Source organism: Eucalyptus grandis, chromosome 11, assembly GCF_016545825.1.
Source record: "Eucalyptus grandis isolate ANBG69807.140 chromosome 11, ASM1654582v1, whole genome shotgun sequence".
Lineage (NCBI taxonomy): Eukaryota > Viridiplantae > Streptophyta > Magnoliopsida > Myrtales > Myrtaceae > Eucalyptus > Eucalyptus grandis.
Genome location: NC_052622.1, coordinates 44,922,215 through 44,993,684, shown reverse-complemented (window position 1 = coordinate 44,993,684; position 71,470 = coordinate 44,922,215). Strand labels below are relative to the sequence as shown.

The 71,470-nt window shown below is 35.5% G+C and overlaps 10 protein-coding genes across 10 annotated transcripts in view; 6 read left to right on the top strand and 4 right to left on the bottom strand.

The window, feature by feature from the left end:
- The window catches only part of LOC104426659 (fatty-acid-binding protein 1), a 3,337-nt gene extending 1,984 nt beyond the window's left edge, over nucleotides 1-1,353 (top strand). Inside the window, exons 3-4 of the mRNA XM_010039789.3 lie at nucleotides 296-387; nucleotides 1,022-1,353. Coding sequence (XP_010038091.2) covers nucleotides 296-387; nucleotides 1,022-1,161 — 232 coding nt within the window. The 3' untranslated portion in view covers nucleotides 1,162-1,353. The remainder of the gene's footprint in view (nucleotides 1-295; nucleotides 388-1,021) is intronic.
- Nucleotides 1,354-2,818: 1,465 nt separating this feature from the next.
- LOC104426658 (DAR GTPase 3, chloroplastic) lies at nucleotides 2,819-7,909 on the top strand. The gene is made up of 9 exons (XM_010039787.3): nucleotides 2,819-3,101; nucleotides 3,357-3,485; nucleotides 3,600-3,716; nucleotides 4,071-4,214; nucleotides 4,288-4,374; nucleotides 5,379-5,494; nucleotides 5,952-6,133; nucleotides 6,990-7,047; nucleotides 7,301-7,909. The coding sequence occupies exons 1-9, from the start codon at nucleotides 2,958-2,960 to the stop codon at nucleotides 7,422-7,424; spliced, it is 1,101 nt and encodes a 366-aa protein (XP_010038089.2). The 5' UTR covers nucleotides 2,819-2,957; the 3' UTR covers nucleotides 7,425-7,909.
- A 16,366-nt stretch (nucleotides 7,910-24,275) lies between these two features.
- LOC104431445 (NAC domain-containing protein 101-like) lies at nucleotides 24,276-29,275 on the bottom strand. Its single transcript, XM_010044079.2, has 2 exons — nucleotides 28,874-29,275; nucleotides 24,276-24,566 (listed from the first exon to the last, which is right to left on the bottom strand). Exons 1-2 carry the CDS (start codon nucleotides 29,273-29,275, stop codon nucleotides 24,276-24,278), a joined length of 693 nt encoding a protein of 230 aa, XP_010042381.2.
- A 440-nt stretch (nucleotides 29,276-29,715) lies between these two features.
- LOC104427941 (NAC domain-containing protein JA2-like) lies at nucleotides 29,716-30,102 on the top strand. Its single transcript, XM_010040948.1, has one exon. The coding sequence runs from the start codon at nucleotides 29,716-29,718 to the stop codon at nucleotides 30,100-30,102; it is 387 nt and encodes a 128-aa protein (XP_010039250.1).
- Nucleotides 30,103-35,551: 5,449 nt separating this feature from the next.
- Nucleotides 35,552-36,961, bottom strand: LOC104452258 (NAC domain-containing protein JA2L). The gene is made up of 2 exons (XM_010066754.2): nucleotides 36,563-36,961; nucleotides 35,552-35,998 (listed from the first exon to the last, which is right to left on the bottom strand). The coding sequence occupies exons 1-2, from the start codon at nucleotides 36,959-36,961 to the stop codon at nucleotides 35,552-35,554; spliced, it is 846 nt and encodes a 281-aa protein (XP_010065056.2).
- A 334-nt stretch (nucleotides 36,962-37,295) lies between these two features.
- LOC120289957 lies at nucleotides 37,296-43,650 on the bottom strand. Its single transcript, XM_039305370.1, has 3 exons — nucleotides 43,249-43,650; nucleotides 39,259-39,528; nucleotides 37,296-37,592 (listed from the first exon to the last, which is right to left on the bottom strand). Exons 1-3 carry the CDS (start codon nucleotides 43,648-43,650, stop codon nucleotides 37,296-37,298), a joined length of 969 nt encoding a protein of 322 aa, XP_039161304.1.
- A 527-nt stretch (nucleotides 43,651-44,177) lies between these two features.
- LOC104426657 (heat shock factor-binding protein) lies at nucleotides 44,178-46,820 on the top strand. The gene is made up of 5 exons (XM_010039786.3): nucleotides 44,178-44,328; nucleotides 45,334-45,381; nucleotides 45,769-45,792; nucleotides 45,882-45,924; nucleotides 46,449-46,820. Exons 1-5 carry the CDS (start codon nucleotides 44,311-44,313, stop codon nucleotides 46,574-46,576), a joined length of 261 nt encoding a protein of 86 aa, XP_010038088.1. The 5' UTR covers nucleotides 44,178-44,310; the 3' UTR covers nucleotides 46,577-46,820.
- A 615-nt stretch (nucleotides 46,821-47,435) lies between these two features.
- On the bottom strand, nucleotides 47,436-48,117 carry LOC104426656 (rapid alkalinization factor). Its single transcript, XM_010039785.3, has one exon. It carries the CDS (start codon nucleotides 48,053-48,055, stop codon nucleotides 47,702-47,704), a length of 354 nt encoding a protein of 117 aa, XP_010038087.2. The 5' UTR covers nucleotides 48,056-48,117; the 3' UTR covers nucleotides 47,436-47,701.
- An 18,703-nt stretch (nucleotides 48,118-66,820) lies between these two features.
- Nucleotides 66,821-67,786, top strand: LOC104427937 (RNA polymerase II C-terminal domain phosphatase-like 4). Its single transcript, XM_010040943.2, has one exon. It carries the CDS (start codon nucleotides 66,821-66,823, stop codon nucleotides 67,784-67,786), a length of 966 nt encoding a protein of 321 aa, XP_010039245.2.
- Nucleotides 67,787-71,155: 3,369 nt separating this feature from the next.
- The window catches only part of LOC104427936 (RNA polymerase II C-terminal domain phosphatase-like 4), an 837-nt gene continuing 522 nt past the window's right edge, over nucleotides 71,156-71,470 (top strand). The window contains exon 1 of the mRNA XM_010040942.2: nucleotides 71,156-71,470. This exon is cut by the window's right edge and continues 522 nt beyond it. Coding sequence (XP_010039244.2) covers nucleotides 71,156-71,470 — 315 coding nt within the window.

Genomic DNA, 71,470 nt, shown 5'->3' with positions numbered 1-71,470 from the left:
ATACTGGAAACATGAACTGTTCGAGCTCCTTCTTCCCTAAATGACTCGCTTCTAGATATATATATTTCAGTGTTTGAAAATTCAAGTTACTTGATGTAGAATATTATTCTATATGGCCACTTCTTCTCCAATTTTGGTTAACATTTTATCCCGTCCTAATGTGGCTTGTTATGATTTTCTCTCCCCGTGACGTTGCTCTATCTGAGAAAGATGTGTTATTGTTAATTTTTTTACCATCACGCTTCTAGTAACATGTATTCCATATCAATAGTGACTTCGAAAGATGAATATGCAGATTTACTTCCCAGTTCAAGGATGAGTTCAAAATACCACGAGGATCTGTGATAGACCTGTCAAGAGACCGGGGTCATGTACTTCGGACCACGAGTAAGATGATTTGATAGATTGTACCATCTTCTTGGTTGAGAACAGTTCTATTCCATGCGTCTTTTTTTTCTCCAGCATACAATGCCTCAAACATAGCATACAAATGTTACATTAAAAGTAAAGTTAAAGAATATGTGACTTGAATCCTGTAGAACCATAGTTATTGCAACTGTACATATTCTCATATTAATCCTTGCTCTGTGGAATAGCTACATTTCAAATTCATATACTTCTAGCATTAATTTTTCCTTGTTCTCGTGCAATTGTGTCAATTGATTTACTCTGCTTGTGTGTGACTAAGCAATATTCTTTTAATTTGTATACTGTAGTAGATGGTGGCTCTTTCGATAGTGTGTGAGCAACCTCCCTGGCAAACACAAAGTTGATTATTGTATCTATCAATGAGAGTGAACTGCTGTTGTAAGAATTATTTTTTATAAACACGGCTGGTGGAGAAATTTTTTCAATGAAAGGCCTTGATCACCATTAATGCATTGGTTGTAACTACTCGCGCCTTAACTAACCGACTCATCGATGATGATAAAGGCATCGCATACAAAATTATATCTGCCTTGGTTGATAGAAAGCCTTTGTATGACATTGCTTGACGGTTCTTTCAATGACATGCTTGCAGTTGATGGGAAGGAGGTGGGAAGCATAGAGAGCAAACTTCTTTGCCGGTCGATTCTGGACTTGTATATCGGCGATGATCCTCTTGATAGACAAGCTAGAGAAGATGTCAAGCTGAACTTGGCTTCTTTTCTTGAAAAGTGACTCGTACTATCTTCTGCTATTTGTTTGCAGGAGAGACTTGTGAAGACGGATCTTGAACATACTCTATTACCTGTACTCTTACTTTCTCGGCCGACCTAAATAAGAGTTGTGTTAGACTTTATTCCAATAACTCAGGAGCTATAAATTATAAGAAAGGATTCGAATATAGAAGTGGTATTTTCCTTTTTGGCATAATTTGATCTACAATCACAACGCAACCGATCTCAGTATCACATATGAGAGCATTGATTTCGCACTGTCTTAATCTTTGACATTGCAACTCTCGTGCATTATTTGCTTTGTTAGCTCCTTCGGCAATGTCGAGGGTGCTGGACTTTGTGGTGTTGCACATTATATGAAATCTGTCGCCTGCATGGTAAAGCTATACCGTGGACAATCTGTGCTGACCCCTTTTCAGGGCAATTGTGGAGTCAAGCTTTGGGGAAGGTTATGCTGGTTGAGGTTATGGAGTGAAAATGGTCACACCTGGTATCCAGGGACATGAGCTGATGATAAAACATCGTTTCAGAGAATTCATGTTTGTCCATGTAATGGATGTTGTAGTTGCATCAGATTGTTCCATCCAAAGGTGTATGCATGATTCTCACTCACATTGGAAATCTGCTGTATGCATCAGAAGGAAGAATAATGTAAAACCGTGAAAGAAGCGAGAGAATTGAAAAGTACATGACCAAAATTGATTAAAGCAATCAGTGATCATTCTTTCCGTGAAGGACTTCCTTTTCCGCAGCAACGCCGGTTCTTGCTCTGAAGGAACTAGAGTCGGAATCGGGAGTGACAATTGACGATCTCGTCCTTCAATTTGTTTTTATACAAAATGTATCCTTATTGAAAATTAATGTTCAGGGAATTTCACATGTGGATTGACATACACTCAAGTGCAACTTGATTTCAACCCATGTTTTGTTTAAATTAGGGATGAGCATGGTCTAGATAAGCAGTTCCTATTTTAAATTTAGGAACTGTCCACTAAGAATTAGTTTTGAATAATTGAAATTGGGAATTGCTCATTAATTCCATGGATTTACCTAGAATTGGACCGCTGGTATGGTTCAGTTCCCAAATAGATTCATAGAATCGGTTTTGTTAAGTTTCACATGTTAACACTGTAATATGTATAAAAGAATTACACAACGGAATCACCTCATTAAAAATACTCTCAATTAGAGCTAATGACCAATAGTATTAATATGTTAAAAAGTGTGTAAATAAGATAGTACACTTGTTAAACTTGTTATAAGTGGGCAAAAGCATATAGTTATTTAATATAAAAACTAGTAAGTAACCAAGAGATTTAGAATTTAGAATTTTTTATTATTGGTCTAGTTTGATGGGTAGTTTCACACATGTAATTAGGAACTAGACTGATATTTATTGATTCCAATAAATTAGAACTAATAGTCGTACCTTTTCCCTTTGAAACCATCAGTTTTTGAGCAGTCTGAATGATTTCCGTTCCTTTGTACACCCTTAGTTTGAATATTAGGGTAAACATATTCAACAAATTCTCCATTCAAGTGATTTGCCAGTTCAAGTAAATAGGGCCAAAAAAAGGGAAAAATGAAAATAAAAAGGAGCTTTTTTTTTTTTTTTTTTTTTTTTTTTTTTTTTATCTCTGGAGATATTGAGAGAATTTTCTTTCAGAGCGGTTATCTTCCCCTGGGGAGAATACTTTCCCAGGAACTTACAGGAGGGTCGCTCATTCATCTCGAAGCAGCTCCGCGCGGAAGCTTGAAGCCAAGAAACCGAAGCTTTTCCGTCCAACTTCGCAGGCAATGGCCTCTCAGCTCTCGAGTCTATGCCTACCCAACTCTCCTTCCCTCCCCTTCAACTTCTCTCTCTGCCGAGCCAGGCCTTCCCTCGCTCCTCCTGCCGCCACGCCCTCTCTGTCCTCCTCCTCTCCTTCTCCCTCTTTCCAGGTTCACTCTCTCTCTCTCTCTCTCTCTATCTCTCGCTCGCTCGCTCTGTGCGAGAGCGTGTGTTCCAAAGTCTTTCTTTTTTCAAGAATATGACTCGCGGGAGCCCCTCCTTTCGCCGTAATTTGAGTGGGTACTCAAATTAACGATTGCCCTTTATTAGTCTCTTCGCAATGCGTCATGGGTTTGGCTTGTTTCGGGGACTTCGGCTTGTGAATGAATAGGGTGAGATAATGTTTCTCAGGGGAATTTTTGCAGATAGTTGGTGGGAGAAATTCGGGTTGGCGTGGAACTGGGGTCGCCCAGTTCGGCGATGAAGAAGAAGCGGATTGGTTGGATCTGGATGCTGATCTTTGTCACTGGACCAAAGGTTTGCGCACTGTTCAGGTATAATCCCGCTGTGGTTTTTGATTCTGACTTTATGGTATTGTTAATTGGTTTTGGCTGGATTATCTTTGTTGCCGAGTAATGGATTTTTGCGGTGTCATGGCCCATGAATAGTGGTATCCCGGTCATATTGCAAAGACAGAGAAAGAACTTAAAGAGCAGTTGAAGTTGATGGATGTTGTTGTAGAAGTCCGTGACGCGAGAATTCCTCTGTCGACAACCCATCCACTGGTAAGATTATGGGTTCTGTGGTGGTCTTTTGTCGTGGACAGCATGAACGTACTTAGATATTGATCTTGTTTGATTTAACATGTGCACGGTAGAAGAATCATATACTCTTGAAAGATAAGATATGCGTAAGGACGAGTTAATCAGGGAACTACGAGGTTAATAGATCCTGATGAGCTTTGTGTTTAATTCGAGAAGGAAAAAAAAGCTAGAGAGAATAATTAGTAGATTATACATTGTATCCGGATGTGAACCTGATGGGATTGTAATTTGTTATGATGTTGGGGTAACTAGCTTCAAACACATAAATAGTCAATTTGCTACAATTCATTGTTATGAGCTCATTTCTGTGGGCAGATGGACTCATGGCTTGGTACTAGGAAAAGGATTTTAGTGCTGAATCGAGAAGATATGATATCCAAGGCAGACCGGAATGCTTGGGCAACTTATTTTACTAAACAAGGAATAAAAGTCATCTTTGCGAATGGACAACTCGGAATGGTATCAATGAGAAACTCCTCATGCTTTTGGTTTTCAAGGAAATAGCAAATGATGGTTGTATTGGGAACTGCAGGGGACTATGAAGCTAGGCCGATTAGCAAAAACACTAGCAGCTGATGTAAACGTCAAACGCCGGGCAAAAGGTTTACTTCCTCGAGCAGTATGTTCCTTCATCTGTTGAATAACACTTGCATAAATTTATTTGATTTTTTCATGTTTTAGTTTTTTCGAAATCAATGGACTCTTTTAATACTTGTTAATCTGCATATAGTGAAATTTTTTGTGCAGCATGCAACCTTAGGAGCTTTTACATGTGATTGTCTTCTTGCATATGACATACAGATACTTGTTCTGTTTTTGCCATATGAACTGTTATGCGTTTTTCCTTCATTTTCAGAATCTCACTTGTTAGAATAGAATTGTTTTCCAAGACAAAGCAATGTCAATTTCAGTTCATTTATATCCTTTATCTAGAGTTTTCTGATTGTGATTCCTATGTGATAGATATCTATTATATTTCCCTTACCCTAATCAAGAAAGCAGTGTCTGATCTTCTAGACATTATCTTAGTCAAAAGTTTGTCTGCTGAGTGCTTGAAGCTTGACATCAGGTCTGATTATTAGTTAGCTGGACTTGGCATATGTTGTTTACACTGTAAAAATGATTTTCTGGGTGTATCTGGGAATCTTGGTTCTTGAGTATAGATATTGGGTTGTGGAGAAAAGAGAGATGGTTGGCATCTGCCTTACAGTGATGGGAACAGCTTCTATAATCACCTGTGACCAACTAATCTGTGGAATGATATAATAGTAACTGTTTACATTTTCTCCACCATCAACCCTGGTGTCATAGTAATAATACTCATTTTCTAGCTGCCTAGAAGATTCTCTGCTTTCTTTATTTTCACCTTTTTTTTCCTTAGGTATATGGATTCACTCAGGCTGGGGTCACCATCCACCCAATATTTGAATGCATTTATTGTTTTTTGCATCGTGTTTAGATGATAACTCTTTAATCAAGGGTTATATTAGCTTTTGAGTATGGCAGTTCATTACAGTTACTGTTTCAATTTGAAGCCTAAGAACAGTCTTTGGGTCTTGCCGCACTCCATTGCATACGGCAGTTTCATCTTCTGTTTGTATAAACTCCTCTGCTGTTGAGCAGGTTCGAGCTGGAATTGTTGGTTATCCAAATGTTGGAAAATCTTCTTTGATTAATCGTCTGTTGAAGCGACGCATGTGTCCAGCAGCTCCCAGACCTGGTGTTACAAGAGAATTAAAGTATGTGTAGATTGGATTTGATATGTTCGTAAGGTATCTCAACTAGCTGGAAAAGGAAAAGAGATTCTACTTGAATTTCTAATTGCCTTTTGACAACGTACCCTTTGAAAGTATCATAGATGCGTTCTGTGCTTATAATCTAGTTTTAAGGTTTTAGACTCTCAGGTGATATATATCATAACAACTTATCACTTTCAAACAAGAAGAAGATGGAGAAAACCACTAAAGTCGGTCCAAAACTACAGCAAATTCTCTTTTGGCAGATGATATGAAATTATTTCACATAGTCTATTCTCAGAGATTTAATTGGGAATTTTTTTTCTTGAAGTGCTCGCCCTAAAGATGGAATTTTTAAAGTAAAATAATACTATTTAGGTAAACTATGTTTGCCAGATGAATTCTGCTACACCAGCTATATCTGTTTGACTGATATATGCGTTTCCTTCTACTGTTGAAGATGGGTACACTTTGGCAAAGACCTTGAGTTGTTAGACTCCCCTGGAATAATCCCTATGCGAATTAGTGATCAGGTAGCTGCTATAAAGCTTGCCATTTGTGATGACATTGGAGAGAAATCCTACAATGTTGCTGATGTAGCTGCAATTCTTGTGCAAATGCTGACCAGGCTTCCCACAGTCGGTAGGTTGCCCATTGCATTATTCCCCATGACCTGTAATGTTTATCTCTGACTTCTGTGGCTAGCAGTAGCTGGCTGGCAAAAGGAGCTTTTACTTTTAGGGGCAATGTGTGATGTAAAATATATTAAAATAATAGAAATTCTGCTAGACTTGGTAAAGATTAGCTAAGTGCTGGAAAAGCCCTGGATAACCCATTGTTAGTTGGTAATACTTGTTCAAATGTCATTAATGCATTCCACCAAGGTTAACCATACTGGATTTTATCCCCTAATTGGTTGATTTGGTTTAGTGTGAGTTTTTTTTTTTAGGCATTGGGCTTCATTTGAAAAGCCTGGAGAATAAATAAAACTATCAAGGGTGACTACCTCAGTGCGACTTGGGGGAATCTGGCCTTTTGAGCTGAGGATCAATTTTATTCAGTTAATATAAGCCATTTGCGTTTCTGTGGAAGCTCAGTGTCATTGAAACACCCCCACACCCCTCTTTCTCCCAAAAAAAGAAAAGGAAAAATAAAATAAGCAAAAGGAGAGAAAAGTGCCAACTGGTTTGCGTTGTCTGTCAATCATTTGAGAAAGTGAAGAAATTGTCAGTTGGAGGAAATTGTCTGGATTTTATTATTTGTTCTGAGAGAAGATGAGAAATTCTTGCACACGATTTGTGAAGAGGCTTTTTTAGAGTCTATATTATTTGCCTTTGCTCATAAAAAACTCATTGCCGTCTCGCTTGTGCTACTTCATATAATGATGTGAGCATTTGCATTATAATAGGTTGCTGTCAGTACTTACCTAATTCCCTCTCACGAAGAACTAAATTTACCTCTTGTTTTTTACATTGTTCACCCAATTCCTCTTTTTCAGGTGTAGGGGTCCTGCAGAACCGCTACAAGATTGATGTGGATGGTCATTGTGGAGACATGTAAGCATATGATTCTAGTGGGACCATGGTCTTTAAGATTTGCAAAGAGTTGGACATGAAGAGCAAGAATAAAGAGTAAACATAAAATGGATTACAAAAGGAAAAAAAAAGCGAGAAAAAGCAAGAAAGATAAACTTTATCTTTGGAGTTGAGAGATAGCCTTGGGCTTTTGGAACACTTCTGACAAGGTGCAGCCATTTTCACTCTTCTGTAGGTCCTGGACTAATTAATTCTCTCCTTTTCTTGATTGCAGATTCGTTCAGAAGGTTGCTCTTCAGTTGTTCAATGGGGATATTCATCAGGCTGCATTCCGCATCTTGTCAGACTTCCGCAAGGGAAAGTTTGGTTGGGTAGCATTGGAAAGACCTCCTCGTTAGTTCGTAATGAATTACAGGTCTCTTAAACCTTTTCTTGTGAGGCATGTCTACAAAATGCCACACTTTAAGAAGAGAGCCTAGAAATCCCCAATGCTCGTGTTTGGAGAGCTCATAAAATTAGTAGCAGATGAGAAGATACATTGTGATCCAGGCTTGAAAACTAGGGGGAACCATGAATAGAAAGTGCTCTGTTCGAGATACCTGGGCATGCAAACTGGGCAATCCCTGATTTCTCTTCCTTGCAAAAGTTCAAGGATTCAAGACAAGCAAAATGGAGGGGATGCCATCGAAACATGATTGTAAAAGTCTGTAATGCAACAAGCATGTATAGAAATGATTAAGCAATTTTCTTGCCCTGAAGGGATGGTAAGTACGTGTCAAAGGGCATAAATTCGAGGTATTTTGTGAATTGCACACGCTGAAGCTTCTATTGTAAAGTTAGACCGATGCATATACTTCGCCCTTTATACTCTCATTTTGCTCAAGTATGGTGAGTCATTTTCAGTTCTAAAACCAAACCTGCAAGATTGTGATGTGTAGCTAAATTGGGGGTAGAAATAGAGCCGCCCTTTTTATATTACCAGTTTTTCTTATCTGTAAGCAACTTTATTTACTTTCCTTATAAGCAGTTTAACGTTACCAACTATTATGTAAAATTACCAACTTTTATTTAGGTGACTTGCTAACTCTTTCCCTAATAAACGTCAATAATTAACCCAAATAAGAGTTGATAATCCAACGATAGTTGAAAACTTGATCAGAATAAAATCGACAAATCACTTTAGTAATTTCATATGGGTGTTGCTTATCAAAAAGTCGGTCTTGGACTCGACCAGGAAGATGTCACTGCCATCGCCTTTGGGATCACCTTCCTCCGCATTTTGCTCGGCGCTGGGCAGGAGCCAATCCTCTTCGGAGACGAGCTTGGAGAGTCGGATGGCATGGAGGAAGGTGTGATCCAAGTCGAGGACCAAGTGAAGCATCTTCAACCCTAATGTGGCATCGGCGCTCTTCTTGCGCATCCGATCGGGGTAACCATGGCTAAAGCCTCAAGAAAGGATGAAGGTAACTAAACGGAAGACTATGATCGTCGCCAACTGCACGGTTGCACATTGGACCCCTTCATGCATGATGCGAGCACGCGATCTTTCGCCTTTTCGTGTTATTTCATTCTCTCCTAAATCCTGATTCTCGCCTGATTAGGTCTCCTTTTTTAACCTTGTCTTTCTCCCTTTTCCATATGATCACGTGTGATAAGATCTTGGTCACAAACAAATTAATCATGTATGAATCGTCTTCTGATTTTTAGCTGAGGTTAAATTAGGCCTCTCTTGAGTATTTTATTCTTAACTTTTAACTATTTATAAATTTTGTGAACTTTGTGGGTTGGATTTAGTTTAATCCGAGAGATCTTAAAACATTTGGCAATATTCAATTGAATATGTAAGAAACGTCATTAACTTTTTCGTAACTTGAATGCTTTAGTTGCACTTGTCATCTTGACTCCGAGTGAAACGTAAACCTTTCATTTCATTAGGAGATATTCAAATGCCCAATAAAAAAATTGGGGGCACCTGAGGTTTTTTAACTTCATTCGTTGACCAATGACTAACGTTTTACCATCAATTGAACACCCAATTTTAGTAAATATTCTTAATATGTTTACCAATTTCTCAAAAAAAAAAAAGAAAAGGAATACTTGTGTTGATCAAGAGGAAATATGGCAATAAATTTTGTGGTTGATGGCTATTATCGGTGAAGTTTAATGTTTTGTGAGTAAATATGCGAATTCCTTAAGATATTTCAACCATGTGATATGTGTTGAATACAATTTATTCGGCAGAGAAAATATAACAAGTAGCATCCTCCATTCAAAGCAGATAAAAATCGAAAGAATTCATTAGTTAGTTGCAACATTATCCATATGAAATTCTATGTCAATCTAGCCTATCTCGGGCATCTAACCATAACCCTAACAACTAAGACAAAACAATTTTCCAACTAAATCGACATTTGATTCCATTAAATTCTATGAAAACTATCTTATAAATTTGATTTGTAAATCGACCTTTGATTACTTGGGGCAATTTCAAGAACTAAATAAAAGTAAATCACATTTTTCATTAATTTTTTTTTTTTGGAAAACCCCTTTTTGAATCTTTAGTATAGTGTATTTCTTCTAAAGTGCATAGTCCTTCCATGTCCAAACTCATTCAAACTTCTTACACAACTTGTCGCGTCAAATTTGCTGCACTATAAAAATGCAATCATTTTTTGAATCCCGAAAACATTGCTCTAATATGTGTATCTTTATCTCCGACAAAATTAATTTTCATTAGTTGATTAGCCAAAAAAAATAAAATAAAAATGGATCCGGACTGCTAAACACGAAGACAGCTCGACTTAACTAAATTCCATAAACATGATAAAGATGGCTTGACTTATCTTAGGGTGATTTAGATTTGATCCGAGTTAGTCATATAGAATTTTTATGGTCATCATTATATCTTCATGCCGGTATCAGGGTTTATGAATGAGCATTCCAAGCTTAAACAAGAAGTCAATTTTTCATGTATTTATTGACTTTGTTAAGTTTTTTGTCATCTCCATGCTTATGTTTTCTTTTAACATTTGGATGTTTTTCCAAAGCACAACTGTTCATTGTGTTAAAACCTCTAATAAACCTTTGAAGCTTGACTAAAATTTTCTCTTAATGACATATGGACTCGTTAATTTGTTTTGGGTTAAGTTCACTGTGCTCGGACTTAATTGATTCATAAGATTAGCAAAGCGTTTCTTATATCAATAAATGTAAGAATCCATTGTCATCTCTACATGAGAATGGATTAAGAGGGAAAAAGAAATAAAAATTTATTGAATAATATGTCTTTAGTGAAAAGTAGATTTTACAACTTATCCATAATTCTTACATCAACAAGAGTTGGCATGTTTTCATTACAAGTCAACTATTCTTCTATATTAATAAAATTACGATAATTTGATGCTAACAAGTACGAATCCCATACTCCCAAAGAGTTTTAAATGCAAAATACCTAGTCAGCATCATCCATGTAATACATATCCTATTATTATTATTAGGAGGGACAGATTTTATTAATGATGAGCTTTTTTTATGCATATAAAAAGTTAAAATACCTAAAATGCATAGATGAAAACCCTAATTTAATTCAACAATCAGGAAGTGGTTCATACATTCTTAGTCAAGGTACAAATTGAAATTTTAATGTATGTATCATTTAATATTTTTGTATATGAAATAAGATTGCATTATATTGGAGATGGATGTGGATACGCAAATGCTAATTGTTTTTAATTGTTGGAGATGTTGGAGAGAGTATGATGTTCTTTTGAAGTATAATAGATTAACACTAATATGATTAACATGATTCAAGGAAGAAAAATGTGGGCCAACACTATATACAAAATATAATATTATAGTATTATTTTCAATCCTCAACTACAATTAAGGTTTCATTTATTTTATAGAAAATGAATGATTTGGAAAATACTTTCCAAAAATGATCACTTATTGTTGCAAGAAATAGTTAGCTAATGAAACATATTTTTATGATCAACAATAATTTATATCAAAATATATTTTTTAAAATATTTTTCGTTCATTAATTTTTGCAAGGGATATATGCAATCATTAGTTTTTAATTTTCAAATAATTTACTTTTCACAAAATGTACTCTGCAATGCTCATGGAAGTGAATGATAGTCTTGTATTTTAGTTATACATTTAGCAAAAAAATTGCATGTGAATTCTCATATCAGTAGAAGTTGCTAGGGCGTACTAGAAAACATCACTTCTTGGTGCGGTAAATGAAAATGGAATGACATGCTAGTCTTGGACGATAATTATCCCAATATCTTTGTAATTCAATCCGCATCTATCTTGATTCTTGAATTTGGTCTCTTTAATCATCTTTATTTATGTATTTCGATAAACATGTATCGAATCATTTCATCAGTCTTAAGTTAAACCATATTTGACCAAAAAAATCCAGAGTGCATTTTAACTTTTTGTTCACATGAAAAAGCTCAACATATATAATGTAATAGTATATATATAACATGGATGATTGCTAACTAGGTAATATGCCTTTTATATGAGAGCTTTGATGAAATTTGATCATGCAGTATAGCATAGTAACAACATATTCTTTCTAAGGATGCAGAGATTACTTCATTATTCTTGAGTTAAATTAGTGATTTCTAGATTGTATTTTGACTCTTGGTATATATAAAAAAAGCTCAACATATATAATGTAATAGTGCATATATCATATGGACACTTGCTAACGAGGTAGTTTGCCTTTTTATATTAGAGCTCTTAATGAAATTTGGTCATGCAATATAGCATAGAAAAATATATTGTTTGGTGACAATGTAGAATGGAGGACTAATGACAATGAAATGGGATACTCCTCACTTTAATCAACATTTAAAAATGTAATTGCGATTGGGATATGACGAAAAATATTAGCACATACTAATGTGGCAAAATCACAACATCTTAGATTCATCGATTTTAAGAGACAATCCAGTCTTCATAATTTCTCGTAGACTAGTTGAGCGATCGCTCAAGTGCTTCCACTACTGTGGCGACAAACTTTTATGCGGTAGTGTCACTAGTTGGAGGCAAGCCACCTACATGACGCTGGTCATACTAGACATTTGTCTAATCAAAACTAATGTATTTATGTATCCACTGAGAGTCGTCACCATTGGTATCCTCTTCCATTATTGTGGATGTAGGTAAATTTATGATTCCATTGGATGTTGCATCGTCCTTGAAGCTTTGCTCGATTGGCCTTCTTACATTGACAAAATCCTCAATATTTGATGCAGAGATCGCCAAGCGTGGGTGAGATGCCAACGCCAAAATGTTCCCCTTTGAACCTGTGTAATTCAATGGATGCCACTCAACATGAGGACCCGAAAATGGAGACATTGTCTTGGATGGTTCCATGTTGATGTCTTGATGAGGCGCATCGATTTTGTTGTTGAAGTTGAAAGAATCCCTCAGCTGATGATTTTCTCCAATTCTGAAAGGCATGCTTAGGAACAACGTAGTGCCTTGTTTTCCACCACATTCTTCTTTTTTAAATCGGATTTTGCACAGCACAATATGCAATTTACATATAAAAAATTTAATAAGGTGTAAAATTTTTTTATGCTATTTTATCAAATAAAGCTATGGAGAAAAGAAACCAAGTCAATTACGTGAGTGCATTGTGATTAACATGGCTTTCAGAGATCGAGGAAAAGGAAAAGGACAACTATTAGGTTTTCCAGATTTTCTTGCACGATGAAACCCTATGATATAAAGGCCGCACTATTCAAATCACTACAGCATGATGGTGGACTCAATATTTTGAGAAAAACTCTAACCTGACAAGTAGAATATAGTGATCATAGGAATAGTATTGTGGTTTGCATGGCTTTCAAAATTTATTTGAAAAGAAAATAAATTGACTTTTGAGATTCATGAGCATAATGAACCTTAGAATACATAACTCAAAATAATGAGTAAGAGATACTCACAGTACGTAGACCAGTAAAGAAATTAACAAGAAGGCTTGAGGTAGATGCACATGGCAACAAATTAACAAAGTTAGAACGGAAGCATTTGACTCACTTCTTGGTTAGGCATGAAGTACTCGTGCATAATCCATGATCCTTTCTTGGCGTTTCGGCCGTCGGAAGAGGAGCCGTCTTTCACTATGAAGTTGAAGTGTTTCTTGTAACCAATGAAATTGCCATGGCGATCTTTGATGTCGGTGCTTTTTGCCCCCTTCCAATATCCCAAACCCGCCATTCTTCAACTCTAGACTTCTTCATCTTGACCTTGGTGAAAACGTACAAGCTTTTTTCCACATTCACGTTGAAGAATTTCCACGGCTCCTTTTCATACACATTGAACTTACAGATGAATTCAGGAAAACCTTCATCCCCCTTCACCCAAAGCGCAAGGCAATAGGAAAAGACTTCTTGGTCGGACGGACAAAATCGGTATCCGATGGGAAGTGTATCCGCCATTCTTCCTCTCCTTTTCTTCTCTCTCAAGAACTTTTTGGGACTTCTCAATTTATGATGATGATCTTATATAGCTCTCTATATGATTTTACTATTTTAGCTATTGCGTGGTACATTAATAGTATAAGCGTGGAAAGATAGTCATGAGGTTTACAGGTGGACAATTCAAATCTTTTTCAACTAGATCGGGTCCAATAAAAGATTCTTCAAAGTAATCTTTATGTTAGAGTTATTATTAACCTTTGAGTTTGGTTAAGTCAAGCTGTTTTCCTGTTGGGATATTTTTTTTTCTGGCTTATTAGCCAAATAACATTAACTACGTCGTTGATGAGAAAAGCAGATAATGCATCTAATATATCTACAAAGTTGTGCGTTGATGGATTATCAATAAATGTAAAATTTATCTTCATTTCATTATGATTGTGGTTTGGGAAGTTTATAGACGTGACGCTTCTAGAGCACAAACTTCAAATTTCCTATTGGACTCTGCTTACATTTAAATTTCCCAAAAGGTATATCTACCTTAAGCACTGCCAAAACTCACATATGCATTTAAGTGCATCGTCATTGCCAAAAAGAATCACATGTACGCGCACAGAATACGTTGTAATCCAGAATACAGAGTTCTCGAGAGAAGAAGAAAAGCTTGAGTAAAAGTGGGTACAAAATCATATGAAAGATTTCTCAAGTGCTTAAACAAGAAGTAATTTTTTGTGTATTATTCGACTCTATTAAGTTTTTTTGTCATCTTCATGCATACACTTTCTTTTAACATTTGGATTTTTTCTATGGCACAACTACACATTGTGTCAGAATCCCTAATAAACCTTCAAAGCTTGTCTAACATTTTCTCTTAATGACCTATAAACTCATTAATTAGTTTTGGTTTAAGTCCACTAGCAAAGGCTCAAACTTAACTGATTCATGAGATTAGCAAAATATTCCTATACAATTCAATCACTGATTTACCGACTAAGATTTGTATAATATCAATGAAAATTAAAAGATTTTTAAACTTTTTCTTACATTAGTTGACATATCTTGATTACAAGTCAACCATACTTCTATATTAATAAAATTATGTTGCGTTGATGCTAAAAAGTTTGAATCCCATACTCTCTGACTTTTCATTAAAAAGGCAAAATAACCTCATCCATATAATACATAGCCTATTATTGTTGTTGTTGTTGTTGTTGTTGTTGTTGTTTTTGTTGTTATTATTATTATTATTATTATTATTATTATTATTATTATTATTATTATTATTATTATTATTATTATTATTATTATTATTATTATTATTATTATTATTATTATTATTATTATTATTATTATTATTATTATTATTATTATTATTATTATTATTATTATTATTATTATTATTATTATTATTATTATTATTATTATTATTATTATTATTATTATTATTATTATTATTATTATTATTATTATTATTATTATTATTATTATTATTATTATTATTATTATTATTATTATTAGAAATTTCAATGGACATATCAATTAATATTTTTGTACATGAAATAAAATTGCATTATATTAGAGATGGATCTTTGTCAAGAAAGTAAAAATTAAAAGATTTTTTTTTTGAAATTTCAATGGACATATCAATTAATATTGGATATGCAAACACTAATTGTTTTAAATCGTTGGAGATGTGGGAGAGATTATGGCATTCTTTTGAAGTATAAGAGATTTAGAGGTTCCAAGGAAGTAAAATGCGGGCCAACACTACATGCAAAACATGATATTTGAATGAGGGCGTTCTTCATTAAAATTAATATGTTCATTTAAATTATTTCTGACGTCCGACAACAACTAAGACTCTGTTTATTTCATGGAAAAAGGAAATGATTTCGAAATTTTTTTTCCAAAAAATGACCATTTGTTGTCGCTTGAAATATTTAACTAATGAAAAATGTTTTCATTGTAACTTATATATAAATATGATTATAAACAATGAAAATATTTTTCTTTACCAAAAAAAAAAAAAAAAAAAGAAAATATTTTTTATTTATTAATTTTTATTAGAGATATAAATTATCAATTTAGGAAATATTTTTCAAATAATTTATTTTCACGAAACTTACTCTACAATGCTCATGGAAGTGAGGTATGCCCTTGTATGTCGGTAATATGGTCAAAGAAAAATTTGCATGCAAAATTCTCAAATCGACACAAGTTCCAAAGGGCTCACTAGGAAATATCACTTTTTGGTGTGGCAAATGAAAATAGAATATCGTGCTATTCTTGGACGATAGTTATCTCAATATCTTTATCATTCAGTCCACATTTATCTTGATTCTTGAATATGGTCTCTTTAATCATCTTCATTTATATATTTTGATAAGGATGCAGAGATCACTTCATTATTCTCAAATAAAATTGGAGATTTTCAAATTGCATTTTAACTCTTGGTATATATGAAAAAGCTCAACATATATAATGTGATAGTGCATATATAATATGAATGCTTGCTGACTCGGTAAATTGCCTTTTTATATGTGCGCTGTTAATGAAATTTGTTCATGCAGCAGATAGCATAGAATTTTTTTGTTTGATGACAACGTAGAATGGAGAACTAGTATATAGCATAGAAAAACATTTTGTTTGATGACAACATAGAATGGAGAACTAATGACTATGGAATGGGGTACCATTCACTTTAATCAAAATATTAACATGTAATTGCAATTAGGATCCAACAAAAAATATTAGCACATATTAATGTGGCAAAACCACAACATCTTAAATTCATCAATTTTAAGAGAAATCCGGTCCTCACAATTTTTCCTAGACTCATTGAACGATTGCTCAAGTGCTTCCACTATTGTGGAGATGAACTTTTATGTGGTAGCGTCACTTGTTGGAGGCAAGTCACCTAGTACGATTCCATCTTTTAGGTCATTGTAAACATTTATCTAATCAAAATTAATGTACTTATGTATCCATTGAGAGTCGTCACCATCGGTATCCTCTTCCACGATCATGGTGGATGCAGGTAAATTCACGATTCCATTGGATGTCGCATCATCCACGAAGCTTTGCTTGATTGGCCTTCTTACATTGATGAAATCCTCAATATCTGACGCAGAGATCGCCAAGCGCGGGTGAGACTCCAAAGCCAAAATGTCCTCCTTTGAACCTGTGCGATCCAATGGATTCCACTCGACATGAGGACTCGAAAACAATGACATTGTCTTCGAGGGTTCCATGTTGATGTCTTGGTGAGGCACATCGATTTTGTTGTTGAAGTCGGAAGAATCCTTAAGCCAATGATTTTCTGGAATTCTGATTGGCACGCTTAGACACAGTGTAGTGCCTTGTTTTCCACCGCCTTCTTTTTTAAATCGGATTTTGCACATAACAATCTGCAATTTACATATAAAAGGAAACACTAGGGCGTTAAGAAAAATTATGATTTTTTTTTCTTTACCAAGTAAAGTTGTGGAGAATAGAACCCAAGTTGATTACATGACTGCATTGTGGATAACGCGGCTTTCAAAGAGTGAGAAAAAGGAAAAAAGATTACTAGTTGGCTTTCCAGATTTTCTTAATCCGTGAAAACCAAGAATAGAAAGGCGGCACTTATTCAAATCGCCAAGGGCAAGATGGTGGATGCAATATTATGAGAAAAACACTAGCATGACAAACGCTAGAATATATTATGGTTCACATTACTCCCAAATTTAATTTGAAAAGAAATTAAATTTGGCTTTCCAGATTTATGAACATATTGAACTCTAGAATAAATAACGCAAAATAACGAGTTTGCTATAATCAGTAAAATCCCAGCAACTTTCCCAGGTTTATTAGAGATACTCACACCGTATGTAGACCATCATCTCTTACGGTAGAAACTTAACTTGAAAACTTGAGGTAGACGCACATGGCAACAAATTAACAAAGTTAGAATGAGAGAATTCAACTCACTTCTTGATTAGGCATGGAGTACTCGTGCATAATCCAAGATCCTTTCTCGGCGTTTTGGCTGTCGAAAGAGGAACCGTCTTTCACTTTAAAGTTCAAGTGCTTCTTTTGACCGATGATGTTGCTATTACAATCTATGAAGTCGGTGCTTTTCGCCCCCTTCCAGTATCCTGAACCCGCCGTTCTTTCCACTCTAGACTTCTTCATCTTGAGCTTGGTGAAGACGTACAAGCTTTTTTCTGCATTCTCGTTGAAGAACTTCCATGGCTCCTTTTCATACACATCGAACTCGCGGATGAATTCAGGAAACACTACTTGCCCCTGCACCTTAGGCGCAAGGCAATAGGAGAAGACTTCTTCGTCGGACGGGCAAAATCAGTATCCGAGGGGAAGCGTATCCGCCATTCTTCCTCTGTCTCTTTTTTTCTCTGTCAAGAACTATCTGAGACTTTTCCAATCATGACGATGGTGTTATATAGCTTTCTAATGACTTTCCTGTTTTAGCTAGGGCGGTGGTACATTTATAAAATAAGCCAAATAATGTAAACCAAACCCGACGAGGAGGAGACCTAATTGCAGCTGGAGATATTGCATTTGATTTTTTATTCCCTAGTCGGATATGGATTGATCATCCCGGCCATTGATCATGCGGTCCATCTGCCTCGAGCACCGCTCGACCGTTCGTCCAATCCGCTAACCGATTTACCCGACTCGGATTTGAATCCGCGAATCCAGAGAGTCCAGCTGGTACCCCTAACCCGAAGAAAAGGCCCAAGCCCAGATCCGGAGGAGCCCGGCCCGCTTGTCGCGTCCTGCAAGACAGTTCAAAATTCTTTGCTCGACGCGAATTTCCAATGACGCCCCTCGAGAGCCGGCGGCGATTCTCTCGAATGGCCCGAAACCGGGGAGGGCAAAACCGTGAAAGCGGGATCACATCTCTTCCCCGGCACTTTCCCTCGATTCGCTTCACACATTTTCCCGCACTTTCCCCTACAAATTCGAAATCCCCCGAATCCGTTTTCCAGCAAGCTTTCCGCGAAGCGAAATCTCTGTCAAGATGAACAACCCAACCCCAACTCCCCCCGATATGGTGAGAATCTCTGCTCATCCGTAGAGACGCGTCTCCGTCGATCCGTGAATTTGCTTCGCTCGGCTCTCGTTGTGCGGAGATGAGGAATGGCGTTCCTTTCTGAGATCCCGCGTGTGGATTTTGGGTCCGGACGTCCATGTGCATGCGGTGCCTGATTGGTGCTGCTTGGGAAGGGATGGAACGGAGGAAGGGCGAATGCGAGCTTCCTTTCTAGGTTTTTTTCTGAGGCTGGATGGATGAATGGAAGCGGTGTAGAAATGGTCTTGAGTAGTTGAGCCTGGAATTTCGATTCGGGTGTCAAGGCATACTAGGAAACACCACTTCTGTGTAAAGTAAATGAAAAAGTGGAATGGCATGCTATTCTTGGACGATAGTTATCCCAATATCTTTGTCATTCAATCTGTGTCTATCTTGATTCTTGAATCTAGTCTCTTTTATCTTTTTTATTTATTTATATATCCATAAGCATGTATGGATCATTTTATTAGTCTTAAGTTAAATTAGGGATTTCCATATTACATTTTAACTTTTTGTATATATAAGAAAGCTCAGCATATATAATGTAATAATGCATATATAATATGATGCTTGCTGACTAGGTAATTTGCCTTTTTATATGAGAGCTCATAATGAAATTCGATTATATAACATAGAAAAACATATTATTTAATGACAATGTAGAATGGAGAACTAATGACAATGGAGTGGGATACTCCTCACTTTAAACAACATTTAAACACGTAACTGAGATTGGGATTTGATGAAAAATATTAGCACATATTAATGTGGCAAAATCACAACGTCTTACATACGTTGATTTTAAGAGACTATTTGGTTCATATAATGCATTGCACTACTATGGGGCCAAACTTTTATGTGGTAGCATTGGTTGTTGGAGGCAAGCCACCTAATACGACGCCGTCATTTGGGTCCTCGTAGACTTTTGTCTAATCAAAATTAATGTTGCTATATATCCATTGAAGGCCGTCACCATTGGTATCCTCTTCCATGATTGTGGATGCAAGTGAATTCGCGATTCCATTGGATGTTGCATTGTCCATGAAGCTTTGATCGATAGGCCTAGTCGCCAAGTGTGGGTGAGATGCTAGAGCCCAGGCGTTCCCTTTTGAACTTATGCAGTCCAGTAGATGCCGCTCAACATGAGGACCCGAAAACAGTGACATTCTCTCTGATGGTTCCATGTTGATGTCTTCGCGACGTGCATCGATTTCGTTGTTGAAGTCGGAAAAATCCTTAAGCCAATGATTTTCTCTAATTCCGATAGGCGTGCTGAGAAATATTGTAGTGCCTTGTTTTCCACTGCTTTCTTCTCTTTTAAATCGGATTTTGCACATAACAATCTGCAGTTTACGTATTAAAGAAAATAACAAGGTGTAAAAAAATTATGCTATTTTATCAAATAAAGCTATGGATAATGGATACTGAGTTAATTACATGAATGCACCGACCAAAAAAAAAAAAAATTTCATGAATGCATTGCGATTAACGTGGCTTTCAAAGAACGAAAAAAGAAACAGGACACCTAGTAGGTTTTCCAGATTTTCTTTCACGATGAAACCCTAGATTATAAAGGCCACACTATTCGACTCATTACGACACGATGGTCAACTCAACGTTATGAGAAAAACTCTAACCTGACAAATAGAATATATTTGATCATAGGAATATATTATGGTTCACATGACTTTCAAAATTTGGCTTTCCAGATTTGTTAACATAATGAACCCTGTAATACATAACTTAAAATACCGAAATAGAGACATTCACACCATACGTGGACTATCATCTCTTATGGTAGGAAATTAACTAGAAAACTTGAGGTATCAACAAATTAACAAAGCTAGAACAAGTGAATTCGACTCACCTCTTTGTTAGGCACGGAGTACTCATGCATAATCCAAGATCCTTTCTCGGTGTTTCGGCTATTGGAAGATGAGCCGTCTTTCACTTTAAAGTTCAAGTGGGAGTTTCTTACGGGAGTACAAACTTTAGGTTTTAGACAATCAGTTATGTAATATTTTTTTTCGACTGGTCGGTGATGTGAAGAAGATGGTTTGCAAGTTATCCTATGTAAGACTGTATATTCAATTATCAAATTGTTTCTGATGAATTTTTCGTTATTACAATCTAATAAAAAACCCAAATTAGACAATATATTCGGTATATATGCTTAAACTATGGTGGTCCTGCGGGATATTTTGTCATGGGAAAAAATAAGTAGGTTGACATGTAAGATTAACCAAGTATATAGATATCATTAGGCTTGTGGTCTGTTTATAATAATTAATATGATTTAATTTAGTGATTTGATCGAATTCAATTCTAATTCTATAAAATCGAATTAATTACAGGCTGAATGAATGGCTCGATCTACATATGTACCTCCAATTATTCTTCTAGTTAACGGTTTTCAATCTGGTTTGTTTGCAAATTAAACTATTTTATATATAAAATAGATATCCAAAATTTGAAACTGAAGTCTTGACTAATCTGCATGGATGCCTTTCCTTTTGTGTGAATTGCATAAGCCTTCAATCATAGTTCGGTATCGTGGCCCTTGAAATTACTTTGAACGGAGGATCTCCTAGATCCATACTTAGGGCTTGATTAACTTTTGAATTATAAATTGGAAAGCTTCGAACCGTGGCGTTTCGTTAATAATATGGACTCAGATGAAGAAGGAAATTAAGGACATGTCATATTAAAGATATTTAAGTTAAATTCACGGTTTGTCTCACTTTTTGCTCTCTCAAATTACCCTATCTATATATAATAAAAATTAATTGATTAACCACCACTTTCTTTCATACGTATATAAGCACTCTTTTTTCTCAATATTTTTACAGGTTCAATACGATTTAAGGATATTTATTTTATAAGTTTTTAAACTATACTTTACATTCAATAGTTTTCATCTCATCCTTCAAATGTCGTCGCTAACTAAATTTATGAAATAGAATTGGTAATAGGGCGGCGCTATTTCCACTATCTTTCTACATCTTCATCTTCAAAAAAACAAAATTGTCATTAATCATTTCAGTTGAAAGTCAAAGTGGTGGTTTAAGTTTTTATATTTCTAAGTCGTATCTAGTTGTCATAATTAATAATTTCATGTGTTTTATTTTTGTTTATTGTGAGTATTTCATCTATTTTAAAGGCACTATGGTTTTCTTTTCTTTTCAAATTTTACATTTATAGAAATTAATTTTAATGAAAAGAGAAGTTTTCAAGAAACTAAATTCTTTTCTATAGCGTTGAGCCAATTTATGAAATTATCAAGTAGAATATGTAAAAAAAAATTAATATTGACAATTTTTAAAGATAATTACATGATTATAAATTTTCAGTTTTAATGTGTACATCATCGTTAAATCCTTTCTTATCTTAATATTTTGTCGTAAACACATTATGGACAATATTAGTTTTTGTCAATTCAAAATGATGAGGTTCACCGGCACTTTTTATTCTATGCAATGTTTTGATTTAATTAAATTTCATAATTTAAAGTTTCACTCTGGAAATTGTAACGGTGATTTTATTTTGAAAAATCTTTAAAGAGGTTTTTCTTTTGTCATATATGTATATAAAAGATAATTGATAAGAAAGGGTTTGATGATAATATTGCACAACAAAAGTGAAAGTTTCTAAACAAGCCATCGTGTTTAAAAATTGTCCATGCTAAAAGAATTTTACACTCTACTTGACAATTAATCCATAAACCAGGATTTTTCAGAATGCATTTTTTTTTTGTTTACTTTTTGTATACAATAAAAAAGCTCAACAATGTAATAGTGCATACATAATATGGATTATTGTTCACTAAGTAATGTGCCTTTTTATATGAGAGCTGTTAATGAAATTCCATCATGCAATATAGCATAGGAAAAACATATTGTCCAATGACAAATGTTGAATGGAGAACTAATGACAACGGAATGGAGTACTCTTCACTGTGATCAACATTTAAACATGTAATTGGAATTGGGATTCAACGAAAAAAATTAGCACATATTAATGTGGCAAAATTACATCATCTTAGATTCATTGATTCTAGGGACAATATGGTTCATATATTGCATTACTTAGATATTCTTGTAGATCCTCATTGATTGGTCCCTCAAGTGCTTCCACTACTGTGGGGACAGACTTTTATGAGGTAGTGTCATTTGTTGGCGGCACGCCACTGAGTACGACATCGTCGTTTGGGTCCTTGTAGATGTTTGTTTAATCAAAACTAACATTATTAACTATTTATTGAGGGCCTTCATCATTTATCTCTTCCGTGATTGTGGATGCAGGTAAATCCGCGATTTCATTGTATGTCGCTTTGTCCACGAAGTTTTGCTCGATTGGCCTTCTTGCATTGAAGAAATCCTCAATATCTTATACTGGTTTTGCAGAGATCACCAAGCGCAGATGAGATGCTGAAGCTGAAGTGTCCCCCTTTGAACCTATGCACCCCATTGGATGCCACTCAACATGAGGACCTGAAAATGGTGATATTCTCTTCGATGGTTCCATGTTGTTGGGGAGGCACATCAATTTTGTTGTTGAAGTCGAAATAATCCTTAAGCTGATGATTTTCTCCAATTCTGACAAGCATGCTTAGAAATAGTGTGGTGCCTTGGTTTCCACCGCTTTCTTCTTTTTGAAATAAGATTTTGCACAGAACAATCTACAATTTACATATCAAGGGAAACACTAAGGCATTAAGAAATTTATGATTTTTCAATCAAATAAAGTTGCGGAGAGTATAACCTAAGTCGATTGCATGACTGCACTCTGGTTAACGTGGCTTTCAAAGAATGAGAAAAAGAAAGAGATGACTAGTTGGCTTTCCAGATTTTCTTACTCCATGAAGCCCCAAAATAGAAAAGGTGGCACTATTCAAATCGCCATGGGCATGGTAGTGGACGCAGTTCACATAACTCTCAACAGTAATTTGAAAATATAATAATAAATTGGCTTTCCAAATTTATGAACATAATGATTCTAGAATACATAACATAAAATAAAAAGTTTGCTATACTAAAAAAAAAAGAAATGCCAACAACTTTTCGAGGTTTCTTAGAGATAATCGCATAGTACGTAAACTATCATCTCTTACGATAAATAATTAACTAGAAAACTTGAGATAGATGCACATGGCAACAAATTAACGGAGTTAGAGCAAGAGATTCGTACTCACTTCTTGATGAAGCATGAAGTACTCGTGCATAATCAAATATCCTTTATTGGTGTTTCGGCTATTGAAAGGAGAGCCATCTTTCACTTTAAAGTTCTAGTGTTTCTCGTGACCATGGCAATCTTTGTTGTCGGTACTTTTCACCCCCTTCCAGTATCCCGAACTCGCCATTCTTTCCACTCTAAACTTCTTCATCTTGACCTTGGTGAAGACGTACAAGCTTTTTTCCGCGATCTCCTCGAAGAATTTCCCTGGCTCCTTTTCATACACACTGAACTTGCGGAATGAATTCGGGAAACACTATATCCCCCTTCACCCTAGGCACAAGGCAATAGGAGAAGATTTGTTCGTTAGACAGACAAAATCGGTATCCAATGGGAAGCGTATCCACCATTCTTCCTTTTTCTTTTTCTCTCTCTCAAGAACTATTTGAGACTCTTCAATTGGTAATGGTGGTCTTATATAGTTCTCTAAATGACTTTCCTATTTTAGCTGGGGCTATGGTACATTTATAAAACAAGCGTGAAAAGATTGGTAGCGAGGTTTACGGGTGCACAATCGTTGATGAGAAGACCAAATTGCAGTCGGAGATAATGCATTCTGATATGTCCCCAAAGTCGTGCCTGGATGGATCATCCCCGCCGTTGATCACGCGGCCCATCTGCCTCGAGCACCGCTCGACCGTTCGTTCCATCCACTTAACCGATATACCGACTTGGATTTGAACCCACGAATCCGGAGAGCCCAGCTGGTAACCCGAAGAAACGGCCCACGCCCGGATCCGAATAATGTCAAGAAACCCTTTCGCCGGAAAATATAGTTGAATGATGCTATTCTGGAGGATTATCACCATAGAATGTCAAAAACTGCTACCTGTTCATAATATTTTTTGTACGTCCTTTGCCAGTTATTTTCTGTTATTACTTACTCAAGGTTTGCCTCACCATTATTCATATACAATGGTTTTGTACCCTTTTTTTCTTTTCTTTTGGTTATTTTTGTTATATTTAAATATTAAAACTACGCCTTCATTTAATAATTTAACAAGTTAGAACAATTGATAGATGTCAAAAAATTTCCTATTATAGTATTAGAGCAGCAGGTCTGTTCCATGTTTGTCTTTTCTATTATATATTTTCACACTTGAGTCTTAAAGTCAAGTACATCCTATGTATGTTATATTTAAAAATCACTGCCTAAAAAACCCCAAACTGGTATATCTATGACAAATTTACCAAAAATTATTTTTTTGACCACCAAAAATCCCAAACTGGTACATATGTGACATATCTACCCTCCGTTAGCTTCCGTTCGATTTTTCCGTTAATTTTGCTGACGTGGTTGCTGACGTGGCAAGCCATATGAAAATTCATAAGTTTAATACCATTAAAAACCCCAAACTGGTATATTTATGACAAATTTACCCCAAACTGGTATATTTATGACAAATTTACCTCAAGCTGATATATTTACGACAAATTTACTCTAATTAATTTTTTCGATCATAAAAAACCTAAATTGGTACACGTGCGGCACATTTACCATCTTTCAATTTTCCCAAATTTGATTGAGTTGTGATGTCCAATCAATTTTATTTTCTGGATTACTCTAACATTGCCTCCATATCATTAATACTTAATTTTTTTTCTTTTTATTGGAATCATTATTAGAAAATATTCAAAGACTACCGAATGTGCACTTCATTCTTGTGCCGAGAGGATGCCAATTAATTAAAAGATGGACAGATCGCTTGCGCACATATACAAAAGAAGTGCACATATTGTGATTGCTTCACTCGTTTTTGGTTTGTGACAAACTTGGCTTTATGTTTATATGTCTCAGCCCCACATGGTTTACTACTTGTCCGCAATCTGTTTGTACGCTTACATATTACTCTTACTTTGCTGGTCCTTATTAGTGTTACGTAGTCTTTCCTACCTTGAATCGTAAGTGTCAAAATTTTAACATGGAACTTGCATGTGAATGGTATGAGTGACTCGTACATCACATGCTCGTTGAAATGCCGGAATCAAAATCACTTATGTTTGTCGCTAATTTCAGGTGTGCTTTGAGTGTGATTCTTTTGTATATGTGCGCAATCGATTTGTCCATCTTTTAGTTAATGGGCATCTTCCCGGCACAAGAATGAAGTGCACATTTGGTAGCCTTTGAATAGTTTTGTAATAATGATTCCAATAAAAAAAATCAAGTATTAATGATATGAAGGCAATGTTAGAGTAATCCAGAAAATAAAATTGATTGGACATCACAACTCAATCAAATTTGGGAAAATTGAAAGATGGTAAATGTGCCGCACGTGTACCAATTTAGGTTTTTTATGATCGAAAAAATTAATTTAGAGTAAATTTGTCGTAAATATATCAGCTTGGGGTAAATTTGTCATAAATATAACAGTTTGGGGTAAATTTGTCATAAATATACCAGTTTGGGGTTTTTAATGGTATTAAACTTATGAATTTCCACATGGCTTGCCACGTCAGCAACCATGTCAGCAAAATTAACGGAAAAATCGAATGGAAGCTAACAGAGGGTAGATCTGTCACATATGTACCTATTTGGGGTTTTTGGTTGTCAACAAAATAATTTGGGGTAAATTTGTCACGGGTGTACCAGTTTAGGGTTTTTTAAGGTATTAACCCTATATTTAAAAATCATTTTCATCTTTCATTATATTAAATTAAATTTATTATATTCATATACAACTTAAACTTCTAACTAATATCACAAAATCTTTAAAATTTTACCATTATATTAAATTTATAATATACATCCTATGTCGTGATAATCTCGTGATGCTATACTATATGTAAGTACCTTTGAAAGAAGCATGACAAAGGTCTATGCGCCTCCATCTTCATCATTCGAAGCCGTTGATGCTTAAGACAATAATCATAGCATCACAAATGATAAATGTTATCGGGCGATGCTTAAGACAATAATCATAGTTAAAATGCATCGATGAAAGCCCTAATTTAACTTAACAATCAGGAAGTGGTTCACAAATGCTTCGTCAAGAAAATAAAAATTATTAGTTTTTTTTGAAATTTCAATGTACATATGAATTAATATTTTTGTATATGAAATAAAATTGCATTATATTGGAGATGGATGTGGATATGCAAACACTAACCGTTTTTAGTGGTTGGAGATATTGGAGAGAGTACGTATACGTTCTTTTGATATATAATAGATTTAGAAGATCCGAGGAAGAAAAATGTGGGCAAACACTATATACAAAGTATAATATTATAATATTTTTTTGATCTCTAACTACAAGTAAGGCTTCATTTATTTTATAGAAAATAAATAATTTAAAAAATAATTTCCAAAAAATGATCGCTTGTTGTCGTTTGAAATAATTAGCAAATGAAAGATATTTTCATCATCAATAATAATTTATATCTAAATAAATTTTTGGATGACGAAAATATTTTTCATTCATTAATTTTTGTAGGAATTGAAGGATGGACTTGTCCGTTAGTTATGCATTTAGTGAAAAATTTGCATGGGACATTCTCCAATCAGTAGAAGTTGTTATGGCGTACTAGGAAACACCACTTCTGTGTAAAGTAAATGAAAACGGAATGGCGTGCTATTCTTGGACGATAGTTATCCCAATATCTTTGTCATTCAATCTGCGTCTATCTTGATTCTTGAATCTAGTCTCTTTTATCTTATTTATTTATTTATATATCGATAAGCATGTACGGATCATTTTATTAGTCTTAAGTTAAATTAGGGATTTCCAAATTACATTTTAACTCTTTGTATATATAAGAAAGCTCAACATATATAATGTAATAATGCATATATAATATGATGCTTGCTGACTAGGTAATTTGCCTTTTTATATGAGAGCTCTTAATGAAATTCGATTATACAACATAGAAAAACATATTATTTAATGACAATGTAGAAGGGAGAACTAATGACAATGGAGTGGGATACTCCTCACTTTAAACAGCATTTAAACACGTAACTGAGATTGGGATTTGATGAAAAATATTAGCACATATTAATGTGGCAAAATCACAACGTCTTACATACGTTGATTTTAAGAGACAATTTGGTTCATATAATGCATTGCACTACTATGGGGCCAAACTTTTATGTGGTAGCATTGGTTGTTGGAGGCAAGCCACCTAATACGACGCCGTCATTTGGGTCCTCGTAGACTTTTGTCTAATCAAAACTAATGTTGCTATATATCCATTGAAGGCCGTCACCATTGGTATCCTCTTCCATGATTGTGGATGCAAGTGAATTCGCGATTCCATTGGATGTTGCATTGTCCATGAAGCTTTGCTCGATTGGCCTAGTCGCCAAGTGTGGGTGAGATGCTAGAGCCCAGGCGTTCCCTTTTGAACCTATGTAGTCTTGTGGATGCCGCTCGACATGAGGACCTGAAAACAGTGACATTCTCTCTGATGGTTCCATGTTGATGTCTTCGCGACGTGCATCGATTTCGTTGTTGAAGTCGGAAGAATCCTTAAGCCAATGATTTTCTCTAATTCCGATAGGCGTGCTGAGAAATATTGTAGTGCCTTGTTTTCCACCGCTTTCTTCTCTTTTAAATCGGATTTTGCACATAACAATCTGCAGTTTATGTATTAAAGAAAATAACAAGGTGTAAAATAATTATGCTATTTTATCAAATAAAGCTATGGATAATGGATACTGAGTTAATTACATGAATGCACCGACCAAAAAAAAAAAAATTTCATGAATGCATTGCGATTAACGTGGCTTTCAAAGAACGAAAAAAAAGAAACAGGACACCTAGTAGGTTTTCCAGATTTTCTTTCACGATGAAACCCTAGATTATAAAGGCCACACTATTCGACTCATTACGGCACGATGGTCAACTCAACGTTATGAGAAAAACTCTAACCTGACAAATAGAATATATTTGATCATAGGAATATATTACGGTTCACATGGCTTTGAAAATTTGGCTTTCCAGATTTGTTAACATAATGAACCCTGGAATACATAACTTAAAATACCGACTTAGAGACATTCACACCATTCGTGGACTATCATCTCCTATGGTAGGAAATTAACTAGAAAACTTGAGGTATCAACAAATTAACAAAGTTAGAACAAGTGAATTCGACTCACCTCTTGGTTAGGCACGGAGTACTCATGCATAATCCAAGATCCTTTCTCGGTGTTTTGGCTATTGGAAGATGAGCCGTCTTTCACTTTAAAGTTCAAGTGTTTCTTTAGACCGATGACATTATTATGGCAATCTTTGACGTCACTGCTTTGTGCTCCCCTCCAGTATCCCGAACCTGCCGTTCTTTCCACTCTAGACTTCTTCATCTTGAGCTTGGTGAAGACGTACAAGCTTTCTTCCGCGTTCTTGTCGAAGAATTTCCATGGCTCCTTTTCATACACATCGAACTCGTGGATGCATTCTGGAAACACTACATCCCCCTTCACCTTAGGCGCAAGGCAATAGGAGATGGCTTGTTCGTCGGACGGACAAAATCGATATCCGATGGGAAGCGTATCCGCCATTCTTTCTCTCTCTCTCTCTTTTTTCTCTCAAGAACTATATGAAACTTTCCAATTCGTGACGATGGTCTTATATAGCTCTCTAATGACTTTCCTATTTTAGCTGGGGGCGATGGTACATTTATAAAATAAGCCAAATAACGTAAACGAAACCCGACGAGGAGGAGACGTAATTGCAGTTAGAGATATTGCACTTTATTTTTTATTCCCTAGTCGGATATGGATTGATCATCCCGGCCGTTGATCACGCGGTCCATCTGCCTCGAGCACCGCTCGACCGTTCATCCAATCCGCTAACCGATTTACCCGACTCGGATTTGAATCCGCAAATCCGGAGAGTCCAGCCGGTACCCCGAACCCGAAGAAAAGGCCCCCGCCCAGATCCAGAATATGCATTTAAGTGCATCGACATTGCCAAAAAGAATCACATGTACGCGCACAGAATGCGTTGTAATCCAGAATACAGAGTTCTTGAGAGAGGAGTGATGATGGAGAGAAAGAAGATAAAACCGATGGAAGGGTACCCGACCGGTTACCGGTTCTGCCCATCCGAGAACGACCTCTTCTTCCTTTACCTCTCGAAGAAGGTGGAAGGGGATTCGGAGGCCATTCCTCCTTTCATGCCCGAGGTCGACATATATGGGGATGACGATCCTTGGGAGATCTTCGATGCGGACTCACAGGAAAGTTTCCACGTCTTCACTAGGTTGAAGATCATCAAGTCTAGGGTGAAGAGGACCGCCGGTTCCGGGATTTGGAGCAACGGAAATAAGCGAACAATCGTGGACAGTCGAGGCGACACTGTCGGCTACTCACTTTCAAGTCATTGACCGGAAGGGAGAAGACGAAGAACGGACGTTGGACCATGCACGAGCACTCTATGAAGGGTCAAGAAGTATTTAGGTTTCTCAAATTTGATCTTCTATAGTTAATGGATTTAATAAACCCACTACATGATTTTTTTTTTTTTTTAAAGAATTTCAAGAAACCCTTTCCGCGGAAAGCATAGCTGAATGATTCATTCTTGAGGATTATTACCATGGAATGTGAAAAACTGCTACCTGTTCGTACTATTTTTTGTCATCCTTTGCAAGTTATTTTCTGTTACTAATTACTCAAGCTTTGCCACACAATTATTCATATAATGATTTTGTATCCCCTTTTAACTTTTCTTTAGGTTATTTTTGTTATATTTAAATAGTTAAACTATGCTTTCATATGGTACTTCAACATTTTAGAATAGTTAAATGTCATCTTTCCTATTTTGATCTTTCCTATTTCGATATTAAAGCAAGAGATTCGGATCCTATCTGATTTTTGTATTATATAATTTCACATTTGAGTCTTAAGTCAAGTACAACCTACGTGTGTTAAATTTAAATATTACTTTCATCTTTCAAATTAATATATTAAATTTATTTATTTCATCTAATAATTTAAATTTCTAAGTCATACCGTAGAATATTTTCAATTAAGATTTCAACGCTTTTTTTTTTCCTATTTATCTGTTGCCGCCATCAGTGTTAGGCATTGTTCTTCTCTGTTATTTCAATCTTTGTCACAACTATAATCATATTACAATTCTTCGTTAATATCTTTCCTCCCCTAACTTTTGTTTAATGTAATTTCTCTATTTCTGTCTATATCTCAAAGACCTTTTCTCACTTTTATCTTCCTTGCACAGTTAGTCGTGTGTGCAATCACCAACCTCGAAATGGCGGAGAAGAGGGGCTCGGAAGTGACAATGTTCGGGTTGACCGAAGAACATCGCCGAGGAAAAAAGGTAAAACAAATGGAAAATTCTATTTAACCTCGACATTGTGAATTTAGCGCTGTGGGATTACCCCATCAACGTTAACAACGTAACCCATCATCAAATGTGGAACGTACCGCCAATGCCTATGTCTATGGTTAGTAGCACCCCCATCGAACCAAGTCCGGAATAAACCGATGCATCAATCCTGAAACAAGATCATTCATCATGATTATCCCGTGACGGCACCCATGATAACCTTCGAAGGTAGCATGACGAAGGTCTATGCACCTCCGTCTTCATCATTCCAAGCTGCTGATACAAGACAATAATCATGACAGCATCGGTAACAAAAATTATCCAATGACCCATTACGAGAAAGCTTTCGATGAAAGCACAACAGAGGTCGATATGCCTCCATCATCGTGGACACGAGCTGTTGATGCTCCAGACGATAACCATAACAATGTCGATTTTTATGGCTTAACCCTGATGGCGGCGGCAAGGGCATCAACTCCAGCGCAACCGTGGACGACCGGGCCAGAATTAACACTATCTGATCCATATGGTGTTTAAGATTTTGATCATCAAGTGTGAGTTTCTCATGGAAGTACAAACTTTAGGTTTTAGATAATCAGTTACGTAATATTTTTTTCCGACTGGGCGGTGATGTGAAGAAGATGGTTTGCAAGTTATCCTTATAAGACTGTATACTCAATTATCAAATTGTTTCTGATTAACTTTTTGTTATTACAATCTAATAGAAAACCCGAATCAGACAATATATTCGGTATATATGCTTAAACTACGGTGGTCCTGCGGGATATTTTGTCACGGGAAAAAATAAGTGGGTTAACATGTATGATTAACCAAGTATATAGATATTTTTAGGCTTATGGTCCTTTTATGATAATTAATATGATTTAATTTGGTGATTTGATCGAATTCAATTCTAATTCTATAAAACCGAATTAATTAAGGACTGAGTGAATGGCACGATCTACATATGTACCTCCAATTATTATTCTAGTTAACGGTTTTCAATCTGGTTTGTTTGCAAATTAAACTATTTTATATATAAAATGGATATCCAAAATTTGAAACTGAAGTCTTGACTAACTCCGTGGATGCTTGTCCTTTTGTGTGAATTGCTTAAGCCTTCAATCATAGGTCGGTATCGTGGCCCTTAAAATTACTAACTCCATCTATGAACCGTCTCGTGATTTTTAGCTTAGGTTAAATTAGGCCTCTCTTTAGTATTCTAATCTTAAGTTTTGACTTTTTTATAATTTTTGAGGAATATACATATTCAGTTTAATTTAATCCGAGAGATACTTAAAACATTTTAAAATACTCAATTTAATATTTGAGAAACGTCATAAACTTTTTGCTAACTTGAATGCTTCAATTAATGTGTCATCTTCTGATTCTGAGTGGAATGTGAACCTTTCATTTGATTTGAAGATAGTCAAATGCCCAATGAAAAATTGGGTTGCGTGTGAAGTTTTTTTGGCTTCATTCGTCGATCAATGATAACCTTTTACACTTCATTTAACTCCCAACTTTCACTAAATGTTGTTAGTACCCACCTTAACATTTTCCAAAAATAGAAGAGAACATCGTTGCATTGATGGGGAGGAATTGTTGCGATAAATTATGATTAGTTGATCACTTTCATTCGATTGAGTTTTATGTTTTTATGGGAAAATATGCGTATTACTTGAGAGATTTCAATCCTGTGATATGGACTAAATACAATTTATTCAGGAAAGAAAACACAACAAGTAGCATTCAAAACGGAAAACATAGAAAGATTTCATTAACTAGTTGCAATTTCATCTTTATAAATTTCATCTTCCTTGAAGATTGGAGAGTTTTAGTAGTAATTAGAGAGAAGGTGGGACCCTCAATCTTCTTGTTGTCTGCCCATCGCTATGTCGATTTTGAAATTAGGGACAACACGTGTCATCAATTTTTCTATTTGAATGGTGGAGGTCAACAACGAAAATGTCTTAGTGGACGAAGAAAAGATAGATTTGCATTCACATCATCTTTCTTCAAGGAAAACCCCTTTTTGAGTCTTTCGTATATTATTCTTCTTTTAAAGTGCATACAACCTATAGAAAGTTCAACATCCATCCGAATCCAAACTCAACCTATAGAAAGTTCAACGTCCATCTGAATCCAAACTCCTATTCAAAATGCTTACATAATTTATACATAATTTATAGCGTAAAGTTTGCTGCACTACAAAAAATGAAACCATTTTTCTTATTCCAAAGACAATGCTTCAATATGTATAAACTTATCTCCGACATAATTAATCTTCATTAGTTAATTAGCCAAAAAAAATTGGATCCAAACTATTTAAACATGAAGACAGCTTGTGTGAATCCTTAAACATGATGAAGATGGCTTGACTTGACATATAGGATTTTTATGGTCATAATTATAGCTTCACGCTTATTTGAAGGGATTAAGCTTTATGAATGAGCATTCCGAGCTCAAACAAGAAGTAATTCTTCGTGTTTTATTCAACTCTATTAAGTTTTTTTTTGTCATCTCCATGCTTACGTTTTCTTTTAACAATTGGATTTTTTTCTATGGCACAACTACACATTGTGTCAGAATCCCTAATAAACCTTCCAAGCTTGTCTAACATTTTCTCTTAATGACCTATAAACTCATTAATTAGTTTTCATTTACGTCCACAAGCAAAGGCTTGAACTTAACTGAGTCATGAGATTAGCCAAATATTCCTATACAACTCACTCACTGATTTACCGACTAAGATTTATATAATATCAATGAATGTAAGAATCTATTATCACCACTACATGAGAATGGAGTAAAAATAAAATAAAGCTATTGAATTTTACATGTCTTAGTAAAAAGTAAATTTTAAACTTACCTATGATTCTTACATTAGCAGGAGTTGACATATTTTAATTACAAGTCAACCATACTTCTATATTAATAAAATTACGTTGTGTGGATGCTAAAAAGTTTGAATCCCATACTCTCTCAGACTTTTCATTAGAAAGACAAAATTACCTAGTCAACATCATCCATATAATACATAGACTATTATTGTTGTTGTTGTTATTATTTCTTTTTAGGTGGCTCAGATTTTATTAATGATAAGCTATTATGCATATAAAAAGTTTAAATAGTTAAAATGCATCGCCGAAAGCCCTATTCTAAATAATCAGGAAGTGGTTCATTCATGTTTTGTCAAGAAAGTAAAAATTCAAAGATTTTTTTTCTTGAAATTTCAATGGACATATCAATTAATATTTTTGTATATGAAATAAAATTGCATTATATTAGAGATGGATCTGGATATGCAAACACTAACCGTTTTAAATCGTTGGAGATGTTGGAGAGACTATGACGTTCTTTTGAAGTATAAGAGATTTAGAGGTTCCAAGGAAGTAAAATGCGGGCCAACACTACATGCAAAATATGATATTATAATGAGGGCGTTCTTCATTAAAATTAATATGTTCATTTAAATTATTTCCGATGTCTGACAACAAATAAACTTTTCATGGAAAAGGAAATGATTTCCCAAGACATTTTCCGAAAACTGACCACATTTGTTGTCGCTTAAAATATTTATCTAATGAAAAATATTTTCATTGTAATTTATATTTAAGTATGATTATAAACGATGAAAATATTTTTTATTCATTAATTTTTATTAGAGATATAAATGATCACTTTTAGGAAAATATTTTTCAAATAATTTCTTTTTCACGAAACTTACTCAACAATGCTCATGGAAGTGAGGTAATGCCCTTGTACGTCTGTAATATGTTTAAAGAAAAATTTGCATGTGAAATTCTCAAATCGACACAAGTTCTAAGGGCTCACTAGGAAATATCACTTTTTGGTGCGGTAAATGAAAATGGAATATCGTGCTATTCCTAGACAATAGCTATCTCAATATCTTTGTCATTCACTCCACATTTATCTTGATTCTTGAATCTAGTCTCTTTAATCATCTTCATTTATATGTTTCGATAAGGATGTAGAGATCACTTCATTATTCTCAAATAAAATTAGGGATTTCCAAATTGCATTTTAACTCTTGGTATATATGAAAAAGCTCAACATATATAATGTAATAGTGCATATATATTATAAATGCTTGCTAACTCGGTAAATTGCCTTTTTATATATGCGCCGTTAATGAAATTCGATCATGCAATATATAGCATAGAAAAAAATTTTGTTTGATGACAATATAGAATGGAGAACTAATGACAATGGAATGTGGTACCATTCACTTTAATCAATATATTAACATGTAAATGCAATTAGGATCCAACAAAAAATATTAGCACATATTAATGTGGCAAAATCACAACATCTTAAATTCATCAATTTTAAGAGAAATCCGGTCCTCACAATTTCTCCTAGACTCACTGAACGATTGCTTAAGTGCTTCCACTGGTAGCATCACTTGTTGGAGGCAAGTCACCTAGTACGACTCCATCTTTTGGGTCATTGTAAACGTTTATCTAATCAAAATTAATGTACTTATGTATCCATTGAGAGTCGTCACCATCGGTATCCTCTTCCATGATTGTGGATGTAGGTAAATTCACGATTCCATTGGATGTCGCATCATCCATGAAGCTTTGCTCGATTGGCCTTCCTACATTGATGAAATCCTCAATATCTGACGCAGAGATCGCCAAGCGCGGGTGAGACTCCAAAGCCAAAATGTCCTCCTTTGAACCTGTGCGATCCAATGGATTCCACTCGACATGAGGACCCGAAAACAATGACATTGTCTTCGATGGTTCCATGTTGATGTCTTGGTGAGGCACATCGATTTTGTTGTTGAAGTCGGAAGAATCCTTAAGCCAATGATTTTCTGGAATTCTGATTGGCACGCTTAGACACAGTGTAGTGCCTTGTTTTCCACCGCCTTCTTTTTTAAATCGGATTTTGCACATAACAATCTGCAATTTACATATAAAAGGAAACACTAGGATGTTAAGAAAAATTATGATTTTTTTTTTTGCTTTACCAAGTAAAGTTGTGGAGAATAGAACCCAAGTTGATTACATGACTGCATTGTGGATAACGCGGCTTTCAAAGAGTGAGAAAAAGAAAAAAGATTACTAGTTGGCTTTCCAGATTTTCTTAATCCGTGAAAATCAAGAATAGAAAGGCGGCACTTATTCAAATCGCCATGGGCACGATGGTGGATGCAATATTATGAGAAAAACACTAGCATGACAAACGGTAGAATATATTATGGTTCACATTACTCCCAAATTTAATTTGAAAAGAAATTAAATTTGGCTTTCCAGATTTATGAACATATTGAACTCTAGAATAAATAACGCAAAATAACGAGTTTGCTATAATCAGTAAAATCCCAGCAACTTTCCCAGGTTTATTAGAGATACTCACACCGTATGTAGACCATCATCTCTTACGGTAGAAACTTAACTTGAAAACTTGAGGTAGACGCACATGGCAACAAATTAACAAAGTTAGAATGAGAGAATTCAACTCACTTCTTGGTTAGGCATGGAGTACTCGTGCATAATCCAAGATCCTTTCTCGGCGTTTTGGCTGTCGAAAGAGGAACCATCTTTCACTTTAAAGTTCAAGTGCTTCTTTTGACCGATGATGCCATGACAAACTTTGAAGTCGGTGCTTTTCGCCCCCTTCCAGTATCCCGAACCCGCCGTTCTTTCCACTCTAGACTTCTTCATCTTGAGCTTGGTGAAGACGTACAAGCTTTTTTCTGCGTTCTCGTTGAAGAACTTCCATGGCTCCTTTTCATACACATCGAACTCGCGGATGAATTCAGGAAACACTACATGCCCCTGCACCTTAGGCGCAAGGCAATAGGAGAAGACTTCTTCGTCGGACGGGCAAAATCGGTATCCGAGGGGAAGCGTATCCGCCATTCTTCCTCTCTCTCTCTCTTTTTCTCTGTCAAGAACTATCTGAGACTTTTCCAATCATGACGATGGTCTTATATAGCTCTCTAATGACTTTCCTGTTTTAGCTAGGGCGGTGGTACATTTATAAAATAAGCCAAATAACGTAAACCAAACCCGACGAGGAGGAGACGTTATTGCATTTTATTTTTTATTCCCTAGTCGGATATGGATTGATCATCCCGGCCGTTGATCACGCGGTCCATCTTCCTCGAGCACCGCTTGACCGTTCGTCCAATCCGCTAACCGATTTACCCGACTCGGATTTGAACCGCGAATCCGGAGAGTCCAGCTGGTACCCCTAACCCAAAGAAAAGGCCCAAGCCCAGATCCGGAGGAGCCCAGCCCGCTTGCCGCGTCCTGCAAGACAGTTCAAAATTCTTTGCTCGACGCGAATTTCCAACGACGCCCCTCGAGAGCCGGCGGCGATTCTCTCGAACGGCCCGAAACCGGGGGAGGGCAAAACCGTGAAAGCGGGATCACATCTCTTCCCCGGCACTTTCCCTCGATTCGCTTCACACATTTTCCCGCACTTTCCCCTACAAATTCGAAATCCCCCGAATCCGTTTTCCAGCAAGCTTTCCGCGAAGCGAAATCTCTGTCAATATGAACACCCCCCTGATATGGTGAGAATCTCTGCTCATCCGTAGAGACGCGTCTCCGTCGATCCGTGAATTTGCTTCGCTCGGCTCTCGTTGTGCGGAGATGAGGAATGGCATTCCTTTCTGAGATCCCGCGTGTGGATTTTCGGTCCGGACTTGCGGGGTTGTCGTGGCGTCCATGTGCATGCGGTGCCTGATTGGTGCTGCTTGGGAAGGGATGGAACGGAGGGAGGCGAATGCGAGCTTCCTTTCTAGGTTTTTTTTCTGAGGCTGGATGGATGAATGGAAGCGGTGTGGAAATGGTCTTGAGTAGTTGAGCCTGGAATTTCGATTCGGGTGTCATGCGCGGTTGCTGGTCGTTTTAGTTTTTATGGAGAAGACAGTCTCTTCGGTTGTTGTCGTGCTTAGTCTAGCGTTCCGCTTTGGAGGGCTTCTGCTAGTGAGGTCCTAGCTCTAGTGAGGTCATCAGATCTGTCTGTAATTGCTTTCGCATCATGTTTCTTCGAGGAAAACCCCTTTTTGAATCTTTAGTATTCTTCTTTTAATGTGCATACAACCTAAATAAAGTTCAACATCCATCCAAATCCAAAGTCTCATTCAAAATGCTTACACAATTAAGAGCGTAAAATTTGTTGCACTACAAAAATGCAATCATTTTTCTTATTCCAAAAAAAATGCTCCAATGTGTATCCTCATGTGCAACATATTTAATCTTCATTAGTTGATTAGCCAAATATATATAGATCCAAATTATTTAAACATGAAGACAGCTTGTCTTAACTGAAGTCCTCCAACAAGATGAAGATGGCTTGACTGATCTGGCGTGACTTAGATTTGATCCGAGATAGTCATATGTGATATTTATGGTCATAATTATATCTTCCCGCTTATTTGAAAGGGTCAAGTTTATGAATGAGCACTCGAGCTTAAAAAAGAAATCAATCTCTCGTGTATTGATTCACTCTGTTAAGTTTTTTGTCATCTCCATGCTTTCGTTTTCTTTAAACATTTAAATGTTTTTCTATGACAGTACTGCACATTGTGTCAGAACCTCTAATAAACCTTTGAAACTCATCTAAAATTTTCTCTTTATCACATATAAAATCATTAATTTGTTTTGGGTCAAGTCCACCTATAAAGACTCGGATTTAATTGATTCATGAGATTAGTAGAGGGTTCCTTTACAATTCACCAGTTGATTTATTAACTAAGATTGAACAGAAGCATCTATTGTCCTCTCTACATGAGAATGAAGATAAGAATGAATTAAAAGACAAAAAAAATACATAAATAAAGAATTTATTGAAATTTATACGTCTAGTGAAAAGTAAATTTGACAACTTATTCATAATTCTTACATCGACAAGAGTTGGGACAAAATATACTAAGGTAGCGCATGAGAACGTTTCTATTTCTTATGGTTTTTGTTTTTTTGTTCCTCGGAATAAAAAAAGAACATAAACCCGTTTGGTAATGCTAAGTTGTTTTTCTATTCCCGAGAATAGAAAGTTAGCCCGGGAATAGAAAGTTAGCCCGGGAATAGATTTAGAGTAAAAACGACAAGCAAAAAAAAAAAGGTTGCTTTTTGTTCCCGGAAATAATTTTTAGAAATAAGCTAATTGTTTTTATTATTATTAATTTTCTTTTATTTCTCTTTCTTGCCGCGGCCACCGTCAACCGCTCGGAGTCATCGCTGGCCACCACTGACGCCGCCACTGCCGGCCATCGATCACAGTGACCGTCGGTCGCAATTGCTGCCGTTGTCGGTCTCCGGCCGTCGTCGCCCACCACTTGTCGCCCGCCACCGCCGCTGCCGCAAGCCCATTGGCCACCCCCTCCCATGGCCGCCTTCGACGGCCGATGGGCTTGCGGCGCGGTCGGCGGTGATGGTCGGCGGCCGGTAGTCGTGCAGCGGCGGGCGGGCGGCGGCGGCTGCAATCCATGAGCAAGAATAAAAAATGAATAAATACAAAAAGAAATTGTTACGTTACCAAACGCATTTCTATTCTTTTTCTATTCCAAGAATATAAATTTTGTATAGTTACCAAACGGGTTCTTTTACTCATAAATTGTTTCCTGGAATAGAAATAGAAAATAACTATTTCTAAAAGAAAAACCTTTCCCCTAGCCAAGAAGCGTTATCATTCACATCTTGAGAGTGCCAAAATTTGGCACAAGTAGACACTTTAGTGTCAAAAGTTCGAAAATGCATACTTAAATGTTTTTTTTTTTAATTTTAAATTGGGATACTTAAGTGCCAATTTCGACAAGGACTTCTGTAAATTTAACTTAGCATTATTTTAAAAGTGAATTGGTCTGCATGACTTTCCAGAATTGCCCACTTAATAATGAATGTGCAAAACAATGTGATTTTGTCCCAAAATCAATTTTTAATAAAAATATTAATTAAATTAAATTAAAAGACTATTTTTTAATTTTTTTTTAAAAGATGTAGTAGTGTTTGGTTAGGGTTTTGGAAGCCCTTGTTGTCGCCCCCTCCTCCCCGCCATCACCAAAAAGGGCTTGCAATGATGGGGTGAGGGTTAGCTAGGGTCATCGGGCCCTAAGGAAAGGTTGTGCGACCCTAGCCAACCACTGACGAGGGCCTACTAGCCCTCGTCCAAATCTGGGGTAAGGGTTGCGACCCTCCCCTAGATCCAACGAAGGTTGCTAGCCCATGCCTAGTTGGGCCAAGGGTCGTCTGTTGCTGGCTATGGCGGTTCTGTGGGAGCTAGCTAGCCTTGGCTTGACTGGGCAAGAGTTAGTAGGCTCTCACTAGTGGTTGGCTAGGGTCATCGGGCATTGTCGCCAGCTCTTTTCAATAATGATGGGCGGTGGCAACGAGGGCTTCCATAACCCTCGCTAAACCTACTGCTCACCTTTTTTCTTTAAAATAACATAGTTTTAAAAATTATTTTTAATTAATGTTTATATTAAATATTAATTTTAGGGGATTTGGTTGATGTGGACAATTTTTTTTTTTGAAAAAAATTGCCATGTGGGAATTGTTTTTTAAAGAATTGCCATGTGGATGATTTTTTTTTTTTTTTAAAGATTGCCATGATGGTGAAAGAAGTCACTAGAACATGTCATGTTAGCCGTTTGGCCAGAATTTCTTACAATTAGTATTTAAGTGTTCTATTATTCTCCAATTTTGGTACTTAAGGGTACCTTTTGAAACTTTTGATATTTATGTGTCATCTCGTATCAAATTTTGGCACTTGTAGTGTCTGCACCTCACAAGAGTTGACATGGTTTCATTACTAGTCAACCATTCTTCTATATTAATAAAGCTACGATGTATTGCTAAATAAGTTTGAATCCCATACTCACTAAGAGTTTCAAATGCACAATACCTAGTCAGCATCAACTATATTGTACATACCCTATTATTATGATTATTTTTACGAGGCTTAGATTTGATTAATTATGAGCTTTTTTATGCACATAAAGTTAAAATAGTTAAAATGCATCGATGAAAGCCCTAGTTTAACTTAACAATCAGGAAGTGGTTCACAAATGCTTCGTCAAGAAAGTAAAAGTTAAATATATTTTTTTAAATTTCAATGTACATATGAATTAATATTTTTGTATATGAAATAAAATTGCATTATATTGGAGATGGATGTGGATATGCAAACACTAACCGTTTTTAGTGGTTGGAGATATTGGAGAGAGTATGTATGACGTTCTTTTGAAGTATAATAGATTTAGAAGATCCGAGGAAGAAAAATGTGTGCCAACACTATATACAAAGTATAATATTATAACATTTTTTTGATCTCTAACTATAAGTAAGGCTTCGTTTATTTTATAGAAAATAAATAATTTAAAAAATACTTTCCAAAAAATGATCGCTTGTTGTCATTTGAAATAGTTAGGCAATGAAATATATTTTCATCATCAACAATAATTTATATCAAAATAAATTTGTGGATGATAAAAATATATTTCATTCCTTAATTTTTGAAAGAATTGAAGGATGGACTTGTATGTTAGTTATAGATTCAGCGAAAAATTTGCATGGGACATTCTCCAATCAGTAGAAGTTGTTAAGGCATACTAGGAAACACCACTTCTGTGTAAAAGTAAATGAAAATGGAATGACATGCTATTCTTGGATGATAGTTATCCCAATATCTTTGTCATTCAATCTGCGTCTATCTTGATTCTTGAATCTAGTCTCTTTTATCTTATTTATTTATTTATATATCGATAAGCATGTATGGATCATTTTATTAGTCTTAAGTTAAATTAGGGATTTCCATATTACATTTTAACTCTTTGTATATATAAGAAAGCTCAACATATATAATGTAATAATGCATATATAATATGATGCTTGCTGACTAGGTAATTTGCCTTTTTATATGAGAGCTCTTAATGAAATTCGATTATGCAACATAGAAAAACATATTATTTGATGACAATGGAGAATGGAGAACTAATGACAATGGAATGGGATACTCCTCACTTTAAACAACATTTAAACACGTAACTGAGATTGGGATTTGATGAAAAATATTAGCACATATTAATGTGGCAAAATCACAATGTCTTACATACATTGATTTTAAGAGACAATTTGGTTCATATAATGCATTGCACTACTATGGGGCCAAACTTTTATGTGGTAGCATTGGTTGTTGGAGGCAAGCCACCTAATACGACGCCGTCATTTGGGTCCTCGTAGACTTTTGTCTAATCAAAACTAATGTTGCTATATATCCATTGAAGGCCGTCACCATTGGTATTCTCTTCCATGATTGTGGATGCAAGTGAATTCGCGATTCCATTGGATGTTGCATTTTCCATGAAGCTTTGCTCGATTGGCCTACTCGCCAAGTGTGGGTGAGATGCTAGAGCCCAGGCGTTCCCTTTTGAACCTATGCAGTCCTGTGGATGCCACTCAACATGAGGACCCGAAAACAGTGACATTCTCTCTGATGGTTCCATGTTGATGTCTTCGCGACGTGCATTGATTTCGTTGTTGAAGTTGGAAGAATCCTTAAGCCAATGATTTTCTCTAATTCCGGTAGGCATGCTGAGATATATTGTAGTGCCTTGTTTTCCGCCGCTTTCTTCTCTTTTAAATCGGATTTTGCACATAACAATCTGCAATTTACGTATTAAAGAAAATAATAAGGTGTAAAAAAATTGTGCTATTTTATCAAATAAAGCTATGGATAATAGATACTAAGTTAATTACATGAATGCACCGACCAAATATATATATATATATATATATATATATATCATGAATGCATTGTGATTAACGTGGCTTTCAAAGAACGGAAAAAAAGAAACAGGACACCTAGTAGGTTTTCTAGATTTTCTTTCATGATGAAACCCTAGATTATAAAGGCCACACTATTTGACTCATTACGGCACGATGGTCAACTCAATATTATGAGAAAAACTCTGACCTGATAAATAGAATATATTTGATCATAGGAATATATTACAGTTTACATGGCTTTCAAAATTTGGCTTTCCAGATTTGTTAACATAAGGAACTCTGGAATACATAACTTAATATAACGACTTAGAGACATTCACACCATACGTGGACTATCATCTCTTACGGTAGAAAATTAACTAGAAAACTTGAGGTATCAACAAATTAACAAAGAACAAGTGAATTCGACTCACCTCTTGGTTAGGCACGGAGTACTCATGCATAATCCAAGATCCTTTCTCGGTGTTTTGGCTATTGGAAGATGAGCCGTCTTTCACTTTAAAGTTCAAGTGTTTCTTTAGACCGATGACATTATCATGGCAATCTTTGACGTCACTGCTTTGTGCTCCCCTCCAGTATCCCGAACCTGCCGTTCTTTCCACTCTAGACTTCTTCATCTTGAGCTTGGTGAAGACGTACAAGCTTTCTTCCGCGTTCTTGTCGAAGAATTTCCATGGCTCCTTTTCATACACATCGAACTCGTGGATCAATTCTGGAAACACTACATCCCCCTTCACCTTCGGTGCAAGGCAATAGGAGATGGCTTGTTCGTCGGACGGACAAAATCGATATCCGATGGGAAGTGTATCCGCCATTCTTCCTCTCTGTCTCTGTTTTTCTCTCTCAAGAACTATATGAAACTTTCCAATTCGTGACGATGGTCTTATATAGCTCTCTAATGACTTTCCTGTTTTAGCTAGGGCGGTGGTACATTTATAAAATAAGCCAAATAACGTAAACCAAACCCGACGAGGAGGATGCGTAATTGCAGCTGGAGATATTGCATTTTATTTTTTATTCCCTAGTCGGATTTGGATTGATCATCCCGGCCGTTGATCACGCGTTCCATCTGCCTCGAGCACCGCTCGACTGTTCGTCCAATCCGCTAACCGATTTACCCGACTCGGATTTGAATCCGCAAATCCGGAGAGTCCAGCTGGTTCCCCGAACCCGAAGAAAAGGCCCACGCCCAGATCCGGAGGAGCCCGGCCCGCTTGCCTTTTCCGGCAAGAAAGTTCAAAATTTTCTGCTCGACGCGAATTTCCAACGACGCCCCTGGAGAGCAGAAGGCGATTCTCTCGAACGGCCCGAAACCGGGGGAGGGCAAATCCGTAAAAGCGGATCACTTTACCTCCCCCTTCACTTTCCCTCGACTCGCTTCGCAATCCCCCACGCGCTTCGCCTTTCCCCCACAAATTCGAAACCTCCGAATCCATTTTCCGGCAAGCTTTCCGCGAAGCGAAATCTCTGTCAAGATGAACACCTCCGATATGGTGAGAATCTCTGTTCATCTGTAGAGACGCGTCTCCGTCGATCTCCAGATCTTTAGGCATTCGAGTTCGCGATGTCGTTTGCGCTTAGGGTTTTTTTTTTTTAATGGATCCGTCAATTGCTTCGCTCGGCTCGCGTTGTGCGAAGATGAGGAATGGCGATTCCTTTTCAGATCGCGCGTGCGGATTTTGGGTCCCGATTTGCGGGGTTCCCGTGGCGTCCATGGGCGTCCGGTGCCTGATTGGTGCTGCTTGGGAAGGGATGGAACGGAGGGAGGGCGAATGCGAGCTTCATTCTAGGGTTTTTCTCTGGGGCTGGATGGATGGACGGAAGCGGTGCGGATATGGTCTTGATTAGTTGAGCCTGGAATTGCGATTCGGGTGTCTGGTTATGCGCGGTTGCTGGTCGGTTTAGTTTTTCTGGAGATGACAGTCTCTCTGATTAGTGTCGTGCTTAGTCTAGTGTTCCGCATTGGAGGGCTTCTGCTAGCGAGGTCCTATCTCTAGGGATGCTGGTTGCATCTGCATCGGTCAGATCTGCCTGTAATTTGTGTGTTGGTTTTAGATAGCTTCTGTGAAGGGTAGGTGCAAATTGGAGCTTCTGGGATCACTCGAGTTAGGTGGTTCTGGGGACCTGCCAATCTGCCGGATGGCAGTGATTAATCTTAATTTTTCATGCGTGTAAAATATTTCTATGTTTAGCTGCATCAATAAGATGCCGCGTAGTGGGATGGCGGAAAATGTTTTTCATTATGGAATGTACCTAGTTAATTTCCTTTAGGAGATGGGCTTGCAATGTGTATCATTAAGGGGAAGAATTATCCTAGTAATGAATGGAGTTATGCTGTTTAGTTGCTACTTGGAAATGGCTAACTCCTTCACGAGCATGTGATGAACCTTTTCTCCTTCTTTCTTTCCAGTAAATCTACATTTTCTTTTTGAGGTGCAAATAAATGTTCTTGCACTTTTTATCGCACTTCTAACCGTTTTCATCCCCTATTTTTGCAGGACAGGCATGACTCAGAAAAGCAGAGCACTGCTGATATGACAGCTTTTGTAAGTTCTCAAGGCTTAGATTTCCTTACAGATTTGAAAGACTTATGTTGGGTTAGCTCAATCTGCTGAACTAGCTAGCGTTGGTGATGGTATCTTAGGCATCTCAGGCATAATTAAATAAGTTGGATGATGATGAATATTTGGTACTGATTAGGTCATGCGTCTTCTATTTTCCTATCGAGCAATTTACAATGATAAAAATCCTCTTGGCTCTATTCTATAGTACTGCAACAAGAGCTTTTATCCATTATAGTATGTTCATTTCGATTTGGAGGAAGACAGAGAAGAAACCCTTGATTTTGTGCATAGAGGTTTTTTGTGCTGCCTGATACAAGATGTAGCTCCTATTTCTCTTATCCTTTGCTAAATAATTGTGTTTCTTCGCAGGTGCAAAGTCTTCTTCAGCAGATGGTAAGTTTGTTCTATGCATGGTGGGGATGTTTTCTGTGGTCGCCCTTTCAGAATGTCTAACGATATTGCTTATTTGTGTCCAATTTCAGCAAACAAGGTTCCAGACTATGTCCGAGTCCATCATTACAAAGAATATCCTTTCCTTACATTGCATTTACCTGCATTTCAAATGTGTAGTATTATGTAATGAATCGTGCTAATTATATTTTTTTTGGGGTACAAGTACTGTGATCAGGCATATGAATAACTTTGTTATCTACTAGGTTAGATATTAGGGGAGGAGGAGAGTAACCAAAGATAGTAGGTTTTGGTGAGGGTTGGTTAGCATTGGGCCTTCCTCTTCTCTCTAACTTTGTTGCTAACATTCACTCACTTTCCTAGCAATAGCATAATGCTGAGGCTTGCTAGAGTAGTGCATGTGTGTCTGGTGCAATTTCTCATTATGAAATTTTATGAGTCAACTGGAATGTGGCTTCTCTTTGGAATTGCATAATGAAAGCTGGTTCCACTCTCTTTTCTATTTTTCCCATCATTTTTACCTCTGACAAGTAAGATGGATTTTTTATGCATCGATTTAAAGGCATTGCTCAATCTTCTTCCATGTATTAACTTGAAAGAAATGTCGCAATCTGTTGTTTTCTTTGACCATGATGCACTTGATGAGATGGGCAATCGAATTGATGAACTTGAGCAGAGCATCAATGATTTGAAAAATGAGATGGGGATAGAGGGCTCTCCATCTCCCGCCCCTTCCAAGCAGAAGCCAGGTGAAGATTCAGCTTGAAACAGTTCAATGAGCATATTGTCAAAGGATGTGGTGGTTCTTGGCGATTTTGTTTGGAACTGTAGGGAAAAATGCGAAATACATTGTGAGACTGAGTGTGATGTACCTCTGTTTCTGTCTTTATTTCTTTCCTGTGGTTTTATGTTGAGACTTTAATGACATGTCCTCATGTCTTACGATCACGTTTCGGATGTATTTATTGAGAAGCATAGAGAAGTCGAAATCCTTTGAGATCTTCATTCTATTTGGTTCTGTTGTGTGATCAATGCACTGCGCTAGGGTGTATATCACCTTAACAAGATTGGATAAAATAACATGCGAAGAGTGGGGATAATGCTGCTGATTAAAAAACGGCATAATAGTCAAATCTCTGTACTTGGTGTAATTGTGCAAGGAAGATGTTTTCACCTTGAGGTGTATAGGGTATCTATATCCAGCGGTGCTGTTGATGCTAATGGCGTTTGGTAGTATCTTCAGTGGATGTCGTGTTAGATGGGGCATTGTTAATATGGCATTACAGCCACAAGTCATTGCACTGTAGACCATGCTATGTTTGTATACATGGTACATTTCATTACGCATGGTTCAATAACTCTCCGAACTGTGAGCATGGAAAGATTCATGGCCTTTGGAAACTGATATTAACCTGTCTCGATCTTATTTGTGATTATGTGCTAGTGGCACGGTGGCTTACTTAAAAAAATTGGAGATCCAACGTTGTCTCAGGTTGCAATTTGAGTGGAAGCAAGACTGTCGAGCTAAGTTACTGTTATCAGTTCTTCAGTTCAAACCCACTTGCAGTTGTCTATATAAACATAAGCTAGATTTAAAGTTTAAATTGAGCATGAGCAACGAGAAATGAAATCCACACGCTGTCTCCTATTTGGCAACCGTGCAAACGATTAAAATTTACTTGAGATGAACTGTGAAACCAGGCAAAATGCAGAACCAGATAAACAAGAAAATAAGATGGAACTGTGATTCGGTAAGTAACATACGCAACAGAACATGCGTTTATATACATGCATGAATGAAAACATTCCATCGAAACTCCAGACAGAAGGGGAAATCTTGAATGAGTCCATCAATGCAGGCTCCGAAGGGTGACAACCTCGGAAACCGGATTCATCCGCCCCTGCAACGAGTGATCTGACTGCATCCCCGTGAGTAAGGATTCGACTGACCTCCGGCCCGGCAGTTGTAGTATGATGCACCACGTTGCGAGCACGGCGCTGAGTTCCTCCTCAGCGCCCCATAGCTTATGTACTGCCTCGTCGCTAGAATGCGCCTCTCGCTCTCTGTTTCCTCCCCCAGAACTCTGCACTCGCCAATCGAGTCACCTTGGCACTCTGACCTCCACACAAAGTAGCTCGCCTGGTGGAGATCGGCGTGTTCAGAGGCGCACGAGATGGTGATGCTGAACGCCGCGATTGCAAGCAGGGCGAGGAAGACATGGAAACGCTTTGAGGTGTTGTCCATTGTTGTCGTTGTGCTTGCTTGTTTTCTTATGTACGATTAGTTCAGACTTCAGCTGAAGTGTGATGCTTTTGTATGTGGTTAGCACTGACTTGGAGCGTTGATTTACATAATTGCCACTTGACCTTTTCTTTGTACTGGTCTTGACAGTATCGGTGCCTTTGGCTCACCAAACTAAATTCACTTTGTTTTAATCTAGAGAGCAAGCCGAGAAACATTTTGGTTTATGGCAAAAGAGAGAGTATTGTTTGCCTTAAATTCCGCTTGTATGTTTATTTTGTGGTTAATTTAATATGTATATAATGTAAAAGTACAATAGAATGCACAAGGTCGTCTTAAATTTATGTAATTGACTCCCTGCATTAGGACATATTGCAATTACTTTTAACCTTGCATTTAAATTTAAACTTTTAACCTTGCATTTAAATTTAAAGTTTGCGCATCCATAGGTTATACAGTACTCTTTCCTTCCACGACATGAATCTGACTTCACTTAACCTACCACAATTTGCATTAGAGATATATAGTCAACTCTTATCGTTAAGATTTCTTTGTACACTCAAAAGCCCAAAACCTAATATGCAAGCTTTTGAAATATTCTACATAGCTTGATTACGAGGTTCATATGTGCTCTTTATACGCATGTAGTTTCCTTCCACCTACTAAATTAAGCTTTTGGGTTGGGTTTCTTAACATGATATTAGAGGTAGGAGTTTATTTTGCACGTGCATGTCACAATACTAGGGAATTTTCATGAGGACTCCTTGTGAATTGGGATAAGTAACAAGAGTGCTGTTTTGAAATCCTTATGCGTTCTTTTTTTCCTTTTTCTTTAACTATATTGTTCTGAATAAAGTAGGCAGCTTTGCTTGGTTTTAAAGAAAGGTAAATGACCTTCTTTGGAGGTTTCTTCGTCATCGTTATTTCTTTTGCATGAATGATTACCTATTGAGATCTGAGAGAACAAAGTGCGTTTGGGGACAGCGGATTCCGACAGCATGCTTTGAAAAAGTGGATGCTTCTTCATCATGTGGAGGTGCAACTGATGATTTTTGTCTAATTTAATTGGATCTTGCCAAGTATGCATTAGTAATATGTAGAGCTATCTCTAGCCACAAGGCAAGTTTTAGATGATTATCGGATCATATTTGCCTTTCATCATAAGTACAACATCGTTCAACATCTATGCTTACCCTAACTTTCTATTCCAAACGGGAAACAAAAAGGCATGAGGGATGGAAATTTTGAAATAACTTATCTTGTACGTCTTGTTAAGATATGAGACACAATTTCAACACGTCGCCCACAAATGTAAGCATATCCTTTGCTTGAAGTGACCATGCGTCTTGTTTGTTGGCGCATGTCCCGATCGTGGTTGAAAATTTTGGAGACCCTTGATGACATGATTATGTCGGGAACAAAGTCATTAGCATAATTTTAACGTGAGGACTAAGTTTAGTACTTGAGAATGTAAAGCTTTAATGAGTGCTTCCCACCGACCAAAAAAAAAAAAAAAAAGAGTGCTTCCCCACTTTAAGTTTGTTGTGCTTGTACTTATATTATAGTTTTATATATTTAGCCTCACGAACCACCTAATTCTTAGGAACCAAAATTCTCATCCAAGCAAGGAGATTTGGTTGTCTATATAGAAATAACATTTGAAGACTCGGCGGTCTTATTATCGTCCGTCTTCCACAAAACATACTTTCGAAATATGCCGTGCATGAGCCTCTACCTAATTTAGCTCTCAGGCGTCGTTGCTTCGTGTAAAGAGAGTTTAGAATTGCCAATACGTTAGTAGGGCTATGATAACGGACTTGTTATCTTATAACTATAGACTCTCTGGTGTCGAATAATTATATTCTAATTGAATATTTCTTCATAGGAGTGATAATTTCGTGGCCCAAATAGTGGTCATTGACTCCGGGTGTCCCTCCCCACGATGTTGTCATAAGGCTCACCCACCAACAACAGAATCTCACCAAAAAAATCTATGCTGGGCTATAACAAAGGAGATAATCTTATTAGATGTAGACAAAGCGGATAAAACCTAATTTAAATAGTCGAGATAAATTATTCAATAGTTTGTTAAACATCTCATCGTTCCCAATTCTAAATCTCCTGTATCTTACAAAAAATTGCATTTATTTCCCAAACAGATTCAAATTTTTTTTTTTTTTTTTAATTTCTAATTTCCCCGCTTATGTGCATGTGCTATTTTGCGAGTCTTAAGAAAAATAGTTAATTTGTTTCACAATTCAGTATGTCACAACCTCTTCTACTTAGCGGATTGAATTGGGGCTAAAATTAGTTAAATTTGGTGCACAACTATATACAATGTATAAGTGCAGTATGTAAATTTGTGTTATCACGATTAGATTTTACTCCTATTTATTGACACGTGATTTTAGGTTCTGAGCTTAATTGAATTATCTAGAGTAAACTCATAAGACATGGAAATTCGGCCAAGCTCATGGGACTGCAGTGACCGAAATTCATAAGAAAAGGAGGGTCTTGAGCTTTAATTGTATTGACGAGATCCCATTAAAGTTAAAAGCTTTGAGTTTAATTAAATAAACACTTGAAGAGTGAAGCCTATTATTAAAAGTGCCCACAAAGAAGCAAGATTCAGCCAAGCCCATACACACTGGGACTGGCTGAACACCATAAGGAGTCAATTGAATTGGAATTTAGCCCATTAAAGTCTAACTGGGATTAGGCCTTAGGTTATTAAAGTCCATCATTTTAATAAGGCCTAAGGCCTAAAAATCTTTTTGGCTACATTTGATAGTTAGGATATAATTTAAACTATAACAAAAATGGATCATATTAAGTCAGAAATTTTGAATCATATTAAGTGACGCACGAGTGGGGGAGAGAGGACCACGTAGCCAAGCCTAGGCCGATCCCATACGGCTGAGCATCTCTCACGGTGCCGCTGCACACTGCCTTGCTGGACCGAGCCTCACACGGCTGCCCTCCATGAAAGCCACGCCGATGTGCCCATGCTCCATCGAGCCAACGACGTTACTGCTGTCGCCACTGTTTCCGGGTCCAAGCCACGAGACGTCTTGCTTCCCTCCTGGTCGATGAGGCTGCTGCTGATCTTAGCCGTGACCAGCCACCGTGACGACAAGCCAGTGGCATCGCGATGCTCTATTGCCTGCTGCTGATTTGCTGCTCCTTGCGAACCATAACGAGCTGCTGTGTCGCTGATCCCTCTGCTGCGCCAAGACAACGAGTTGCAGTCCCTCCGAGTGGCACCCCTCACTGCTGAGCCACCCTTGGCCGTGAGTTCATCGATTGCCGAGCTATACCAACAGCGAATCCTTTGTTTTTGCAACTTTCCTTGCCGTTCCTCGCTGCCTTGCCACTAGCACACCACTCGCCAAGACCGACCACCGTTGGCCATCCCTGCCGTTAGATCCGCCACCGTCAAGTCCGCCTTCAAATTTGGCTACATTATCTCCAAATTAGCTAAAGACCTTATCCTACACCAGCACACCACTCACCGAGAGCCACCACCGTTGGCCATCCAGCCGTGACCCGCCGTCGTCAAGTCCACATCCAAATTTGGCTACGTTATCTCCGCATTAGCTAAAAGACCTTATCCTAATTTGATCTGAATATTTTCTTACCTGCTTATCAGTAACTAACATTGTATGTTCTGAGTGATAGCATATCCGATTAGGATTAATTTCGCACATAATCGTTGTCTGAATCTCTGAACCTAGAGATATGGTTAGAGATATGGTCATGGATCAGTCTCTGATCCTTAAGATGGGGTCATGGATTGCACAAAAAAATCGATAATTTAATCGTTAAGGCTTCAGATTAGGTTATGAATTTTATCTACTACCAAATTTGATTCAAGTAGATACTCTTTGCTATCTTTGCTGCCTATCTTATTTGAAAGAGCGATTATGTTGTTTGATTGTCTTCTTATCTAAAAAGAAAAAATACAAAAAGATTCTTTGTAAGATTACGTTAGATTTTCAGATACAATGCGTTAGGATAGATTCTAGAATAAGTTAGAATAGATTCCAGATATGATTTTTCTTAATAGACTAGAATAGATTTTTCTGGATAATCTTGCGTATTTAGGATAGATTTTAAACAAGATTTCCTTGATAAGCTAGGTTGGCTTTGGATAGGTTACATATTTAGATAGATTTTAGAAGATTGAGATAAGTTTCTAACTTAAATTAAGATTCGACTTAGTTTACTTCCTAGTTTAAATTAGGTATTATCTTTCTCTCCATAGCTAATTTTCGTTTTTTAATTACGAAGTTAATTAAAAAAAAAAAAACCCAAAAACATCATCTTGGAACAAATTAGATTCCTTTCTCAGATAAGAGCGCGTGTTTAAATAATGATACTTATTTATTCCAAATTTTAATAAAAAATTACAAAATATATAATGTGCATGTCATATAGATTTAGATGCATATATACCATAATATATAGTTTGCATGTTAGGTCCATTTAATTAAAATCGCATGTCATATAGTTAGTCTTTATTTCATGATAAAAGAAAGACTAAAAAAGAATTAATTGGAATTGAGTGATATTTAGATACTATATTTAGGATGAATGTTTGTTTTTAATTAATAATGCTACAGATTGCTTTACTTCAACACAAGTAAATATGTTCCCCATTATCACAATTTAGTTATTTGCTTTGACTATTGAGTGTTATTTTCCTTGATTGCACAATCTTATGATGGCTCTTACGTGCTAGTGAATAAGGTTAAAATTAATCCAATTTACCTGATAAATATACTTTTTTTTTTTTTATAAAGAGAAAATGTATCAAGAGCAGCCTAACATAATCAAGTCTTCAAATTCATTTAATCTTTGCTCATAGAGGTAAATACTCTCCCACAGTGTTTGTAATTGATCCAATAAAAACTGATTAATGGCAACTTCAAATTGAATTAATCTTGCACATTGAGAAATTGAACTTAAGTTGCAAATTGGTATAAATTTGGGATAACCAAAATGTGAATTTAGGGTGCATTTGTTTCGCGGAATGCATTTTCAGGAAAACATTTTCCTTATTTTCCAGCATTTGGGTCTCTTAGGAAAATGAGTTAATGGAAAATGTTTTCCTAGTCAATAGAAAATGTTTTCCTAACAAAACTTAAATTCAGGAAAATGATTTCCCTTTTGAAAGGACCGAAAACATTTTTGAAACTACCAAAGCTTAGATTTGATGCTTAGTTTACAAACAATTATTCTTATAAAAATATATTTAAAAAAATTAAATTTGAATATTTTATTTTAAAAAAAATAATATTTGGAAAACATTTTTAAAATAAAAATAAAAAATTAGAATTTACTTCTTTTTCTTTTTCTTTTCTTCCTTTTCTTTTTGCTTCTTCTTCACCCGTCACCGGCCACAAGGACAGCTAGTGAGTTTTTGCTTCTTCATTTTTTTTTTCTCATGATGAAGTGTGAATATTTTTTAATGGGATCCAAACGGCAGAAAATATTTTCAATTATATATCGCCAAAAAATAAAAATAAACCGTATTTTTGGAAAATACTTTCCTAGAAAGCATTTTCCTTTATCATTGAGTTTTCAGCGAAACAAACGCACCCTTAGTAATCTATTAACCAAGCCTGAGATAGTTTATTGTCAGGGAGGTTTATAAATAAAATAGTAATGCATAAAAGATGTGTGAGGATTCAAGTCCATTGTAGTTATCAACACACTAAAATATTTTGCACGTATAATTAAAATAGAACCAGAGGCTCACCCATTATAGAAATAGAACCCATAAAACAAAATCCATTTTTACTTCCAACTTTAGCCCATGAATAGTGGAAGCAAAAAGCCAAACTACCTAAAACCTGACTAAATCAACCAGTTTTGGATTAAACCCATTATAGTTATCAACGCATACCATTTTTTTGTGTGGGTGGTATGCTCATGAATTACATCATGAAATTGTAAGATTTATTATAAAATCGAGAGATTGTTTCACAAGAAATTGTCAAGATTAAACCCCATGTTAGTTATTGTTGAGAATATGTTTCGAGTTTGAGCTCGTGAAGAAAAACCTAACCAAAATAGAAATTCCAAGTCCAATTAAGACTTGTGATTGGATGCGCCAACAAGTCCAAATAGGAATATTTTCTAATTGGAGTTGGATTTCCTAGCTTTAGAGTTGCATAAAAGGAGTTTCCTATTTTAGAATCCAAATATTATATATGAGAGGTAGCCGTTGGCTTTTTGCCCATTGGTGAGTCGATGAGTTTTTGGTTATAACAATCAATTGAGTGGCTTGCTTGTGAATTCCATCATGAAATTGTAAGATTTATGAATTTCTTTATAAAATCGAGAGATTGTTTCACAAGAAATCATTAGAATTAAACGTTATGCCAATTATTGTTGAGAATATATCTCGAGTTTATTGTTCAAAACATGTTTCGAGTTAGAGCTTGTAAAGGAAAACCTAAACAAAATAAAAATTGCAAGTCCATATAAGACTTGTGATTGGCTGCGCCAACAAGTCCAAATGGGAATACTTTCTAATTGGAGTTGGATTTTCTAGTTTTAGTAGATTTCCCAATTTAAGTCACATAAAAGGATTTTAGGATCCAAATATTATATACAAGAGGTAGGTGTTGCTTTTTTGCACATTGGTGAGCCAAGGAGTTTTTGGTCATAACAATCAATTGGGTAGCATACTCGTGAATTACATCATGAAATTGTAAAATTTATGAATTTCTTTATAAAATCGAGAAATTGTTTTACAAGAAATCATCAATTAAACCCCAATTTAATTATTTTTGAGAATATATCTCAAGTTTATTGTTGATAATATATCTTGAGTTTGAGCCCAAAAAAAAAATCGACCAAAATAGAAATTCCAAGTCCACATAGGACTTGTGATTGGACATGCCAACGGGTCCAAATAGAAATACTTTCTAATTGGAGTTGGATTTCCTAATTTAGTAGATTTCTCAATTTAAGTCGCATAACAGGAGTCTCCTATTTTTATGATCCAAATATTATATATAAGAGTTAGGTGTTGGTTTTTTGCCCATTGGTGAGCCAAGGAGTTTTTGATCATAACAATCAATTGAGTGGCATGCTCATGAATTACATCATGTAATTGTAAAATTTATGAACTTTTTTATAAAATTGAGAGATTGTTTCATAAGAAATTGTCAGGATTAAACCTCATTTCAGTTATGGTTGAGAATATGTCTTGAGTTTATTGTTAAGAATATATCGTGAGTTTGACCACCCACTGCGGTGGCGTAGTTGGCTTGAGCTTTGTGCCTCCCACGAAAGGTGCCAAGTTCGAATCCCAGCGGCGTTACTTGGTGACTTAACTGCTGGTGTGAGTGTGGTGGCTAGCTTGCGTCAGCCCTAGGTTCTTCCCGCCGGCTGTCGGCTTTCGGGGTTTCGCGAGTTTGAGATCGTAAAAAAAAAAAAAAAAAAAAAAAAAAAAAAAAAACTAACCAAAATAGAAATTCCAAGTCCACATAGGACTTGTGATTGGATGCGCCAACAAATCCAAATAGAATACTTTCTAAATTACAGTTGGATTTCCTAGAGTAGATTTCCCGATTTAAGTCACATAAGAGGAGTTTCCTATTTTAGGATCCATGTATTATATACAAGAGATAGACATTGGTTTTTTGCCCATTAATGAGCAGAGGAGTTTTTGGTCATAACAATCAATTAGGTGGCATGCTCATGAATTACATCATAAAATTGTAAGATTTAGAAATTTCTTTATAAAATCGAGAGATTATTTCACGAGAAATCGTTAGGACTAAATTGCATGTTAATTATTGTTGATAATATATCTTGAGTTTATTGTTGAGATTATATTTCAAGTTTGAACTCGTGAAAGAAATATGATCAAAATGGAAATTCGGTCTAATTAAGACTTGTGATTTGACACCCCAACAACTTCATAAAGGAAAACTTTCTTATCTAAAGTAGTATTTCCTAATTTGAGTATAATTCCTAACCTAAGTCGCATAAATGGAGTTTCCTACTTTAGGATCCGAGTACTATATGTATAAGAGATAAATGTTAGCTTTTTGCCCATTGGTAAGCAAATAAACTTTTAGTCATAATAATCAATTGTGGTATGCTCATGATTACATCATTAGATGGTAAGATTTTAAAATCAGGAGATTGTTTTGCAAAAAATTATTGGGCTTAAACCACATGTTAGTTATTGGTAGTAATTAATAAAGGTTGAGAGACATCAAAGGCGTTTGTGTGACTCGAGTTATTGTAATTTTTGTTATATCACTTGATTTATAATGAAATAATGTGACACTCTTCCCTTGGAGTAGGTCATATCAATTGATTCACGTAAATTTAGTGCGCGATTTATTTCATTATTCTACTTTTTGTTGTTGGATTGCTTGTTTTTTGCAATAAATATGATTAACGTGGATCAAAATATGATAGTGCTCATAAATTTAGTACCAGATTTATTTCCTCATATCGATTGAATCACATAAATTTAGTGCCCAATTTATCTCCTTGCTTTATTTATTGTTTTGTTCGATCACTTATTTTTTGCAATAAATATGATTAACATTGACCCAAATACAATAATTTTGTGTTGAAGTCTTCTCATATTCTTGTACAGTACATTATAAACACACTCCATTCATATTGGATTTAATCACGTCAATTATTTGCAAGAGTAGTTAATGGGCAAGATTAGCATAAAAATGCTATGTGTGTGGTTAATGCCTTGTCGATTTACCAATAGTAATGTATTAAGATAAGCCAGTCAATTAATCTTCCACAAGAAATCAACATTTACATTTAGATAACTAATAATGCAAGACATAAATTAGAAAATTTCATGCATTGACTCGATATACATACATACATACATACATACATATATATATGAAAAAAAGTTACCAAAAATCCTAAACTATGCTTACCCACTGTGATATATTTATCCTAAACTTTATTTGTGAGATAATGACCGTTTTGTGTTATGTACCTAGCATTGATTCCCAAGCGGAGGGAGATATAACACAAAAAACTCTAAACCTATACTCGTATGATACACCTACCCTTAATTATTTCTTTATAATACAAAATACTCCAAACGAATTTGGGATTTTTCGAATCACAAAATTTTTTTAAGCAAATATATCATGCCGGTACAAATTTGGAGTAAATGTGTCTTATAAATACAAATTTATTTTTGTCAACAAAAAAAAAAAAGAATTAGGGTAGATGCGTGGACCTAGTTTATAGTTTTTTGTAACTTTTTCTTGATTAAGGGGGAGATGTGATGTAACCTCATAATATCATAACGAATGACCTATCGAAGCAAGTTTTGTTTTCATGAGGCAATATTTAGGTGATTTAAAATGAGAAAATTTGCAAAATATATATCTCTATTTTAATTTGAAATAAAATGAAATAAATAAAAACCCCTAATTTTTTTTTTTTTTTTGATGAAGTGTATCATTCACGTCATACTTCATTTACAAACCTTAAAACTCACACACTCACACATACACTTTGGTCTACCAATTTTAATGTATCAAGATAAGTAAATCAGCTAATTATTACCAACTCTTACGATGAAATCAACATTTACACACACACACACACAATTAAATAATAATGCAAGAAAAAATTAGAAAACTTTATGCATTGACTTAGTATATTAATTTTAGAAAAAATGTTACAAAGACCCCTAAACTATGCACACCCATTATGATACATTTATCCCAAATATTTTTTTGTGACATAAAAAAGTTCCAAACTTATACATGGGTGACACAATTATATTATACCAAAAACTCTAAACTTATACCCATATGACATATTTATCCATAATTATTTTTTTATGACACAAAAAACTTCAAACTTGTAATCACGTAACTCATTTAACCTAAAAGTTTGAGGTAAATATGTCGCACGAACACAAATTTGAGGTTTTTTATGTCACAAAAAAGGTTTGGATAAATATGTCACATCAGCATAAATTCAGAATAAATGTGTCTCATAAGTATGAAATGAGGAGGGGGGAAGGTTATTAAGTAGGAGTAGGTGAAGGCAAGACTAGCATGGAAATGTCACCATCCATTATATGTGTGGTTAATGTCTTGTCGATTTACCAATATTAATATATCAAGATAAGCCAGCTAGCTAATTTTCCATAGGAAATTAACATTTACAGTTAGAAAACTAAATAATATTGCAAGAGAGAAATTAGAAAATTTCACGCATTGACTTCGGATATATATAATATAATATAATATAATAGAGAAAAAGTTACCAAAAATCATAAACTATGCTCACTCACTGTGATACATTTATCCTAAACTTTATTTTGTGATATAAAAAATCTCAAACTTAATTATGTAACTAAAAAACTCTAAATCTATACACGTATAATACATTTACCCTTAATTATTTCTTCATAAAACAAAAAAACTCCAAATGAATTTGGGATTTTTCATGTCATAGAAAAAGTTCAGAGCAAATATGTCATGCCAGTACAAGTTTGGGGTAAATGTGTCTTATGAATATAAATTTATTTTTTCATAAAAAAAAAGAATTAGGGTAGATGCGTGGACCTAATTTACAGTTTTTTGTGACTTTTTCTTGATCAAGGGGGAAATGTGTTGTAGCCTTATAATAGCATAGCGAATGACCTATCGATGCAAGTTTTGTTCTCATGAGGCAATATTTAAGTGATTTAAAATGGGAAAATTTGCAAGATGTATGTCTCTATTTTCACCTGAAATAAAATAAAATAAAATAAAATAAAAACCCATAATTTTTTTTTTTTGGATGAAGCGTATCATCCACATTATACTTCTTCACAAACCCTAAAACTCACATACTCACACACATATGTTGGTCTACCAATTTTAATGTATTAAGATAAGCAAATAAGCTAATCATTCATAATTCTTACAAGGAAATCAACATTTACATATAGATAATTAATAATAATGCAATAAAAAATTAGAAAACTTTATGCATTGGCTCAATATATTAGTTTTGGAGCAAATGTTACTAAAAACCCTAAAGTATGCACACCCATTGTGATACATTTATCCCAAATAATTTTTCGTTACATAAAAAAAAAAAAAGGGATAAGTGCTCCAGAAGTCCTAAAACTTATTACGAAAATGCATTTGAATCATAAAACTTGCAAAAAGTGCAAATAAGTTCTAAACTTGTCAAAATGTTTCATTTGAGTCCTAAAATCGACGATGTTAGCTTTTTCATTAAAAATGCTGATGTGGCATTTAAAATTAATTTTTATTTCCTACGTGGCTTTTTTAATGCTTTTTTATTCTTTTTAAAATATATATTTTTAAAACTAAAAATTAGATTTATTGATTTTATCTTATTTTCAAACAAAAAAATTATTTAAAAAAGAAAATAATTTAAAAAAGAAAATAATTTTAAAAAAAATATTGGTAGCATTGTCGGAGGGGCCGGCAACCGTCGCCGGAGCCGGCGACCACGGGTGTGGGTGGCTGGCTCTCGCCGGCCCTGGCGGGGCTGGCAACCTCGCCAAGCTCGGGCGAGGGTGCCTAGATCCGGGCATGTCGCCCCTCACGGGGGGCCAAAGGTGGCAATCGCTTGGCCCGGGCGAGGCGTTGGTGGCCCTTGTGGGGGCTGGTTCTTGTCGCCCAGCCTGGTGATGCCTCATCGGCCCTCGCTTAGGGTTGGCGGCAGGTTACTTGGGCGGGAGCGGCGTCGCCAGGCCCTCACGGGGCCGGCAACTGTCGCTCGGCCTGGGCAACGCCTCATTAGCCCTCGCTTGGGGCCGGCGACGAGCACCCTCACCCTGGTTGGGCGAGAGCTTGCCACCCACGCCCAGGGCCGACGACCGTTGCCGGCCCCTCCAATGACGGTTGCCGGCCCCTCCGACGAGGCTACCATTTTTTTTTCTTTTTTTTTGAACTGTTTTATTTTTTAAATAAATTTTATTTTTCTTTTTTTTTTTGGTTGAAAATAAGATAAAATCAATAAATCTAATTTTTTAGTTTTTAAATCTATTTTTCTTAAATAAGAATGAAAAATCATTAAAAAAAGCCATGTGGAAAATAAAATTTCATTTTAAATGTCATGTTAGCATTTTTAACGGAAAATGCTAACGGCGTTGATTTTAGGACTCAAATGAAATATTTTGACAAGTTTTAGGACTTATTTGCACTTTTTGCAAGTTTTAGGATTTAAATGCATTTTCGTGACAAGTTTTAGGACTTTTGGTGCACTTATCCCAAAAAAAAATTCCAAACTTATACATGGGTAACACAATTATATTGTACAAAAATTCTAAACTTATACTTATATAACACATTTACCCATTATTATTTTTTTATGACTCAAAAAACTTCAAACTTATAATCACGTAACACACTGACCCTAAAATTTGAGGTAAATATATCAAATGGACACAAATTTGGAGTTTTTTTTTTTATGTCATAAAAAAAGTTTTGGTAAATATATTATATCATCACAAATTTAAAATAAATGTGTCACATAAGTATGAAAAGAAGATGGAGGAAGGCTAGGAAGTGGGGGAAGATGAAAGCAATACAGCATGAAAATACTACTATCCCTCTTGTGTGTGGTCAATGTTTTATCAATTTACCAATATTAATATATCAAGATAAGCCAATTAGCTAATATTCTAAAGGAAATCAACATTTACATTTAGATAACTAAATAATAATACAAGAGAAAAATTAAAAAATTTCAGGTGTTGACTTGATATATATATATACACACACATAGAAAGAGAGAGAGAGAGAGAGTTACCATAAATCATAAACTATGCTAACCCACTGTGATACATTTATTTTACATTTTATTTTGTGACATAAAAATTGAAAACTTAATTATGTAACACAAAAAACTCTAAACCTATACCCGTATGATATATTTATCCATAATTATTTCTTTGTAAGACAAAAAACTCCAAATGAATTTGGAATTTTTTGTGTCACAAAAAAAATGGAATTAGAATAGACGTGTGAACCTAAGTTAAAGTTTTTTTTTTATGACTTTTTCTTAATAATTGGGGAGATTTGATGTAACCCCATAATAGCATGGTGAACGACCTATTGACGCAAACTTTGTTCTCGTGAGGTAATTTTTAGATTTATTTAAAATGGGAAAATTTGCAAGATGCATGTTTCTATTAATAAAAATCCAGAATTTTTTTGGATGAAGTGTATCATTCAGATCATACTTCATTCACCAACCTTAAAAATGCTGATGCGCACACATACTTTAAAATGAGAAAATTTGCAAAATGGTTTACCAAATTTAATGTATCAAGATCGGCAAATCAACTAATCTTTCAAAATTCTTACGAGGAAATCAACATTTACATATGAATAATTAAATAATAATGTAAGAAAATAATAAGAAAACTTTATGCATTGACTTAATATATTAATTTTAGAGAAAATGTTACCAAAAACCTAAACTATGCACACACATTGTTATACATTTATCTCAAATATTTTTCTGTAATATAAAAAATTCAAACTTATATGTGGGTCACACAATTATATTTATACAAAAAACTCTAAATTTATACACGTATAACACATTTATCCATAATGATTTCTTTATAGCACAAAAAAATTCATACTTGTAATCATGTAACACATTTACACTAAACTTTGAGATAAATATGTCGCACAAACACAAATTTGAAATTTTTTATGTCACAACAAAAGTTTGGGTAAATATATCACACCAGCACAAGTTCAGAATAAATGTGTCACATAAGTATGAAAAAAGGATTGGGGAAGGCTAGAAAGTGGGAGTAGGTGAAGGCAAGACTAACATGGAAATGTTAGCATCTCTTATGTGTGTGTAATTACCAATATTAATGTATCAAGATAAATCAGTTAGCTAATCTTCCATAGGAAATCAACATTTATATTTAGATAACTAATAATGCAAGAGAGAAATTAAAAAATTCCATACATTGACTTGATATATATATATAATAGAGAAAAAATTGCCAAAAATCATAAACTATGCTCACCCACTGTAATACATTTATGATAAACTTTATTTTGTGATATAAAAAATCTTAAACTTCATTATGTAACACAAAAAACTCTAAATCTATATTTGTATGATACATTTCTCTTAATTATTTCTTTATAATATAAAAAACTTCAAACGAATTTGAGATTTTTCGTTGCACAAAGAAAATTTAGAGCAAATATGCCATGTTAATACAAGTTTAAGGTAAATGTGTCTTATGAATAGAAATTTATTTTTGTCATGAAAAAAAAAAAGAATTAGGATAGATGTGTGGACCTAGTTTGGAGTTTTTTGTGACTTTTTAATGATCAATGGGGAGATGTGATATAAACTCATAATAACATGGTGAATGCCCTATGATGCAAGTTTTGTTCTCTTGAGGCAATATTTAGGTGATTTAAAATGAGAAAATTTGCAAAATGTATATTTCTATTTTTATTTGAAGTACAATAAAATAAAATAAAAACCTTTAATTTTTTTTTGGATGAAACGTATCATCCACGTCATACTTTATTCACAAACCCTAAAACTCACACACTCATACACATACTTCGGTCTACTAATTTTGATATATCAAGATAAGTAAGTCAGCTAATCTTTCACAGGTCTTACGAGGAAATCAACATTTACATATAGATAATTAAATAATAATGCAAGGAAAAAATTAGAAAGCCTTATGCATTAACTTAATATATTAATTTTAGAAAAATGATACCAAAGACCCTAAACTATGCACACTTATTTTGATACATTTATCACAACTATTTTTATATTACATAAAAAATTCCAAACTTATACATGGGTGACACAGTTATTTTGTACAAAAGATTTTAAACTTATACTCATATGACACATTTATTCATAATTATTTCTTTATGATACAAAAAACTTCATACTTGTAATCACATAACACATTTACCCTAAATTTGAGGTAAATATGTCGCACGGACACAAATTTGGGGTTTTTTATATCACAAAAAAAGTTTAGGTAAATATATCATTCTATCACATGTTCAGAATAAATGTGTCACATAAGTATGAAAGGAGGAGGAAGGAAGGCTAGGAAGTGGGAGTAGGTAAAGGTAAGGTTAGTATGAAAATGCTACCATCTCTCATGTGTGTGGTTAATGCTTTGTCGATTTACTAATAATATATCAAGATAAGTTAGCCATCTAATCATCCATAGAAAATCAACATTTGCATTTAGATAACTAAATAATAATATGAATGATAAATTATAAAATTCCATGCATTGACTTGATATATATATTAGAGAAAACGTTACTAGAAATCATAGACTATGCTAACCCACTGTAATATATTTATCCTAAACTTTATTTTGTGACATAAAAAATCCCAAACTTAATTATGTAACACAAAAAACTCTAAATATATACCCGTATGATACATTTATCCTTAATTATTATTTTTATAACATAAAAAACTCCAAACAAATTTGGGATTTTTTGTGTCACAAAAAATTTAAGAGCAAATATGTTATGCCAGTACAAGTTTGGGGTCAATGTGTCTTATAAATAGAAATTTATTTTTGTCACGAAAAAAAAAAAGAATTATGATAGATGTGTGCATCTAGTTTAGAGTTTTTTGTAACTTTTTCTTGATCAAGGAGGAGATGTGATGTAACATCATAATAGCATGGTGAATGACCCATCGATATAAGTTTTGTTCTCATGATGTAATATTTAGATAATTTAAAATGGGAAAATTTGCAAGATGTATGTCTCTTTTTCATTTGAAATACAATAAAATAAAATAAAAATTCATAATGTTTTTTTTTTTTTTGATGAAGCGGATCATGTCATACTTCATTCACGAACCTTAAAACTCACACACTAACACATAGACTTCAGTCTATCAATTTTAATGTACCAAGATAAGCAAGTTAGCTAATCTTTCACAGCCCTCACGAGAAAATCAACATTTACATATAGTTAATTAAATAATAATTTTAAAAAAGATTAGAAAACTTGATGCATTGACTTAATATATTAATTTGAGAGAAAATATTACCAAAAACCCTAAACTATGCACCTTCGTTGTGATACATTTATCCCAAATATTATTTTGTGACATATACATGAGTGACGCGGTTATGTTATACAAAAAACTCTGAACTTATACCTGTATGACACATTTACCAACAATTATTTTTTTATGACGCAAAAAACTTCAAACTTGTAAAGTAAATATGTTGTATATACACAAATTTGAGGTTTTTTATGTCATAAAAAAGTTTAAATAAATATATCACACCAGAACAAGTTTAGGATAAATGTATTACATAAGTATGCATATGGGATTTTTTTTTGTCGCAAAAAAGAAAAAGAAAAAGAAAAATATGTCATACCGATATAGGTTTTGGATAAATATATCATATAAATACAAATTTGGGAACTTTTTCGCCACAAAAGAAAAATAGGGTAGATGTATGGGTATATTTTAAAGTTTTTTGTGACTTTTTCTTGGGGAGATATGATGTAAATTCATAATAGCATGGCGGATGACCCATTCATGTAAGTTTTGATATGATCAAGCAATATTTGGGTGATTTAAATTGGAAAGTTCACAAAATGTATGTCTTTGTTTTTGTTTGAAATAAAATAAAATAAATTAGAAACCCCCCAAATTCTATTGGATGAATTATACCATCAATATCATACTTCATTCACAAACCTAAAACTCTCACGCACACGCTTAATAAGTACACTTGAATCCCTCATAAACAAAACTCATTATGTATTTGGCTTTTCTTAAGTGACATTTGTACTCACTGAGTCACTAATTGAGTGGCCATAGATTTCCCCACTCTAGTGTGCAATCATCTACGAAATTAAAAGCTTTCGAAATTAAAATTGGATTATATTTTTAATTTTATGGTAAAATCAATAAGAAATTCCTTTGTTTTAAGACACCAAAGCAAATGGCTGGATTTCTATTGTTTTCTCCATTTGAAAATGACATCTCCAAGAAGATTGGCCTAAAAATTTCTTTATGATCCTCAATCCGTACATTAGTTCAAAAATTGATAATGCCAATGTGAATTTGTCAACAACGGTTGAATTCATAAAGTGAATTTTAGGAATATGATTAGGAATGAATCGCCATCCTTAAACAATACATCATGCAAGAATTAACTGATTTATTTTATATATATCTCAACATACCTCGCAAAATTGAATTTGACTAATTGAGGTTATAAACATTGATGCTCAAGCTAAATTTGCTTACGTTGTTCAATAAATTAGCAAGTATTGATTGTCAAATAAATAAATAAACATGGAGTATTACCATAAAAATTCACCAACTGGTACACATGCTATATTCACCCTCAAATTAATTTTTGCATTATAAGGCCTTCCCATTGGTACACCCTTGCCATATTTACCTTAAACTCATTTTCATGTCACAAAAAATTCCAAACTAGTACAAATATGCCACATCGACCCCCCAAATTGGTGCACCAATGCCACATTTACCGAAAATTAATTTTAGATTTACCACAATTTGGGGGCAATTGTGGCACGTGTGCGCAAGTTTGAGATAAATGTGACATGGGTGTACTGATTTAGAATTTTTTATGACACAAAAAGTAGTTTGTGGTGAATATAGCACGAGCATACCAATTTGAGATTTTTTGTAACACAAACATTACTTTGGGGTTATTTTTTATCGATTAAATTAAGAAGTGTGTTTCTCAATAATTATATTGATATTAAAATGGCATCTGGTAACAATCAAATTAAATGTGATTTATGTGCATATTTGTTTGCATATAAAATATTGTTGAGAATATATCTGAGTTTCGGCAAGTGAAAAATGGCAATTCCAAGTCTAAATAAGGCTTGCGATTTGACACTCCAACACGTAAGGCATTATGGGAATGCTTTCTAAGTCACAGTTGGATTTCTAGTTTTAGTAGGTTTCCCAATTTGAGTCACACAAAAGGAGTTTTCCTTTTTAGATCCAAATACTATAAGAGATGGGTGTTGGTTTTTTTGTTGTTTCGTGAGCAAATGTGTTTTATTACCTTAAAAATCAATTGTGTGCTATGCTTGCGAATTACATCATGAAAAATCACAAGTACTTTGAAACTAATAAATCTTGTGGTAAAATTTATGAATTCCTTTGTAAACTGGAGAGGTTGTTTCAAGATAAATTTTCAATAAGCTTGATGTAATTTGGGAGTCAAAAAATACTAAAAGTATCTGAGTAACTCAAATGTGATTATAATTTTCGTTATATTGCTTAATAAATTCATGTGCTGCTCTACCTAAATTATTTTTATATTATGTTTATTTTATTGTTCGATTATTAGTTTTTCACCATAAAATATGATTAACAACTATCCAAATATAATAAATTTGTGTTGAGGTCGCTTTATATACGCGTAAAGACATTGTAAACACACCATATTTATATCGGATTTTATCATGTCAATTATCGTCAAGTAAATAAAAACTTTGCTTTTTCAGACATTTCCATCATAGGAAAATGGCAAGATCTACAACATGCTGCAGGCATCTTCCGTTTTATTTTGAAAGAACAAAATAAAATGAACAAACAACCCAGATTTTATTGGACGGAGGGTACCACCGACTCATATTCATTCACAGCCCTATAAAACACACAAACTTCAAAGCTACTCTCCCTCTGGCTCCTCCATCTCGTCTCTCATCTTCAAATTCATCGTTCGAACCAGCCATGGCCAATCTGTCTAAATCCAAGCCGACCTCCTTCGCCTGCCCCAACCCATCGCTCTCCTTTTCGATCGCTTGCGATGGGACGAAACGGCAAAAGGTAGAGTGCAAGCATCCCGCGATCCATGAAGGCAAGTGTTTGTTGTGCGAAAGCGCTGTCGACGATGATCACAGCGTTGCCTTTGGCTTCCTTCATCCTTCTTTTAGGCTTAGCTACGTGTTCGCCGATAAGATGCGTGAGCTGAGCACCGCGGCCGCATTAGGGTTGAAGAAGCTTCACTTGGTCCTCGACTTGGACCACACCCTCCTCCACACCATCCGGCTCTTCAATCTCACCCCCGGGGAGGAGGACCGACTCATTCCCGAGGCCGAGTGGAACGCAGTAGGTGGTCCGGAGGGCCAGGGCGACGTCTTCTTGACCGGGACAGAGGCCGGCGAGGGTTCCATCACCAAGCTGAGGCCGTTCGTGCGGGAGTTCTTGAGAGAGGCCCATGAGATGTTCGAGCTCACGGTCTACACGATGGGTGGCCGTGTGTATTCATCCAGGATGACGAAGCTGCTGGACCCCGATGGGCTATACTTCAGCGATCGGGTGATTGCACGGGAGGACTGCACGGTCAGAGGCCGCAAGAGCCTCGACATGGTCCTGGCCAAAGAATCCAACATACTGATCATGGACGACACCGAGACCGTGTGGCCGGATCATGCAGCCAACCTGATAGCGATCGAGCCATTTTACTTCTTCTCTCACGGAAGCAAGAAGCGGAGTGTGCGGCCCAGCTTCGGTCACGATGGTGAGCAAGACTGCGTGTTAGCAACCACTCTTCAGGTTCTCAAGGAAATCCACTGGCGTTACTTCGACTCGGAGCCAGGAATCAAGGGCAGGGACGTGCGGGAGGTGGTGCAACAGGTCCAGAGCCGAGTCCGCAATATATCTGGTGATCAAGCTTCTCCTGGAGATGCACTGTAAAAGATTGGGTTCAATTCTGTTTTTCTGGTGTTGTAAGTTGAAGATTGATTTTGCCCCAAGTGTTTGGGGAGAGTAATTTGTTTCCATCAAGCTTTACAGCAGAAGCAAAAGCTCCTAGCAATGGTTATATCGTTTATCTAAATTTCAGACTTAATGCAAGGACAATTGTTCGTATACCGTGAAATGTGTTTCTTCAAATATCGTAACGAGTTGAGATTGATTTGGACTGATTTTATTTAACTCCTCAGGTTATGTTTGGTGGTCCGGATTTCTAATCGGGATAGGATTAGATATGATATGATATGAAATCATATCCACCTTTATCCCATCTCCCCCATGGGATAATTTTATCCTACTTATATCCCCCTTATATTCGACTTTATCATATCCTGAGCGAGCACCAAACTTAAGATATGATAAATCATATCCTATCCCGAATTTTATCTCGATTGCTAAACGCAGTAAACGAAGTGGATTTACAAAGATATTGCCTTCTTCCATTGTTAGTCCATTGTGTAATTTGGTTGAAAATGAGTTATCCCTCACATTATCTTAGGCTTAGAATTTTTATTTAGACTATAGTAAAAGATGACATTTGATCATTCTCATTTAAAATTTGTCAAATTACACGTCTTCACATACAAATGATTTTCTTTCCAACATAACCATATGCCATTTTGGGCGCAAGATACCAATTATTTATTGCATTAATACGGCGGCAACAACTGAGCAGCCACGCTTACAAGGAAATAGCTCGCTCATTGCTTATAAATTTTAAAATTAATTACAAGAAATTTGAGAAAGGATATGTCACTGGTAGAAAATTTTCATGTTTTAGCTTCCGTCATTTCTTGTTCTATTCCTGAATTCCCGCTTTACCCCAGTAGCCACCCTTCCAACATGGAAGGGAGAGGTAGGGGGTTTGAATCCCCATATTCTTGGAGGGGAGTTAAGGTGGGGACGAATTTGTTTCAGGAGTGGGTTTCGACTCCCACGCTTTGTAAGGAGGCAGGGCAAAAGTCTGAAAGTGAGAGTTAGCATAAGAGTAGAGTAGGATTGACAAAAAAGAAATTAAAAAAAGAAAATCAACAAGCTGCGCATTGCAGTTTACAAAGCTTCGGCCACAGCGAGGTGGATTGTTATTCTCAAGGCTTGTTCTTGAGCTTGTCAAAATGGTCACTCCATCAGTGCATAAAACCTGAAATATCACCAGTCAAGGGTCTCATATCACATTATGTATGCGCTTAACCATATAAAAAAAGTCCTGAAGTAGCAATAAGAGATTATAAATTGCAACCTCTTCATACCAACAAAAGCATGTATAATTCACATTAAAGTAGACCCTGCTTGTTTCACATAAAATATTTTCCATGAAGTCTTTTTTCAAGAAAATGATAATATTTTCCAGTATTTCTAAAGATGAGTTACAAATTATTTTCCCCATTTTAATATCTGATTTGACTTTTAGGAAAAAATTATTAAAATATTCGAATTTTTTTGTTAACTTTTTTTTTCCTTTTTGCTTTGTCCTTGGCAAATTGCCTCCATGGCGATCAGCCACAAACAAGCTCAAGCCTCATCGGTATGTGGGCTTGCTCAAGCTCGCTTGTAACAGGTTGCCAACTTCCATCATGGTCAGTGATCAATTGAGGAAGAAGTAAAAAGAAAATGAAAAAAGGAAAAAAAATAAAAAGCTAAAAATAATTTAAAAAATTCCAATTTCTATAAAAAAAAAATAAAAATAAAGTAAAATGTGTTTGGTGAAAGATAGTGTTTAGTCTAGAGGTTAAATAAGGAGGATGGAAAATGTTTTTTGTTTTCTAGAAAGCGGAAAATATTTCTGTACTTTTGAAGGTGTTTTTTCCATTGATAATTTTTTTTTTATCTTAGCTAGTTTATTTTCCGTGAACCAAATGCTAAAAAATTGAGAAAAATTTCATGAAAGTTGTTTCCCTTAAATGAACAAAGCCTTAAGCACAAGATTGAATAATTCAAATATATATAATGAAACGATATGGACAAGCGTAAAGATCCATAAGAGCATGACAAGACTCTTTTTATATTCCATCAGTAGCTAAACGTTTACCTTCAAGAAGATAATTTCCATTGTGTCGCTTGATTTATTATTGAAATCTTCTCATGGAATAGATCACGTTGATTAAACCACATAAATTAAGTCCCATATTTATTTCTTTATTTATACTTATTTTGTTGTTATGATTAACGTGGATTCAAATTCGATAGTTTTGTGTTGAGATTGCTCCCTATTCTCATATAGTGCATTGTAGTACATTGTAAACACACCGCATTCGTTTCAGATTCTATTATGTCAATTATTGTCAAGTACAAAAATATTTACCTTTTTTTAGACAATATCATAAAAGCAAGGGGAAACTACATTACAATGACAAATCAAAACAAATAGGGGGACCAAAAAAAAAAAAAAAAAGGGCTTGCAATTGGGAGTAGGTGAAGGCGAGACTAGTATAGAAATGCTGCTCTCCCTCATGTGTGGTCAATGGCTAGTCAATTTACCAATTTTAATGTATCGAGATAAGCAAATTAATTAATCTTTCACGGTTCTTACATATAGATAACTAGATAACATTGCAAGAGAGAAATTAGAAAACTTTGTGCATTGATTTAATATATATAGAGAGAGCTACTAAACATTTCATAAACTGTCCATTATTACACATTTATCCTTTTTTTTTGTCACACAAAATCCCAAACTTATACTCGTATAACACAGTTACTCTAAAAAAAATTTGTGATACAAAAAACTCCAAACTTATATTCGTATAGCACATTTATCCCAAATTTTTATTTATAACACAAAAATTTTCAAATTTGTACTCATATAACACACATTTACCTCAGATTTTGAGGTAAATATATTGCATGAACAAAAATTTGGGATTTTTTGCGTCACAAAAAAAGTTTGGGATAATCACACCTATATAAGTTTAGGGCAAATAACTCAAATAGGGTACATTTATAATTTTTTGTAATTTGTTTACTTCTTTCTTTTTTATGTTCCAAATAACTCGAATAGGGTCGAAGGAGAGATGCTATGTGACCTAAGGATAGCATGGCGGAAGGCCCATGGACGCAAGAAAGTTTTTGATCTGATTCGAGCAATATTTTGATGATTTAAAATAGGAAAGTTTGCAAGATAGAACACCGTGTTTTACGCGTCTAATAAAACAAAACAAAACAAAAACCCCCGAATTATATTGGATGTAGGTTTCTATCAACCTCACGAGTAAATCACAGCAGCAGCCCTAACACGCACACGCACACCTCAAAGCTACTCTCCCCTTCGTCTCTCTATCGTTTTCAAATTCGTTCTCCGAACCCTCATCATTCATGGCCAACCTATGCAGATCCACGAACTTCAACCTTCCCTCTGGGTTCCTTCAACCTTCCTTGAGGCTCAGCCACAAGTACACCGATCAGATGCGCGAGGCGAACACCCAAGCCGTGCTGGGGTTGAAGAAGCTCCACTTGATCCTCGACTTGGACCACACCCTCCTCCACACCGTCCGGTTCTCCTATCTCACCCCCGAGGAGAAGAAGAAACTCAAGGCCGAGGCCAAGCGGAACATGGAAGGTGGTGGTCCTGCAGGAAGCAGCGACATCTTCTTGGACAGTACCAGCGAGGGTTTTTTCATCACTAAACTG

Coding starts and splice junctions, on each gene's coding strand:
- LOC104426658 (XM_010039787.3), top strand. CDS start 2,958: ATGGCCTCTCAGCTCTCGAGTCTATGCCTACCCAACTCTCCTTCCCTC. Junction 3,717..4,070: donor TGTCGACAACCCATCCACTG/GTAAGATTATGG, acceptor TTCTGTGGGCAG/ATGGACTCATGGCTTGGTAC. Junction 5,495..5,951: donor GGTGTTACAAGAGAATTAAA/GTATGTGTAGAT, acceptor CTACTGTTGAAG/ATGGGTACACTTTGGCAAAG.
- LOC104431445 (XM_010044079.2), bottom strand. CDS start 29,275: ATGGCGGATACGCTTCCCATCGGATATCGATTTTGTCCGTCCGACGAA. Junction 24,567..28,873: donor ACTCCGTGCCTAACCAAGAG/GTGAGTCGAATT, acceptor ATAATCCTCCAG/AATAGCATCATTCAACTATA.
- LOC104427941 (XM_010040948.1), top strand. CDS start 29,716: ATGCGTTGTAATCCAGAATACAGAGTTCTTGAGAGAGGAGTGATGATG.
- LOC104452258 (XM_010066754.2), bottom strand. CDS start 36,961: ATGGCGGATACGCTTCCCCTCGGATACCGATTTTGCCCGTCCGACGAA. Junction 35,999..36,562: donor ACTCCATGCCTAACCAAGAA/GTGAGTTGAATT, acceptor TGTAAATTGCAG/ATTGTTATGTGCAAAATCCG.
- LOC120289957 (XM_039305370.1), bottom strand. CDS start 43,650: ATGGCGGATACACTTCCCATCGGATATCGATTTTGTCCGTCCGACGAA. Junction 39,529..43,248: donor ACTCCGTGCCTAACCAAGAG/GTGAGTCGAATT, acceptor CATGGATTGCAG/CCGCCGCCGCCCGCCCGCCG. Junction 37,593..39,258: donor AGCGGTTGACGGTGGCCGCG/GCAAGAAAGAGA, acceptor TCATATTGACAG/AGATTTCGCTTCGCGGAAAG.
- LOC104426657 (XM_010039786.3), top strand. Junction 45,382..45,768: donor CTGCTGATATGACAGCTTTT/GTAAGTTCTCAA, acceptor GTTTCTTCGCAG/GTGCAAAGTCTTCTTCAGCA. Junction 45,925..46,448: donor CGAGTCCATCATTACAAAGA/ATATCCTTTCCT, acceptor ACCATGATGCAC/TTGATGAGATGGGCAATCGA.
- LOC104426656 (XM_010039785.3), bottom strand. CDS start 48,055: ATGGACAACACCTCAAAGCGTTTCCATGTCTTCCTCGCCCTGCTTGCA.
- LOC104427937 (XM_010040943.2), top strand. CDS start 66,821: ATGGCCAATCTGTCTAAATCCAAGCCGACCTCCTTCGCCTGCCCCAAC.